We start from the raw sequence: 72,089 nt of genomic DNA, 5'->3' as shown, positions 1-72,089 counted from the left end.
ATTTGATAATGATATTTTATTCAAGCAAATTATACAATAATTATTAGATTGGCTAACTGATTCAATTTATTCTGCATTAACAGTTGTAAACTTCTTACTGACAAGACGTTTTCCTTTTAATGTTCAATTATTTTAACTATTGACATCAACTGTTATAAACATAATTTTAAATTTTATTTTCATTTTAATTCCCATTTATAAAAATTTATATATACAACTATAAAATTCATAATTAATCAGTAATCCCTGATGATGGAGGAATAATCCAAAAGCCCTTGGATAGTCAATACTCACAATTGTTGGTCAGTGGATACTCTATTTTTATATAAAAAAATATAAGTTTTGTGTTATAGAGTTAACTGGTTTTTATTTTTCCTATTTTTGATTTTCTGAATGATTTTGTTTTTGTAACTCATTATTCTATGAAAGGAGTGGCATTTGTTCTTTTAAAAACGAATGGCAACAAAGGTTTATGTATAGTATTATCTTCACCCTGACCCCTTAGAGGAAGACACCCACCTTGTGACAATTCCAGGTGCCACACCACCCTCTCTGTTCCTAGGCCTGATGGGCTTTACTGGAGGTCATCAAGGACTCAACATCTAAATACATATTTCAGTTATCAGAGTGGCAATGAAAAATAACATTCAATCACTACCTATTATCAAATCTCGAATAACGAATAAAGAGCTTGTAAATGAAAGCATAATATTACATACTCAAAAATTATTTTAACATCGTAATTTTGACCTACCTTTCTAAAATTTGTCCTACCATGAACTACAACCAAATGTAATCACCAAGATTTGCCTCTTCTAATGGAAAAACACCCAAACAAGCCCCAAGCCACCCAGGCTACTTAAAACTTCAATTTCTCTAATATGCTGCGCAGTTGGTTCTCCTGACCTTTTCACAGCATATCGTTGTTGACGATCCGACATCAATTGGCTTTACACCTACAATTACTAAAACTGCCTTACGTGAGATAGTTCTATAGTCCTCAGTCACAATTAGTAGCAGGAGGTGCTGAGGCAAAAGGCGGGTACTATAAAAGAATGGGTTATACCCTGGAGTTCATCTCCAGGGTAAAACGGCTAGGTACGCAGGGATTAGCATGGTGACTGAAACTGCCACACAGAGGGTGTCTTCCTGCACGAGATCAGGATGTAGCCTATCACTGCTTCTGTTTAATATATATATTAAACCGATTTATACTAACAAAACCTCCTTCAGCTCTGGATTAGCAAGATCAAGAATTATATGCATGATTTAAATTCAGAGAGCTTTGTATTCTAAATGCTCTTTGCAGATGACTTGGTAATAGTTGAAGATTGTGAAAACTTTGCAGAGGGCAGCAGTTGAATTTGGTCACATCACAAATAAATGTAATATGACAGTTGCAGTAAATAAGACCCAGATTATGACTTTTAATGGTAAGAATATTGTTACTTATTGTAATTTTTTCTATTGGCGATTTTAATTTAGAAAGCATACTATTCAGATTGTTGTAATTTTTATGGGCTATTGCGAAATCCTTTTGTAGTAATATTTTAATCTTTTCTGACAGATCTGCAACATAATTCTATTATTATTTTTATTAGGATAAATTATTGCACTGTTTATGAGTTCAATTTTTAAATATTTTATTTATGATATTTTGCCGATAATTATTTATTATTAATCTTTTGCTTTTTTTAAATATTCTGGTCTATCTTTGCAGACTTGTCAGAAAAGATTAAATAATTTCTACAAAAGAATTTCGCAATAGCCCATCAAAATTACAATCTTAATAGTATGCTTTCTAAATTAAAATCATTGATAGAAAAAATCAACATGCCAACTTAGTATACAGCATTCCATGTAACACGTTGTACATTGGGCAAACATCTAAAATAACTTAAAAAAAGAATAGAAGCCCATAAATATAGAAAAAGTTAGTAACAGGGCTCACAAAACAAACAATAGAACATGAACACTCATTCGATTTCAACAGCACCAAAATATTAGACAAATAACAAAATACATACAAAAGGACCACTCTAGAAATGATCAAGAGAAAATACATCAAGAAAAATACAAACACTGTCAACAACAGAATAGACACAGCCAGATTAAGCAACAAATATGTTAATTTAATTTAAAAAATAATATTTATGTTGTAAATTTAGTTTTAAGGAAAATAATCTTCAAGTCTTGTCATTTTTGAGAAAAATATATGCACTGTAAAGGTTTCAATACACACGAAATAGCAATCAGATTATATAAACAGATAATTATCTAAAGATGAGTCAGGTATGAGTAGGAGGATCTATTTTAACTAGGATGAGAATAAAATATTATTATCTAGGACGGGTAGACCAATTAATTTCTTAGTATGTAAGAGAGATTTTGAATGATGTGTGTATTGTCAACTGAGGAGGTTTAGAACATTCTAAGTGGAATATTGTGTATTTAATTTATAAGTTTGTATAGTTGATTGGTTAACTGTTTGGAAATTGCATAATTATATTTCACACAACTGGAATTTTTTTATGAATAACCAATAAGTTATCAAACTGAAACTTCAGTCACAATACAGCTGATCATAATCAGTCTAATCTAACGATAATATGCCAAGCTAATATTGTCAATTCAAAAATATTTTGATTAAAGATGAAGTATAATTATACAGTATGTGTTCATTTGGTCTCCTGACTGAAAGTATGTACTGTTTACAAGGTATACTTTAGAGAAAACTTATTCAACTTTTCCCCCTCAATATTATAAATTATCAATATGAAATAATGGTACTTGTGTATTATAATGGTGCCACCATTGTTGGGAGGTTATATAACCAGCATAACTGGTAAAGAGTTAAATAACTACATTCTACTTCTTATGAGTAAGATGATAAATTAAAAATATTTATTTAAGTTAAAGGTGAAATTATAACTAAAATGTATGCACGTAGAATTTGGGATCTTCCACATTGTGAAGAGAAAGCTGTTAGATTTTTGCAGCAAAACTGTATTCTTAAATAAATAAAATTATAAATATAGTCTAACCAAACTTAATCAAGCAAGCATAGGTTAAGTTTGGTTAGATTACATTTATAATTTTATTTATTTATTTTCTTATTTCAATATAGCATTTCAGTGGCGCCATCTAAGATTATTTTATATATAAATATATATAAAATAATCTTCTAACCATAGAAACCATAGAAATTATAATAATCTTTCTAACCATAGTGGTGCCATTATAATACATACGTACTGCAGTAACGTAGTCTGTAGTACATGAGTATAAGAATAATTTAGTCATTTTTACAATGATTACAGAAAATTTATTCACTTGTACTTTAATTTTTACTTAAGCTATCCACATCTATAAATAAGTGAGCAGGCTATCTAAAATTAATAATAATATTTTTACTTCTAAAAAGAATTAATATACTTAATAAAATTTAATCTTTCGAAAATTTTGATATTATTTTGTTATTCACATTTCATGTATTTTCCTCATTGTTGTGTTTCCTTCACTATTTCAATTCTATTCCTATTATTATATTAGTTTCCATCATAGTTTTAACCCTATTTTACTAATATTTTAATTACCAAGAAGAAGCCTCTTATTATTTTGGCCCAGACAATAACGCAAAAGCGTTTTTCACCCCCCAAAAAAAAAAAATTAATAATGCACAGTTGGAAGTTTGTAATGCCAAGTATTGTGATGATATCTCTCCCTCAAATATATATATATATATATAATTTTTACTTTCAGAAAGTGTACAACTGTCAGAAATATTGTCTTGGATAGATAAACAATGTGGGAGTAGTTGCATGAACTGTGCAAGTTTTTATGCTAGGGTGGAAAAGTTTAAATGTGGCTGCAAAAACATGACTGATGAGCACCATTCTGGGTGTTCAATAACAGTGTCCCCCGGTGTTAGATTCTCATATTGATTCACTTATCTGACGACTTACAGTTGAACAAATTACTGAAAAGTGTTGAGTAAGTGATGGGACAATTACATTTAAAACAAACTGAACAACAGTAAGACTTGTGCAAGGTGGGTTCGCAGAAAGCTTACCGTTCATCACAAAGCTGAGAGGATTTCGCATTTCCACCGAACTCAAAAATCATTTCACCAACAAAGGTGATGTATTTTTGGACAGGATTTTAACCTGTGATGAAACTTCACTACATCATTGTGAGTCGGAGTCCGAGTGTCAAAGGATGCAGTAGAAACACCCTCAATTGCCTGTCTGTAAGAAATTCAGAATTTAACCATCGGCTGTTAAGGTCATGTTAACCATCTTTTGGAGTGCCCATGGTCTGATTTTCTGCGATTATTTCAAGGAGCAATGCACTATCAAGAGCCTAGTACTCAGTCATGATGAAAACAAAGTCAAGCCTATGCCGAAGAGGTAATGACCAGGGCGGCAGAGGGAAGCGTGCTTCTTCAAGACAACACTCGACCTCATATGGCACAACTGACGCTGGAAAATATTGGCAAAGTGGGTTGGAAGCTCCTACCTCATCCTCCTTATAGCCCTGACTTTGCCCCTTTGAATTTTTATCTGTTTGGTATGTTGAATGAAGCTTTGTGTGGCATCAAGTTCAATGACAATGAAGAGTTAAGGAAAAAAGTACAAAATTGGCTTTGAGATCAAGGTAAAGAATTCTTTGCTGAGGGGATAAGAAGACTTGTAAAAAGATAGGACAAGTGGAGAGACTGGTGGGGATTACGTTGAAAAGTAGACAAAAAAGTTGTATTTAGGTAATAAACCATTTCTGCCGCACAGCTATTTGTCTGTTTAATTATTGAATGATCCTCGTGAAAAGATGTGTAAACTCTTCTCTTACTTAAGTTCAGTCTTTTTAAATAAATATCAATCTTGCTGAAACAAATTTATTGAAAAATAAGACTACTAATATATTAACAGAAGAAAAGCATTTTGATACATTCCTCAACTAAACATAAAAAAATTAGCATCTCAGCCTTTCATCCATAGGTCCCAGCATATGCAGTCTACAAGGATGTGGTACACAGTGAAGTGGCAGTTGCATCGGACGCACAGTGGTGTGCTCTCCGCTGACATCAGATGTCTATGAGTAGCTCTGGTATGTTCTAATTGCACACAGGATCATTTCCTCTTGTCAAATTTTCCTGCATGAAGAGTCCCATGGTAACACCATGTCTTTTATGTATTGGAGTTTATTATTCACTGTAGCAGTCTGGTCGATCATTTTACAACCTTCTTTGACATGTATGTTTAATGGAATTGATGACACTGCTAAAGATGACATGCATCTTTAGCAGTGAAATCCACACATTAATTATCCAGGATTCCCATATGGCTAGGGATCCAGTAGAAATTCAGCAGTGTGTTGTGACAATTTAATTCAGCGACTGTATTATGTATTTCAGTGACCACAGGATATTTGGAATACAAATCCTCTAAAGCTTGGAGAGCACTATACGAATCATTACAGATAAGGATGTTACAATATTTTGATTTATTGGTATTCAAGGCTATTATGATGGCATACAGTTCAGTATTGTAGACACTTGTAATAGCAGGTAGACCAAACATATTAGTTCTGTCATTTATAATAAAAGTGCATCCAATGGTATCATTCTGCTTTGACCCACCTTGTATACTACTGTGTCAGAGTTTGTCTTTGATAGAAGATGGCTAATAGCCTGCTGAAAGAAGAGAAGAGCTGTTAATTATTTATTATATATGGTGAGGTTGTAATTAAAATTAATGGGGTCAAGTCTCCATGAAGGATATGTACAGGGATAGGTTGGGAAAATAGAAGGTGGGTCAAAATGTAAAAGGAATATTAATCACTGATACAGGCACCCATTAGTGCTGTATTACCTGGATGGTTTTCATATTATTGGAAATGAGGGTTTACAAGGACTGCTTTACGAACCAGGTGATTTGGTTGTCCTTTAAGACTGACAGTGTAAGGTGCTAGTAGCTGGATCCGCCTATCCCAAAGTGATAGTTCACAGCAATCAACAAGTATGCTTGTGACAGGGCTTGATCTAAACACACCAGTGGCAAGACGAAGAAAAGAGTGATGTACAGCATCCAGTGATGTTAAGCATGGTATGACATGCTGAAAAGTAGAGGACAGAACCATAATCTAATCAGAACTGGAGTAGAGAATAATAAAAATGTAAGATACATGATCAGTCACCTCCCCACTTGGTGTTGCTAAGGACTCGTAGCATATCTAGAATTTTTAAACATCTTGCCTTTAACTGTTTAATGTGTTTGGTCCATGTAAGACGACTGTTGAAAAGTAAACCTAGAAATTTAGCTGTCAGGAGAGATAGTAACTGGCTCTCCATTGAACAGAACTTGTGGAGTGAAATGGTCTCGTAGACAAGAAAAGGCTATACATTTTGTTTTCTCAGTGAGAATGTGAAGCCGGTGACTTTGGACCAAGTTTCAAGGCGAGGTATAGTATTCTGTTGTAGTCTCTCCGCTGTGGCTGTTGAATGAATCTTTTATATATATAGCAAAATCATCAACAAATAAAAAAACATGAAGCAAGTGATTGCACACATTTAATAATACTGTTGATAAAATAGGTAGCACTTAATCCTTGAAGCACTCCATTCTCCAAGGAGACACTACTTGACACAGAATCTCTAACACGAACATGAAATGAACGGTCTCTTAGAAAGTTCATAATAAAGGCAAGCATATTGCCCATTCTTTAAGGGTATTTAGAATAGCTTGTCGCCAGGCTGTCAGACCCCCTCCTGATGTCAAAGAAAATTGAACTGCTGGTGCAACAGAAAAGAAAAGCATTTGGACAGCTGTTTCCAATGATACCACATGATCAATGGAAGATAGTCTTTGGCAGAAATCACATTGTTCTAGAGATATCAGTGTGTGCTTCTTTAAATACCAGGTAAACCTTCAGTTTACCTTTCTCGCTTTATCACTTTGCAAAATGCTCATCAAGGAGATACGTTAGTAGTCTGAGGAGTATGCTTTGTCTCTACCAAAGACAACGAATCTCTACTAGACCATGTATGTTTAAAATCTGAAAATAGAAATTATAGTTTCCAAAAAAATGACAAATCCTTAAAGGAATAGATTTTAATGCAATAAATATAGAACTTAATACTAACTGAAGATGTGGGATTACTGTCAACACCAGAGCCATTGGAAATTAATAAGGAAAGTTTAACTTATCTAATTACTATGTTCTAGTGGTTTACATTTCACATAATATTAAATTAAATATTCATTTCTAGTAAAGGTAAGGAATGAAGCAAAATCATTTCATGAAGGATATCATGTGCTCAATAAACCTCTGATTTGGAGACCAACAATTTCTTTTATCTCTGACAATGAACATATTTTTCAGTGTAATGAACATATCACAAAATTTAGTTACTAAAGTTGAAAATGTTGAAGTACTGCACAAAGAATCACAACTGAAAAAACCTTATATACAAAATGAGATCTTTGTTCATCAAACATCAGATTATTATGTTTGAATTCCAGGACAAGACTGCTAGTGTGAGGTTTAAAAGTAAATAAATGAATCTTTTATTCTTAGTGGTCTATAAAAATACATTATATAAATCATGTCATTATAAGATAATATATTATAAATATAAAAACAAAATATAAATTAAGAAATAGATACGATTAAAGTCCACATTAATTATTTAAAACACATGTAATGGTTAAGGTAAAATACATTAAATATAAAGAAAACCTACAAAAAAATAGATTACAATTAAGAAGCCGCTTTTAAAATCTATTTTGAGCACATATTTATGAACACAGAACGGGATAAGATAATATAGGTAAAGAATTTTTTTGTTTATTGACAGTAAACAATTCTGTAAAAGAAAATCTTTTAATTGGTTTTAAATAAATTCACAGGAAGACCTTTCAAATGGTTCAACAATTTATTAAAAATGGCAATGAAAGCTTAATATTAATAAGCTTCTTAATTTTAAGCCAAAGTATTGTGTTGAGTTATATAAAAACAGTTCCACTGTCTGATATTGTAATGGTAGATGTTATTTTTTAAGAATAAATGAACATTCTTTTTAGCAAAGTTTGCACATTCATAAATATTAACACAAGAATAAGTTAATATATTTAATTTTCTAAATAACAGTTTACAAGATTCATACTAATGGGCGCCAGATAATGATCTGACAACCCGTTCTTTAATCTTAAAAAATCATTCTGATTTTTGAGGGAGCCCCGAGAGGTAACAATATATTTTATATGGAAATACATACAGGCATAATAAATATTTAATAATGATATAAATAAAGCTTAGAGTTTTATTAAGGTGCTTCAAAGCAAAAGAGTATGGCTTGATTTTGTTACAACGAAATCAATCGGATCATCCCATGACAAGTTGTTATCTAATACAACACCACAAATTTTACTTTGTGGGTAAAAAATAATAAACTAACGGGGAATTCTATCAACGAAATCAGCAAAGTTACATCTAACTGAAAAGAACAATTCAACCGCTTTTATCCATATATAAAGTTAGATCCTTCTAATAAGTAATTTTTCAAGCTGCTATAGTAGAATTTTCAATTCCTTCTAAATAATTATCTTCAGATAGATATATCATTTGTAAAAAGGGTACCAATGAATGACTCAAGATTCTGAGACAGGTCATTAATAAACAATAAAAAAAGCCAGGGGCTCAAAACACTTCCCTGAAGCACTTCAGGTTCTACATCTAAATTTTATGTGTATTCTTAACAAAAATAAATTCTTAATAAAAATAAAGTAAAAACATGTACCTAAATCAAATGCTTTATTGAGATAGTAAAAAACGGAATCCTTTTTATCTATGGAATTAAAATATATTCTAAAAACTGGGAAATTTCTTAAGGAGGGCAATAGCAGCTTAAGTCTTAAGACAGCAAGGGAATAATATTCCACTACTGAAATATTTAATTAATTAAATTTGCAAGAGGGTTAATATCAATATGAGTATCATCAATACTGACTGAATATTTACTCTTTATACTTAAAGTATAAGTTTTAACTTCCTCGGTATCAACAGTAAATAAAAATACCGATTAATCAACAAAACAAAAGGTGAGTGGCTTTTTTAAATGGAATGTTGCTGTTGTTTAAAATATTGTAAAATATATTATTAAATTTCTCTGCTACCTGAATAGTAGGAGATAATATAAGTTGAGCTCTTTTATATTTTTGGTCAAGTTATCTGACCTATTTTATTCTCAAATTCACTATCACTTTTAATAACTGCCCATATAGCTTTAGATTTATTGTTTAAATTAGACACTAAATTATCATAATATTATCTTAACAGAACAAATAATCTTAGCATAAATTCATTTGTAATTCTCCAAATAATTCTAGAAGTTATCAGACAAATTACAATTAAGATATTTCACAGAAATTTCTTAGTGTAGAGCTAGATTTTACAATTTCTTCAGTAAGGAATTTCATGCATTCTTCTTTCTATGTTTAATTTTTTTACTAAAAGGCAAACTAGAAAGAAAGCCTTCTGAAACACATTAAATAAAATGTTAAATTTTTTATTAAAGCAATTTTTTTTTGCTTATTTGTTTCTGAGAAGGTTGCCAAGTTTCTAACTGAATCTTCATTGATTACTCTTTTTAAAGAATAAAATCATTTTCTCATGACACATTTTCATTAATAAATAATGTTATTGCAATTTTACAATTATGAGAGTACATAATCTACATAAAGATTCAAAAATTATATTTTGCTAAATTTAAAAAAAATACTGTCTTTGTCTTTATATGTGGTCATATAATAACTCCTTGTAATCCTAGTTGGCTGCGAAAGACTTGTTAACTCAAATTCAAAAAGACAAAAATGTATATTTAATCTACTCATACTTAAGCTGAAATGGGTATAATCACATTAATTTAACTCATATTGGTTGAAGAACAAATGCTTGCACCACATCTCAGTACAGAATCTCTATGTGGCTCATTCATAGACAGTGGTCAATTTCTACCTGTATACTGTGTAAACACAAGGCAGTAGTCATCATGGCTCATCATGGTTCATGACTATGGGCCATGATTCAAGTAACATTTATCAATGCATTGTAAAAACTTATCAAAATAATTAACTTAAACATAAATACACTGACATCATAACTTAAAATTGACAGGAAATCACAGTCATACAAGATTTTAGATTAAAAAGAAACCAGAAGAAATGATTACAAAGCACCAAAAAGTACTCATAAAAAGGTATTTCACAGTTAAAAGATTAACAAACAATACAACACTTTTTGTTTATTTTTAAGCAGTATAACAAAAGTTCAACCTTTAATTAAGAAAGCTTAATTTTTATTAAATTAAAATTGAGGAGATGGATGCAAGAAGGGCATGATGCCAAAAGGGCATCATTGCCCTTTTGGCGTAAAACTGTTTATATTACTATTCAGTTCATGACATATAACATATATTAAATTTCATTTTCATATATTGAAAACTGATTGACTTATGAGCCTTTAAAATTTTTTTGTAATTCGCCCTTTATATATTCGCATAAAATTTTGAAAACAAATATTAATTTTATGCAAGTAGGAAAACTGATAACAATTAATTAAATCACTAATATATGGATTACATTTATTATTTTAACATGATAAATTAAAATTTTTCTTTTATTTTTTTTTAAAGTGTAACTGTTATCATTCATAATTTCCTTTGTGTGTTGTTTGGTTAGAAGTGTCGGTGATTATAAAAGTGTGTGAAAGTGATTATGAAAGCAGTTGTAGAAAAGCCTGTATCAATAAAGAGAAATGTGAAAGAAATAAAACGTAAAGTGAACCGGTAGTCAGGTTAAGTTACAACAGCAACATAGATGAAACTGTTAATAAGCAGTTATTTAAGCATGTGGATAATTGCTGCACTAAAAAATACTGCAAGCATGTAAGTTTTAATGATCAAGTAAAGGTTTTTTAGTAATTTTTATGAACTAATAAATACAGTAAACAAAATCTGAAAACTGAACTGCCAAACTGAAAAACTACACTCCAATAAAAAAATAAATTATTTGTGGGAATAATCTCCATGTTGGAGGGAAGAATTCGAGTTTGTTGTATATTTATTTCTCTAGCTTCCAAATATCAGGAAACGAGATTCGCGCTGTCAAAAAAAATGTAAAGTAGGATCTATTAATTTTGATGATAAAAGTGGAAAGCATGCCAAAAGGCCAAATAAAATTGAGTCCTATATATAGTCCATGATTTTTGAACATCTCAAATCAATCCCACACGAAGAATCCCATTACAATGCTGGAAAATATAAAAGGTTGTATTTTGAAAACCTATCTCTTAATACTTTTATTTGATATGTTTAAAGAGTATATCAAGAAAACTAAAAAGAGATTACAGATGAAGTATGCATCAAACTTTAAGTATTTTCATAATCATACACTTTCCACATTTAAAAAACCCATGAACCCATTTTTTGTTTTTCAACAGAGAAAAGCTTCAAGAAACTCCAGGTAACATTTCCCTTAAAACAAAGGTAACTCTGCTCATAAAAAGGAAATAATTTCTAACAGCAAGGAACCAGAGTTCTAGTCATGGAATTTGACTATGACTAAAAACTACCGTTAAGTGTCAACTCCCAGTTCTACAATCGTACAATCGCTTGTTATTGCTAAATATTCTTAACATACATTGCCACAATGTTCTATAAAATACTGCTACGCAGAAACTGCATAAAAAAAGATTCCTGGCACAGTGGCTTCATGCTTATTTGACTTTGTAGGGAGGAAGAATGTAAAAATGGTCACTTTTGAGCTAGTATTTTTGTCTGATAATGCAGGTGGGATGAATAACAATAACAATATTTTGCTTCGGCACATTTTTGGCTCATTATTTTTGCATATTTTACAGCTAACAGAAACTGTTATATAAAAAAAATTAATATAAAAAACTGTAATAAAAAAAAATTAAATGCAATGATGAAACATATTTTGTAAAAAAAAAATACAGAATAAATTTTTTTAAATATTATTGATCTTTGTAATAATTTGAAATATTGCACTTCAGGGTATGATAATAAAAATTTTATTTTCAATAAAATCCTTATTTAAATCATTCAAATATTATTTTACACAAGAAGGGTGTCTGCAAAAAATGTTTTAAAATACTCAGTGAAAAAAATTTCAATATTTTAAATTTACGTAAAATATTAATTGGAAAATTAATCAAATGTTTTTTATTAATATCTTGTTATAGAGATTATTGTACAAAAATTTATGCATATTGCAAAAGTTCAGAATTCATTTTCTCGAAACTTTAATGACTCGTCCTTCTTGCATCCATCTCCTCCAATACATTTTAAAAGTAATTTTAATAACAAATTAATAATATACACAAATACTTTAATAAATATTAAATGAAAATAGTAAATTAAGAACATTTAAATGTAAAATAAATTGATTATAGTGTACACAAATTAATACAATAATATATATATTTATGGAATGTCTTTTTGTATACATTTTATTAAATTGAATAAATCTTCTCCATCTAGTTAGGCCAAAACATAAAAAAACATAACAGATTAATAAGTCTAAGTAAGGCCAATGACAACACTTTAACTACAATTTAATCACAACTTTAAAAAATGAAGCTTGAAATTTAGGTAAGGTTAGCTGCACTAAATGTTAATACCCCTTTTTATCAAAACTTTTAATTAAAATGGTGCAAATATTTAAAATAACTAGATAAATTATTGCAATAATAAAATAATATACCTATAAAACATATTAATTTATTACATTTTAAATAGCAAGTCCAAATACTGATACAATGCAGTACATCGTTTTATTCTCCCAACGTACTGTGCAACTACCATCAGTCGAGTTATCCCAAAAACATGAACTAGCTGTATGCAAACCTGCTCCATTCTTCTGCATTATTGTGCAAGTAACTGAAAAAAATTACAAATATCATTATTGAAATAATCTGTATTTACAAATCCAACAACATTAATAAATTAAAAATTAACTGAATTCAAACTGAAATAGATGGTTATAAATATTTTAGCACTGCAGATAATGTACAACCTGTTTGTAATTATCATGGTTGGTTAAAAAAAACTGTACAGTTAATGTGTAAAATTTGAAGACAATTTTTAATTGAAGTATGTGTATTCAAATATATATATATTTGTGTGCATGTACACCCACACCCACTCAAAAAGTAACATTTCTTTACTTAAATACTTTGTTTGATAATCAATAATTACGTTACAAAACATAAACCAGGGTTTTATGATAAAGGGTTTATGTTAAATTACCAATTTACCAAAATATGGTGACTACGGCAAAAATATACCAATAAAGTATGAACAACTTCAATAGAAACAATTTTTGACAAATTCAAATTTGGATTTCATCTCGTAGAAAATTTTATTTTCTGGTTTTATCAGAAAGGATGCAATGCATGAAAACTTTTAAGAAACAAAAATAAAAGAAAACAAAATTTCTATAAAATCTTGAACAAAACATTTTTTAAATTAGGATTGTCACCCTTCTGGAAAAACTGTTCTGTTGAAAATTTCATTTAGGAGGTGGAAATACTGCGGAGGTAGGAATCAAAAATAAAGGAACATAAAGAAATAAAAATGGAATAACAGAGAAAATATGAAATGAAATGAACAGTTCCATGAAGAGAAGAGACTCCAGGTCCCTTATTAAACCTATACTGTACCTATGCTGTAAAAGACACACAGCCAACCTCAACGATGATATCTCCTCCCTTTCATTTAGAAAATTCCAGGTTTAAATGTTGGACAAACTTGAAGTTTTTTCATATGCTACGAAATATATTTCTATGACAAAAGGGGTTAGAAAGTTATAACTGTGCACAGGCATGCAGTAGTTCCTAGAGAAAGAATAAATAATATTTAAAATGATTTAATTTGCATACGTGAATCATTTGATATGTGACACATTGTTCCATCCTTTTTGGAAGAAGCCGTACTTTTTTTATGCTCTATTAACTGAGCGTAAAATTCTTCAAAAACTGTATGATACACTTCTGTACTGATATTCATGTAAAAAATATTGGTCCCACTAAACAATTACCAGAGACGTGCTGTCTCTGAAAAAAATGTAGTGTATAGTGTGCTACTATACACTACATTTTTTTATTGTGAAGAAGATGCTCAAACTATTGATAAGGATTTTCAGTCATCCAATACAAAATGTTGTGTGAATTAACATGCCCAGATAAATGAACCAACCCACCGGGATGGTCTAGTGATGAACGTGTCTTTGCGAATCGGCTGTTTTCAAAGTCGAGAGTTCCAATGTTCAAATCCTAGTAAAGGCAGTTACTTTTATATAGATTTGAATACTAGATTGTGGATACTGTGTTCTTTGGTGGTTGGGTTTCAATTAACCACACATCTCAGAAATGGTCGACCTGAGACTGTGCAAGACTACACTTCACTTACACTCATACATATCATCCTCATTTATCCTCTGAAGAAATGGTGGTGGCCGGAGGCTAAACAGGAAAAAATATAAAAAATGAAACCATGCCTCATCTGATATGAAATACAGCGTTAAGTCTACTTGTTCACTGACAATATTTTTAAGAAGCCAGTCACAATAATTACAGTGAAACCTGTTGAAAACGGAAACAAACAGGATCAAATTATTTTCCATATTGAACAGGTTTCCGTTTTATCCAGTTACAACAGCAATGATAAACATACTGTGTATAGTTGGTGCTAAGTAATAATGTATCATTCTAACACTACACAGCAATTTACTCAGAATGCTATAATCCACTAGAAAGAATGCAGGATATAATTTATTAATAAAATTAAATTTGTAGGCTTACCAGAAATTTTTATTACACAAGTAATTACAAAAACTATAAAAACACAATTTTTAAAAAATATACTACGTATGATTAAGTTATATTTTTATCAGATTAATTATTTGTGTGATTTCCTCTTGTCAACATCGGTTGATAAGAGGAAGTCAATTGTCTTTTCTTTAACAGCATGCTGTTCTAAGGAAATAGGCGTTTTACACAAGTACTCCAAATCTTCAATATAGTTTTTTCTCACTGAGAACTTCTTCTTCACTTAAAAGTTTTGGAGTGCATTGAAGTAAGAGTTTATTTTGATGGGATCTTCAATGTTGCTTGTTGAATCACCATGTTTGGTACGGTCTTCTTCTTCGTCATTAGTTGACGGTTAAATGACATCATTATGTTCCCATGGAACTGACAAAACTACCTCAGTTGCATTGTTAGCTGTAATACTGGTAGAGCCAAATCACCCCCACTGGCCAATAGTCAGATCTGTTGGTGATTTGTCAATGCATCATGCGATGTATTGGGGCATCACTGGTCACTCCAGGCGGCTTATGATGTACTGCTACTGAATTGTTTGTGGTTTTGCACTTTTCTTTCAATTTAATTCTGGTATATAGCTGTGGGTTGCTGGTAAGTAGTGTACATATAAGCATGGGGTGGCTGACTACTTTTCAGAGTTTATCACTGGCTGTTGATTGTTTGCATGTTGGTCAAATGAATGTGGGGTGAATCTGGCAGTGAATCACCATGAATGAATCAGGTGTGGGGTGAATCAGGTGAATCTGGCTGGGATGGCATACTCTATGCTGTTATATGGGTCAGTGTGATTAGATATGTCAAATACTTAGGCAAATTAGAGGATCGCATAGAAGAAGCTGTTTAAGAATAATATCGCACAGTCTCCAAGGAAGCGGCCAAAGTCCCAGCAGAGCTTATGCCTATAGATTTGATAATCATGCAAAAGAAAAGACTACGAGAAAAGGCATCTTTGCTTCCTGCGGATGAAAGGCGATTAACAGTTGAGATCACAGTGGGGTTGATGGAAATCTGGCAAGAACGTTTGGGCAGAGGAACAAAGGGACGATGGACATACCACTTAATCAGAGACAACAGGAGTTGATGTAGGAGAACCCATGGCTCATTGGGCTACAGTTTAATGCAGTTCCTGACAGGCCATGGAGGCTACAGATCGTATTTGTTCAGATTCTGTCGAGATTTTTCGGATCTATGTCCAAAATGCACAGAGGAGGAAACCCCCTCCATGTGTACTTTTGCTGTCCATGCTTTGGGAGAGAACGTGAAGAAATGCTGGCCTCCCTTGGTGTCGAGGTCATGTTTCGGCCAGAAGAAACCCAGAGTGCATTGATGAGAGAATTCAATGAGTAGAGACAGTGGAGTTATATGTAAAGAAGGTAAACAAGAAGTTACATGCATGGGAGAGGTCCCAACAAGGAACGAGGCTCCAGAGAGTGCCAGGCGGGACAGGCTCGCGGCTGAGCGCCTAGGGGGTGGTCTCCTGAGCATCTGGAGGTCACCTTGGTGCAATGAGGTCGCTGGCACTCCTTTAAAGCCCAATGGTGTGCTTGCTGCATCTTCGGAACAACGATAGTGGCTGTAAATGTTAAGTTTTATTTTATGTACATTGTTGGTGCGAGTTTGGTTTGTAAGAGGAGTGTGGATGTGATTTTTTTTGTGATGGCTGCAGGTATTTCCTTTGCTTTTGTTCTATGTTTATCTTTGCTGACAGAGATGTAGTCTGTGTGATGTTTTTGGTTGTTTGTTTCCTCGGGTGTGTTAATTGTAAGGATTTTCACGTATGTTCGTGGTGTCTGATTGTGTTTGTGAGCACTATACCTACTCCTGAAGAAATGCCACATCAGTGGTTTCCAGGAGGTATGGTTAGCCAGGAAAAGAGGTTTAGTCAGTAGTCATACACTTAATACCATCTTGAAGAACCTGTCCAACACTGCCTAGGCACCCATAAATGAGGTTTCTCCAGTATTGGAGGAATGATTATATAATGAGTGTATTTTAGAGAACTAAGGAAGTGTAAGTGGGATGTGTGAAAAAGATTTCTGACTGTTACAAGAAATGAGGATCCCTGGGGTGTAGTGGATAGGATGGTTGTGCATCAGCGTAGTGTGGTTCAGGTGTTGAGGAGTTTGGCCGTGAATGGAAGGATTTGAAGGAGGATTCTGTTGAAGTGTGGAGGGATTCAAAGAAGTTTGTGTGGGATGAGTGTTTTAGATGTGTGGGAGAAGAGGTGGTGTGTCTGTGAAGGATGTTGTCTACTGGGAGATTTTTCCTTGCCTACAGTGTTTTTCCAGTCCCGCTGTGTTGGGGCATTGCTGACTGCTTCAGGCAGCTGAAGTCATATGATGCACTGCTGCTAAATTGGTTGTGGTTTTGTATTTTTTTTTTTATTTTGTTCTACGCTGTAACTGCGGAGCTGGGTTCCCAGGAAATGGAGTACATATGGACATGAGGTAGCTGATCACTTGTCAGAGTTTACAATGTTTCAGCATCTATTTCAAATTCATTAGCATTGCACAAATCTTTTAAAATTCTCATATTTTCTTCTGCTTCATCTAACACTACAGTTGTTGCATCACGAGTGATAAGAATTTAGCTTTTTTAAAACATTTTGTTATGGTTACCTCTTTTACATTCTTTACTGCTATATGAATCCAGTCGACAGCATCAACTTGAAACCGCACACCAAACGCCTATTTTTTGTAAGTGTAGGGAAGTTTTAAAGAAAATGTGCGAGTTCAGAATCCAAGGTCCAGTTGTTCTGACTATTAACATATCGAACAACATGAAATCATACTTCATCTAAAATGCCAATGTTGCCTCTAATGAAGTTCTTGAACCATTGACAGTAGTGTACTGTTTCAGCATAATCAACATTAGTAAGCTCACGGAAAAACTGCATTCAATACAAATACATTTCAGCATTCTCTTCACTGCAGTACGAACTGAACCTAGTGAAATGGTCTTTTCCCATCATAGCCTCTGAAAAGATTTATGAAATCTTGTAACTACTGCTTTAATGTCCTGTATGATCTGCTTGGTTAAAACTAACCTGTGTTGGGAATTTCTGGTCTAACCCGAACTTGTTTCACAACATTTTTAACAATTTTTTTTTTCAAATTTCTCCCTGAAGTTTTTTCAATATACAACATGAGATTTTACCTCTAAATAAATTTCCATCACGAATACACGTTCAACACTTAACCAAAAAACAACATGTGATTACGCAACCTTGTTGAAAAGCCAATGCTCAACACAGACTGGTAATATTCAAATGTGCAGGCAATAAACAGTCCTCGCCACTCCACTCCAGTCTACCCATCTTCCACATTACTTTACATCTCATAAAAATACATGCATTTTAACATTAATATGGATTTAGTGTAAACTATTGGGTGATGTAAACTATTGGTCCTCTTTTAAGTTTGAACAACATATACAATACAGTGTTTTTTATTTTTGATCCCTAAAATGTTTTCCAACATATTTTCATCAAATTACCAATTATTGTTAAAAAAAATAATAATAATAATAAATGAACATCCAGTGGTTTACTGAAATGTGACATTTAAAGATTTGTTTTCAATTAATGAACTATTTTGAATGTGCATTTAATGATATGTTTTCAATTAATGAACTATTTTGATTTTTTGGAGTACATCCATTCAACCTCTGTCAAACAAAAGTTACTATAGCTAAGTCAGAATGTTGTTTCAGTAAGTTGAAGAGGATGAAAAAGTTTTACAAAACAGCATAATTAATAATGGCTTAATGCTTTAGCTGTAAACAAACAAATAATTTGTTTCAGAAATTACTGATTTGAACAATATAATAATTACTTTATTTATTATTCAGAAGGCTGCAATAATAAACTATTTATTAAATAACACTAATCAACAAAAAAATGTTGTTTCAGGAATTAAAACAATATTTGGTACTTATGTGTTAATGCCACCGCAGCTACAGCTTTATTTAAAAACAAAGTAGTCAATCGGATTTCGGTGGATTAACATTAATTGGATTTCGGTGCTATAACATTAAGGTTATATTATTAATAAGTTGTATATATTATGCATATTTAATGATAATTATAAGAGGTTAGCGAGCGAAGTGAGCATAGGTTATATTTAGCTAGGTTATTTTGATATACTTACCATTTGTCAGTACACCAAGTCAACATAACCTAAACAGCAGCTGTAGCTGCAGTGGCGTTAATGTACCCAATATTCATTAAAAAAAGCCCTCAAGAGAAAATTATTTTATAAAGTAATTCTTAATATCAACTTCTGATAGTCTGGAGCTACCTATATATATTTTACAACTGTATATATGAACATGTGTACAACTCTTTACTATTATCCTGGCTAATAGCAATTGTACGAATGAAACCTTGTTATGAATGTTGCAAACATGACATTACTGCTACACTGACAGTAAACATCACAGCTACAATATTTGCCATATTCAGGATTAAACTCAGGGGATTAGATTTAGATGAAAACTAAACTGCTTTCCTTATATATTATTATATTTAACAGTGATTTGTTAAAATTATTATCCGCAAAAGCATGAATTTGAATAAAGATTACACTTTGATGCAATTAAAGAAATGCAATGTTCATTATATTATCATTAATACATCAAAACATCTAGGATAAGCTACACAGTTAAATTTGTAAGTGCATATCATAGTGTAAACAACTTAGTCATCAAAGTTCAAAAAGATTAAACACATAGATACAGAATATCTATATGTTACCTGTGCATGTTTGAAGTAGTGTGTGCAAACTGCAATAGTGTACTCTGAAAGAATATCATGGTAGCAAGAAATCCATGACATCAATGAAGTCATGCTGGGCAACAGTCTAGCAATCTAGCCACCACCCTACAAGTCAATTGAGCTTTCTAAACTTTGATGAGTAAAATATGTCTCTAAATTTGTATTTTCTTTTGGAGGGTGAAAAATGCTTTCATGTTATCATTGCCAGTAACAGGAATATTATTATTTAATAATATAATTAAGTTAAAATCAACACAACATTTATTTTTTTATTACTGGAATTGATTACATAATTAATACATTACCAATATATTTGAAGGGTTTTTGGAGCTTGGTTAGGGCACCAAGGCATGATTCAACAACAGCAGATGTCCACTGATTTACTCTGACCTGTTGATAAGCATTACCACCAATGCATTCTTCTATAGCTTCTTTTATTATATTACTAACTTCATCAACCACAAACTGTGTCTAAATAAAAAAGAGACAAAACATTACTTTCTTTATTTTATAAAATTTTAGTTACAGAAATGAAATATGACAATTCCTAACTTGTTTAAACACAAAAAACTTGCTATTCAACACTGTAATCCTTGTTTATTTCTTGCCATGTATTTGGTAATTTTATAAATGTATATAACAAAGTCTTTTCTTTTCTAAAAACATGGTACTCATAAAACCAAATAAATTTTAATCAGTTTGCACTATTCACAAATAACTTGCCTTTGTTATTACTCATAAATTCAAATGGAAATTTTAAAAATATATATTGACAAATACGTTATTTATACTAATACATAGCCATGTTCAAGCTTGATACGAACGAAGTCTGTTATAAGTAATTGATACGAATTCGAATAGGTCATAAAACCAAAAAACGCAATATAATGCTACAGCACTAAAACAGTGCAGTTTTTTATGAGAAATAACGAGTGTTTTAAAAGATATCCAATCAATGAAAACTTTTGAAATTTTGACAAGTCACGTCTACATTTATCTAGAACAAACATTTTTGTGCCAAAATTTTTTTTTTATTAAGAAAATTCGGAATCCACTTAAAAAATTATAACTAAACAATAAAAAGTAAAAGAGGAAAAAAGTTTCTTTCAATTTCAAAAAGCTGCCGAGTATTTTTGAAAAAAAAACTGTCAAAACTAAACTCCAGTACTGAAAAAAGTTCATAAAAAACAATAGTTAAAGTTTATGATTTTAATCTTACCTCTTCTCCTAGATCTTCCATAGTTAAATGTTAAGAAAATGTATCCACAAAATAAGGAAATAATATTAAAATCGATTAAAATACATGCTCAATAGCACCAACATTTTAGAGGTTACAAAACTGCTGTATAGCGTGCAGTTGACTCAAGGCTACAGTAATTTCTGTCACCGGTCGTTGTATCATTAAGTTTTTTATTATCCACCTGAAATTAATCTAATAAACATAAAACAATCAATAGCAATAAAAATATATGAATATATTGAATTTATTGTAAGTTTTAAATTTTGAAGGACTTCAAACAGAATAAATGATGCTGGCTTTACGATATTAAGACTGTTATGTACAATATAAAGTCAGCCGTGGATGTAATGTTTGCCTGTTAGTGCTGTCTCTTGCGTGAGGTTTTTGTTTGTATAAAATAAAATAATAATAATCAGGTTAGAAATGGCAACGGGAACGCTTGAATCTATGGTTAGAGTTGAAGAACGTTTAGTTGAGCCTGAAAAACCAGTTGACAGAGAAAAGGTACCATACAGTAATGTAAAACAAGCTATTTTTTTGAATTGCTATAAAAAATATCTTTTAATATTTTTTTATCTATTTATCATATTTAAGTATCCGTTTTATTTTAAAGTTCTCCAGAGTTATTTGGGAAATATGACTACAAATTCTTCTTTTTTTACGAATAACTAGGTCTAATGCTTAAAAAATGAACTCATTAATCTTTTACTAGTTAAGTTTTGTAGAATACTTATATATGCTTAAATCAGTTGGCCTGCTTTGAGGAAACTTTTTACTTCATTTGAACAGATTTGGTACAAAAATAATAATTTTAGCATACTGTAAACATTATATATTTTTTCTCTATGTTTTTTAGACATGTCCCTTACTGTTGAGGGTGTTTTGCTGTACTGGTCGTCATAACAATATTATGGAATATCGTGGAGGAAATGTACCTGCAAATGAACTTCAAATCTATACATGGTGAGAAGTAAACCCCAGAAAAAAATGGTGTGTTAAAATAATGGATGGCGAGGTTATATTTTGATAATTACAGCTCTTTCAAAATTACTGTTTAGCAATAAAAATACTCTTTGTCCGATAAGACAATATTAATTATGTACTTTAATCTATAAGTCGTATTTCTTTTTTTTATATTTTTTAAATGATTCACCTGATTTCTGATATGAAAGCCATTTAATAATTTTAATGTGTTCAAGTTTTGTCATGCTGTTCATTGAATTTATTTTTCCAAAAGGAATTTGTAGTGATTAAATTTAACATTATTTTAAAATACTTATTATATATTTATTAATTTTATAAATATATCTCATTCATATTATAAAACTATATTTTGTCAACTTCTATGGCAGCATCTTTTTCTTTCATCTGGAATATGCATTCATTTCATAAAAAGGACAGTAATTATAATTGGATGTTAGTATTTATAATTCCAAGTATATATAAATATACATTTTTTCTTGAAATCATTTTTCATATTTTACTTGATGTGTCTTAATATTTTTCAAAGTTTTGGTGAATCATTAAAAAAGATATTGTTTACTTTTATATTGGAACGGAACGCAAGAATGGCGGGAGTTTTGATATTTCTCCCTGCAGATCACGGAGCCTGGACAATGTTCGTTGTTGCTGTATCTTTCTATTATCGGGTGGGTTTCATAGTTTATGTAGTGGTGGTTATTAATTTTAAGTTTTATTTATGGACAGATTTGGTAATTTGCATTCCTATCCGTATTGACCAGTGTGAAATTTATTTACTGGTTCTGACCATGGGAGACTATGCTTTTGAGCCTAGTAATTCCAGCGTAATTCCCCTTCAGTCCATCCGCTGAAGTCCTTTCAGTAGCAACATCTATGGGTTAGCAGGAATACACCTACCTGGGCCCTAGTTAATTGGAGGGAGAAATGCGCCCCGTTCTCCGGAGGGAATTGTATACGCTGACTGAATGAAATTGTGGTCTCTTCGTGGGACAGTGTGGGGTGTTGTCTAGTTTTATAGTTTTAACAAAATTTAATTGTGAAAACAGTCACTTTCAGAATTTTCCCACTGTTTCCATTTATAGGTTATGCGATATAGAGGCTCCTAAGGTTGGTTTGTCATTTTTTGACTCGTACCATCTCTTCATGGTGGTTCGTTTAATACGGCATGCGGCCATTTTCTTATACCCTGTGGAGTACAGTCCTCTTGGCAGATATCCCGGAGATGGCCATGTTCGGACATGGCCGTTTTTTAGATCATCCAATGATGCTTACAAAATTATCAAACGATTTTGACAGCCCTATTTAAAATAAAATTTAGCCAATTTTAAATAAAATCATTTTAATAAAAATTATTTAAAATAATAAAAAAGCTGATAAATTGTTCTCAGAGTTGATAGTAGCAGTAAGCAGTAACATTACCATTAAGAATACACTATTACTGTGTTATCGAGAATATCACTGAGGATTTTCTTTAATGCTAGTTGATAGAATACCTTATTACATAATTTGAATATGAATTCATATATTGCGTTCGGTGATTAGTATATACATTTTAGTTAAATTTTAAGAAAAATTATTACTATTACTAGATGAGTAGGATGAAAAGCTGCTGATAGACTTATTATTAATACAATTTTGATATTGACAAAAGTTTTCATATTTTATAGTTGACAGATATACTGAAGCAATTGCCTTCCTAGTGTATTTATAAACTAAGTTGTTTATATATATACATCTGATCATGGATATGTAAATATTAAAATATCTTTGTCATGTATAATTAATATGATTATTATTTTATGATAAATATAATGATTATGAGTAAAATGTAATGATAACTCTTAAATGAAATAGTTCCTACTATTATTTTATATTATTTTGTTGAAAGGATGGATGCTACACTTCGTGAATTAACTAGTCTTGTTAAAGAAGTGAATCCTGAAGCTAGAAGAAAGGGCACTACATTTGATTTCTCACTTGTATTTCCAAATCCAGCTACATCAGGATATCGTTTTCGTGAAATTGGTACAACAGTTTCTGGACAGAAAGGACCATATGATTCTAAAACTCTATCTCAATTAAGGTAATTAATATTTCCACTTTAATATTTCTTTATAATAAAGGTTAATTAATATTTCCACTTTATATAACATTTAAATACCATCACTTCCTTTAAAAATAAAGTCACTAACCTGATGCTTATTGTTTACAAGAATCTGACATGGAATGTCCTGTGCTCAATTATTTAAAATAATGTTTTATATTTTGATTCTTTGATTTCTGGGAATAAAGTTTGTTATAGTTATTCAAGAATATGTGTTAATAGTTAGTTTCTAAATAAATAATTACAAATTGTTGGTTTTATTTTTTAAATTGAATCTTAAGATCATTTCAGTTTTAATTAATTAAAAACAAATTAAATCCATTTTTTTAGTGTTTAGAAAGTAAAAATATTTTTATTTTTAACTATATTAAATATTTTATTTTTCTTCTGCTCAGTTATGTATTTAAAAAAATACCATTTTTAAAGGAATAATCTCTGTCTACTGCATTTAGTAAAATAAATTCCCTTTTTTGTTGTTCATATCTTCCTCTGTAGTAATCAATTCAAAAACATAAACAAAACAGCACAGTCCACCACAGAATCAATAAGAGGAATCATTCGTGAATTGTGCTGAGTTTTGTTTTGCTTTTGAATGTAAATATATATATATTATGTGTGTATATATTATATACACACAGGGTGGTTCACCCTAGTTTAATTTTTCTTTCCCTCATAATCTTCACACTGGGAATTTTTCTAAATCTAAGCTTAGGCATTACTACCCTTGATCTCCTCCAACCACTATTTCTTCATTCACCATCTTCACATCGATAAGTTCCTGCCTTATTTCTCTCTTTCCACTAACATGTAGTCAGTTACAGATTTTCTCCCCATTCATATGTTGTAATCTTTCTATTTTTCTTATCAGACATGAATTATCCTTTATGAAGTTATTCCATTCACATAACTGAATCATTATTTCACCTTCCCCCATTTCTTCCACTTCCATGTCGTCCCATTTCCTCCTCTCTTTCATTCCTTTCTTTTCCCACCTGTGCATTCATGTCTTCCTATTATTACTGTCTGTATGCAGCTTTCCAGTTTCTTTAAGAATTGTTCTATAACATTTCTTACAAATGGGATTCATACACTTGTATGATATCCCAGATCTTACCTCCAATCTTTGGCCTTAACCGTATAATTCTATCAACTATTGCCTCCACTCTATCTATGTATCTATTGCATTTCTTTACCTCCTTACCCCACAATAAAACTAACAACATTTTTTGCCTTTTGCCCACCATTCCAGAACAGAGCATATCCTTGACTTAAGTTCTTTACTACCTTTTCCCTTCTGTTTATGTTCACTTTTTTCTTTCATACAATCTACCAGTTCCTCTTGCTTCCAGTAAAAGACAATATCTGCTGTACATAATATTTAAAAAATAAATATTTAAAGGTCCAAATTTGTATCCTTGCTGTTATTATTGCAATATAATGCTAAATATTTTTGTTTCTATTTTTTTATATAGAATTATCAAATTTTAATTATCCCAGATTAACTGTAGTTATTAATTGATTAATTATTAATCTTTACTTTTAACTTATAGAAATCTTGAAACTTATTTTTTTTCAGATTTACTATTGGTGATTATTTAGACGTCTGTATTACACCACCGAGTCGTGTTCCTCCACCAATGATGAGAAGAATGCGTCCATACTAATTACCTATTATTTAGATTTTACTGTATTTTTATTTCATACTAACTTCATTTTTATAGTAGATAAAATAAAGTAATTTCATATATGTACATTTTTTTGTTTTAATTATTTTTCATTAGGACCTATCACCATTATGACATTTTCAGCAAATGGTGCTCAACCTAGCATTACCTGATATTGCTGACATAGTTAGAATATGGTCCAAACAAGTGTTAATTGAATTAACTGTTGATTGTTAATATATTTCATAATGCTCAATTATGTAAAGAGGTAATCCTTTTTTAATCCTTTTAATCAGTGGTGATTATTTCTGCAAAAACTGTTGGTGAATGTTGCTTTGGAGGACTGTTAGGGATTAATTATTTCCTTGTTGAAAGGTACATTTATTTGACCAATGTCTAACATTGTGTGGTCAAAATAATTCAGTTTATACAATCTTGGGGAATTATCTTTGTTTTGTCCTGGTGATTTTGGTTATTGTTTTGTGTGTAATGATTGGTGTTGGTTATTTTGAAGGCTACACTATGCCAAGATTTTTTTTTAAATCTGTAAGCTACTTTTTCCTAATCGTTGTTTGCAAATATTAATATAATGTATTTTTTGTTTTGTTAAGATTTATTTTTATTTTGTGTAGGAGTGTCAGTAAAGTATGCTAAAATATCAGTTTGTAGTATTGTATTTTGCAAGATCAGCATTATGTGTTATATTTATTTATGAGTGTAAGGTCATTTTGTCATGAAATAACTTTTAGTTTGCTTATTATTTCTTTGATGTGCTCTTTGGTACTTTGTTGTGTTTTAGTTTGAAATCATTGTGAATGTTTCTGTTATTGGCTTGTTAATGTCAAATGATGCTAATGTTTTAAGTGTAAACTAATGCTGGGCTTTGTTGATTTCTTTACTTTCTATAGAAGGTTTGTGCTGCTTTTTGTGTGTGCTAATATTTACGTTTATGAATTTTCTGATAACCTTTTCATGTATTGGGCAAGTTTGTAGGCAGAGCCGTTTTAGTGATTTGTGTCAGGACATTTAGAAATGTTGTGTTTTGAGTATTTTTGGAAAGGCTTAAAGGAAAAGAAGAAATATTTTTCTAAAGGAAGGGGGTTCAGGATGAGTTAGTTTTGGGAAACATTTTTTTGTGTTAGGGTACAGCGTATGGATTTGTTAATGATGTTCTTATTTGGTTTGGAAATTGTTTGTTGAATACTTTAATCTAAGTTTTGTTCCAGAGAAAATAGTTCACAAATCTAAAGATTCTGGATACATTATGGCTTTCAGAACAATAAACAACAAAATATCCCAACAATCTGAACTGCTGTAACTGCACAGTTTAGTTTATCAGTAAAATGGGAAGTAGCTATAAACAAAGATACAATAAAGATTTACCCTTCTTTACTTTTCAACAAATAGTAAATTCTAATGATCTCATACACACAGATTCATCAAGATGAATATTCACCTGGTAGTGTCCACAGAGACAAAAAAATGAATTTGAACGTTATGAAATTTATAAATTTATAACCATGATATTCTATAAATAAACAGAAAAATTTAATACTACATTTTTTTACCACATTTTAAATATGTCTATTATTATTTTAAAAATATGCGGTTTATTCAAAAAAAGACCGAACGTTTTTAATTATGCACCAACAGAGTTATTTAGTGACGTGCAGTTGGCAGCATTGTGTTCCACATTACCTCCTCTGTAACCACATGTTCTTGGATTGTTGACATGTTTGTGTTATTTTTATATTTTTATTTAAGTCCAACATGTTTAAGTGTCAGTAGCGAATTTTGTAATGTATTTTTTGGGAGTAATCATATAACGTAAACTTATGAGAAACTGGGGAAAACATTCACAGAAACTTTTCAAGTTTTGAAATCAAACTTACGAAGATGATGCTCTGGTCTTATGCAATGCTGCAAATGGTTTTCACGATTTAATAAGTTTTCGTCGGTCAATTGAAGATGGCCCTCGACAAAGAAGGCCTTTCACTTCAACTGATGACACACACATTCAGAAAATCAATGATCTGGTGCATGCAAATAACCAATTGACTCAGAGAACTTGCAGAAAGGGTTAGCATCTCGATTGGATCATGCCATGACATTTTGACAAAAATTGTACATGCATCGAGTTGTAGCAAAGTCTGTTTCCTTAATTGATGACTGAACAGCAGAAAAAACATCAAGTGGACAATTGCTGGCAACTCTTTGAACAAGCTGATGAGAATACAACATTCTTGCAAAGGATCGTAATGAGAGATGAAAGCTGGGTTTCCAGCTATGACATTGAGACAAAATTTCAATCATCAAAAAATTGCTACTAACACTTAAACATGTTGCACTCAAATAACAATAACACGAAAACTAAATGAGGTAGCAACAATTCAAGAACATGTGGTTACAGAGGAGGTTATGTGGAACAGAATGCTGCCAACCGCACATCACTAAATATCTGCATTGGTGCGTAATTAAAAAAGTTTACTCTTTTTTTGAACAAATCTCATATTCTACCACATTCTAAGTATATCGGTTATTATTTATTTTTAAATTCAGTAGTTATATTAGCAATTTAGAAGAAGTTTGTAGTAGATATGCAGAGAAAAAATTAATTATGATTGAAAATTTATTAATAGATATATATTACCAAATTACAGTAAGTTACTGAATGAATTATTTTATAAAATTTATCAATACTTATTTTTATCTTCTTTTTGCAGTCTGCAGGGGTATTCCATTTTGATTCAAAAATTTTATTGCATCACTATTTTTGATTTTGATGATATTTGGTATATACTAACTACTCACTTTATAGTGGCCAAAAATATTTTTTTTTTATATTTTTGAAAAACCTTTTCTTGATTAATACACTATTTTCTAACTTGGCACCATTTTCGTCACTTTTGCCATGAGCTGTAGCATTCTAATTTTACATCATACAGAGGTCAAAAAAAGCTTTATGGAAAGAGGAAAGATGGAACTTCATCTTAGTGTACCCAAAATTCATTTAGTTATATAACCAAATCTGGTAATGTTTACTGAAGTTACATTTACGAATTGTTTTTTTCAAATTTTGGCTCCAAAATAAATAATGAAGGGCTAGGTAGGTAACAGGCCTGTTTTTTACCTTTTAACTCTTAGATAGTAGTAGCACTTATAAAAAAAATCGGACTGTTACTGAGTGTCCTTCATTGAAAAAAATGGCTGCCAAATCATAAGATTTTGAAAATGTCTCATTTTTTGGGCGCAAAACCCACAGGTGGTAAAAATCTGAAATCTTTACAGCAGTAACTAGTACTTTTTATGTATTTTAAAATCATATAAAATTTATTTTGGTACTCAAAGGGGTTGATGAGTAATGAAGCCATCAAAAACTGCTAAAAATGCTGTTCCTTCTAACCATGAACAATGTATCCAAAAAATTCACAGCACATATTTTTTACAGGTAATGTACACTTATTTATAAAGTAATTTTATTAGCAGTGAACTTCTCTTTTATGCTTATATGCTCATTACTTCTCTTTTATGCTTTTATGCTCATTAGCAGTGAACTTCTCTTTTATTTTTAATTTTATTAATTAGAGAAATTTTTATTTTATCTGTAGAGATACTGGGATAAGACAAAGTGAGGTGCAGTTTGTAGTTTTATAATTTATACTAACCGTGTTTAAACTTAAGAACCCTTGCATTTTATAAAAACAGGTTATGAAGTCTTCAGTTGGCATTTACACTGAATCTTTATGTCACAAACTGACTTACAATAGATTTTCAGTATTGCATGATATTTTAGAGTTTACTGAACAGCAAATAACATTGATATCTTTAAGAGGTGGATGTACTGAAACAAAAAATATCTGTACTTTTTGTAAAACTGAATATTTAGATAAATATTTTCATATTAATGGGAAGAGTTGCTCTGACCCGTTTAGCTGTCATACTAAACTGGTTAAGAAATCTCTTCGAGAAATATCTTTGACCCTTTCAACAAGCAATCCAAATTTAAAATTTATTTCAGGCAAAGCACAGTGTACAAAATGGTTAAACAAAATACAAAAACCACAAGATGATAAAGAAAGCAAATCGGAATGTCAAGATATACTTGAGCCTCAATGTGTGATAGTCGAGTCTGTGAATAAAGCTTGTTCAGCACTTTGCATTTCCCCCATTAAGGTTCAAAAATTATCGAGCAGCACAAAGGAACCAATTTAAAAAAATAAAATTACAAAAATAGCTGAGTCGGTTATGAGTAAATTAAGTGATTCTTTTGATTTAAATGTTTCTACAGAAGAAACCAGTTTAGTTCCACAAAATTATGCTAATTTAGATAGGGAATATGAAGAATTATCATTAAATTAAAGGAAAAAATTAAAACAGAAAAAAATTAATATTTTAAGTTTATTACCAAGCAGCTGGAGCATTCAAAATGAGTTTAGTGTTTTTTTTTTTTTTTTGTCTTCAGTCATTTGACTGGTTTGATGCAGCTCTCCAAGATTCCCTATCTAGTGCTAGTCGTAGTTTAGTGTTAGTCAGTATTTATCAGTATTTAGTATTTAGCTTTATAGTTAGTCAATCCAAACAATTAGTTAAGTGGAATTTTAAGAAACAGAGTCACGTAATTAATGAAAATGTTATTAATGTGTCTAAGATTTTTACCAGAATGATGAACACGGCCAAATGATGCCAGGCAAGAAGGATTGTGCCTGTAAGACAAGCTGATGGAAAGAAAATTAATATTCAAAAAATGCTTATCTTATGTAACTTAAAAGAATTGTACACAGCCTTCAAAGAAAACATAATTTAAAAATTGGTTTTTCAAAATTTGCTGATCTAAGACTTAAATTTTATGTTCTGGCTGGTGGGTCAGGTACTCACTCTGTGTGTGTGTCATCCACCAAGATGTAAAACTCGTTATCTGCTGTAAAAATGAAATTTGATTATAAAATTCTCCTCTCAACTATGGTATGTGATACAGAAAATGAATCGTGCATGCTGTCACAGTATGAAGAATGTCCAGGCACTAATGAAGTGCTCAGATTACTGCAAGAGAGCTGGGATGATTTTGATTCTGAAATTAGCTTCAAATAGTGGGTTTCTGTTAACCATTGTGAACTAATTACTCAAATTCTTCCATTTCAAGAGTACTTAGATAAACTAACTGAAAATTTAAATAATCTAAAAATACACCATTCTCTTGCAAAGAAACAAGCTAATTTTCTCAACTTTAAAAGTGAAAACTTGGAGGGTGAAATTCATTCTCCCTCTCATTACAAATCTCCCATTACAATTCATGTAATGGGAGATTTCTCTCAAAATTTTCCTTTTGTGATTCAGGGTGAAGTCCAGTCATATCACTGGTCAAAAACGTATGCCACCGTGAATTCATTTCTCATATATTTTTAAAAAGCAGGAAAATTACAAAGCCAAAGCTACTGTGTGATTAATGAGTACTTGAAGCACAATACTTCATTGTTTTTCTGCTTCCAAAAGCAAGTTATAAATAAAGTAAAAACACTGTTGTTTAAAATGAAGTAAAATCACAAGTTAAACAATTTTTTTTTTATTTTTCTGATGGCTCAGCTCAGTTTAAAAACAAAAGAAATTTTATAAATTTGTGATACCATCAAGAAGATTATGAAATTGCAGCTGAATGACATTTTTTTGTCTCATGCCACTGAAAAGGACCATGTGATGGTATTGATGGAACTGTAGAAAGGACTGTGACTAAAGCAAGCCTTTAAAGAACATTCAACAATCAAATTGTTACACCTTCTGCAATGTACAATTATTGCAAAGACAATACTAAAAATATAACATTTATTTTTTGTCCTAATAAAGATGTTCAAGAGACTGAAGAAAACTTCAGTACTCATTATCTGGTAATCGCAACAGCCCCAGAAACAAGAACCATTCAGTTATATTCCAGAAAGTCCAAGTCAGATGTATTCTGAAAGTGCAAGCAACCTCTGAATCAGAAACATTTATGTTAGTATTGGTACACAAGGTCATTTAGTATTTCTGATGGCTTTATAGGTTTACCAAAGCCAAAATGTAAAAATTATGTCTGCTGCGTGCATATACGATGGCAAGTAGTAGTTAGGCGAAATACATGAAAATGAAGAGGATTATCGAATACGCTTTTTTCATCTATAGGGTCCTGGTACTTCATTCAACAAATCATTGAGGAATAATGGGTTCAACTCAAAAATATTTTAAAGATTCTCTGCCTTCAGAGCTTTTTCTATCAACTACTCAAAGAGGACACATTACATCAAAGATGAATGATGACTTATCAGTTCTACTCAATAAAAAAAATGGCAGGAGCCACTGAAGTTACGTTAGTTAAGTTTGTTACCAAAAAGTGCAAGATTTATTCATAACTTCCATTAGAAGGAGTACAATAAGGTAAAAGTGAATTGAACAACTTGTTAATTTACTCGTGTTTGAACTGTTTATCATTTGTAATTATTATTTATCATTTTGTAATTGACTATTTATTAATTATCAATTTATTCATTCTAATGAGTTTAGTTGTGATTTTTATAATCTGAAAAAAATACATAACATCAGTATTTTTGGATATGTTATTTACGGTTAGATATGTTAAAACAGTGTTTTTAGCGGTTTTATTGGCTTCATTACTCATCAACCCCTTTGAGTAACAAAATAAATTTTATGTGATTTTAAACTGCATAAAAAATACTTACTGCTGTAAAGATTTCAGATTTTTGCCAGCTTTTCCACGTGTGAAGTTTTGGCTTCAAAAATGAGACATTTTGAAAATCTTATGATTTGGGGTCCATTTTTTTTAATGAAGGACTCTTGGTAACAGTCAAATTTTTTTTTGTAAGTACTACTAGTACTTTGAGTTAAAAGGTAAAAAACAGGCCTGTTAACCTAAGCCCTTCATTATCTATTTTGGGCCCAAAATTTGAAAAAAAAAAACAATTTGTAAACACAACTTTAGCAAACATTACAAGATTTGATTACATAACCGAATGAATTTTGAGTACACTAAGATTAAGTTCCATCTTTACTCTAACAAAATGCTCCTTTTGACTCTCTGCGTGATGTAAAATAAGAATGCTACAGCTCATGGAAAAAGTGATGAAAATGACAGTTTTCCTGTTACTTTTTAATCTTTATATAGTACTAGCAGTTAATGATGTTAAAGAACAATTTAAATCTGGAGTAACAGTGCAAGGTGGAAAGATAAAGATGCTACGATTTTCTGATGATATAGTAATTCTAGCTGAGAGTAAAAAGATTTAGAAGAAACAATGAATGGCATGGATGAAGTCCTACGCAAAAACTACCACATGAAAATAAACAAGAACAAAAGTAATGAAATGTAGTAGAAATAATATAGATGGACCACTGAATATAAAATTAGGGAGAGAAAAGATTATGGAGGTAGAACAATTCTGCTATTTGGGAAGTAGAATTATTAAAGATGGATGAAGCAGGAGCAATATAAAATGCCAAACAGCACAAAAGAAATGAGCTTTCAGTCAGAAATATAATTTGCTCAGATCAAAGATTAATTTAAACACCAGGAAAATATTTTTGAAAGTATATGTTTGGAGCACAGCTTAATACGGAATACCTGAGAAGAAAAGATTAGAAATTTTTCAAATGTAGTGCTACAGAAGAATGTTAAAAGTCAGATAGGTGAACAAAGTGACAAATAAAAATGTGTTGCAGCAAATTGATGAAGAAAGAAATATTTAGAAAAATATAGTTAAAAGAAGAGACAGACTTATAAGCTACATATTAAGGCATCCTGGAATAGTCCCTTTGATATTGGAGGAACAGGTAGATGAGAAAAACTGTGCAGGTAGGCAACATTTGGAATATGTAAAACAAATTGTTAGGGATGTAGGATTATGGGGTATACTGAAATGAAACGATTGGCACTAGGAAGGGAATCTTGAAAAGCTGCATCAAACCAGTCAAATGACTAAAGACAAAAAAAATGTAGAATTCTCTAATCCTGTTAACTAATTATTGTCTGCTACAGATACAACTGAATCTATTTTGAAGATGGTAACAATGAATATTGTGATATTTTGAAGAATATCTTTTATAAATACTAAGGACAGTTCTGCATGTCTACAATATGAGACAATATTAGCAACCTCTAAGACTTCTTTTACAACAAAGGAGGAATTTTGTAAAATATAAAAAAAATTACTGAATATTTACTTTATTTTTGGAGGGGCTACTAAAGATTTTTCTCATTACCCCCTACTTTAAATGCCAGTCATATAACTCTCCAGCTACCATACTCTAGATGCTTCTATTCCATAAGGTTTACCTATCTGCATACATTTTTGAATGACCTCTTTTTCAGTGCTTTCCAAGGTAATATTCCATTACTTTCTTAGGTTATGTACTTACTTACTCCTTGGTATTACAGCTTGTGTAGGGCCTTGGCCTCCACTCTTTGATTATCTAGTATTCTCTCCTAACATGGTCATGCAACATCAGCTGACACCCCTTACTTTTGTCAGTGAGAGACTTTTGACACCAAAAGGTCCTCTCGATTGTTTTGTTTCTACTATCTTGCAGCCTTGAAATACAAACTGAATGTTATTAAAAAAATCCATTTCTAGGGCATGCAACATTCTCTTACTTTGATGATTTAACTGGCTACATAGATCTTATGTAGCTCTGGGTAAAACTACAGCCTTACATAACAAAAATTTGTGCTACATCTGATTTTTGTGGACCATAAGAAATTGAGATCTGGAATTTATTTCTTTAGTACACTACTGAATATCACTATCAGATTTTCCATTGACTGTAATAAGTGCTCTAGAATATGCTGGGATTCTCCTTCATATTGTTCACTTTACTTGTATAGCTACTTTCCATCTCTTCAAACAATCTTTGCAATGTTACTACTGAATGTTTCTTCTTGAAATCGGCCATACCAAAATGCTTCTTTCTGTCACTTTCTCCAATTGAAAATATTTTGTATAAACGAATATATGTTTCTCTACATCTATAACTTCCTCTTCATATTCTTTTTTATAAAACTTGGTCGCAATAACTCTTCTTTACAGAGCAGGTGACAGTTCTGTCACAATTTCCACAAACATGATTACTATCTTTTTATAGAATGGACAAATATAACCTTCATTCTCTTTCTGGAGTTTCATCACCATCATGCATACAATTATTGAAGTTTACAATCTGGTCCATCAACACACAAGCCCTTGATTTACCATCTCAATAGGAATACCTCTTAGCACAAGATCCTTATCATTTTCCATCAAATCCACAGAAATTTACTTACTGGTGTATTTGTTATCTCTGAAATTTTTTTTTTCATTTATATTCCAGCCTCTCCTCACTTAACAATTTTTGACAGTAATCTTTCAATTCCTCAAATGAGTTCAATGATACATTCTACTTCTAGTTGTAAATAACCTTGTTGTTTTCACAGACTTATGCTTTAGCCATTTTTGTACTTCTCATGCATCTGCCAACTTTTTTTCTTTTTCTGTTTAGCCTCTGGAAGTACTATCAGGTACTACTTCAGAGGATGAATGATAATGATAAGTAAGTGGTCTTGTACAGTCTCAGATCGATCATTTCTGAGATGTGAGGTTAATTGAAACCCATCCACCAAAACTGGTATCCACGATATAATATTCAAATCCATATAAAAGCTGATTTTCAAATCAAAAGCTGAATATTTAAATCAGCTGATTTGCAAAGAGGTGTTCACCACTAGATCAACTCAGTGGGTTATGCATCTGCCAACTAGCACTTCTTTTCCTGTAAAATTATTTCTCTCTTTACATCTCTTAATCTTTGCATATTGCTTTCTATCCTGTCTCCAGACTGCAACCAATTTAACTACATGCCCATCTTAGCTTAGCTTTTCTTAGTAGATCCTTAGGTCAAGAAACCTTACTGATTCTTGCAAAAGACTTTACAGATTAAATGTAGGAGTCTTCAACTGGTTTCCTTTTCTCCTCTTTTTTTAAACATTCTGTAGCCAAGCGCCACTTTTGTCCTAAGAGGCATGAAGTGATCTGATTCACAATTCAGCAAACTCTTCCACTATGTGAGTTCTAGATTCCTGTCTTTGTGTTTGGGCATTCAACACTGAATGGAGGTTTTGTTGAGCCTTTGACCATGTTGTATTTATGGAAATTCTTACAGAAGAGAAATTCATTCATTTTTTAAAGAGATATTCTCTCACAGTTAAAATTAGTCTTAAATCATTTACTATCTTCTTATCATATTGACCAACCACACGTCTATCTGGAATAACTTTCTTTATTTACTCTACCATTCACATAATCAGTGAAAAATATAACTTTAAGAGATAAGATTTTACTCCAGAAAATTTCGAAAATATGGTTTTGTAGTCACATCTGCGTCGTTTATGGGAGCATGAATTTTCATAACTACTTTATTTTCAATTATATTCAGCTTTATTTGAATAATTCTCTAGTCAGTTTTTCCACAATCTCTTTTATTTGTCCATTTCCAGTGCAGAGCTATAGATACTCCACATGTATGCTCTCTCACTCCTGGTTACACTATTATAAAATGCATACCTACGTAATATAAAAATAGGGAAATTTCATTTCCTTTTCCTTGGTTTCTATTAAACTTGGTTTTAAATAATAAACTTCCCTATAATTATTTCTCAAATGCTGATAATTCCAGGTAGGTAAAAACTATTGCTTGCTTACATTTCTTACCCTTAAATATTCGAAGTAGCTTTTGTACTACAAATACCTAAGTATCTAAGGACTTGTCACTTAATACTTACAACTCTTTCCACCAGAGTTTAAAATGACATTTTCTTTTTTTATTTAGAGTAGAAAGTATTAAAAACCTAGTAGACAACAATGTTACGAGATTTTTTAAAGAATCTATTTATGTATATAACCAACTAATAAATTTATTCTTAGTATTACTCTATGTTAATAAATTTACAATACAGCTGTCGCTGATAACGTCGACATTTATTAATCAAAGCGATACATCGATATGTTTACCCACGTTTTATAAGTAGACAGCTTAGCTTGAATAGTTAAGGTTATGAAAATGAGAAACATTTCCATATAATATTATAATTATTGTTATTATTATTATTTTTTTTTTTTAATTTCAATGATGTGATTAATTGGCCTAGTCGTCATTGAGAACTTGACTGCGTCGTATCACGTTATGAATCATTATTATACTCGAGCTGCTTCGTTCTTGAAGTCGAACTATGTGGATTTTCGGATACGGCTCTTTAATCTGGAAAGCTGATTTTCCATATAAATTAAAACTAAATGGATATATTAAAGGATTCGTAAGACGTTTTTATCAGCATAGCATAGATCATAGAGGCACCCCTCATAAAGTAAGATAACATTTATTAAATTAATTTTTGAATATATGCAAACCTGTAATTAATAGACATGGATTTGTATTTATTTTTTGTGAGTAAATAATAGATCGGATTTTTTTTTCTTTCATATATTTAAGCAATAAATTCAATTTTTTCATAATTTAATGTCATTTATCTGTACGAAATGTAAATTTTTAATTTGTCTACATTACAAAACGTGTTATTTATTTTTTTCAATATGAGGATTTTCTTATTTTCCTATCTTAAAACTCATGTAGTGGATATAACACAATTAATGATTTATTTATGTGTAAGGTACATTTGTTTAGTCAGGCTATTGTGGTATACTTAATGTAAAAAAACATTTTTAAATTAAGAAATGAACCAAACAAAATTAAAAATATAATATTTTCAGCATTATGGCTGAAATGTACTTACCTATGCTCAGAATAGGCAAGCAGTTCCAAAAAATACAGATAAAGCACAGGTAAGATAACAAAACTATTGTAAATTGAAAGACAGTGTAAATAGTTCAAAGCTTTAAAAACATGTGGAAATATGTTTACAAAAAATCTTTTTAGAACATTGGCCCAAAAAAAGAAATTAAAAATTTAAAATTAAATCATTATGTTACAATAAGTGCAGCAAATTGATAGTTTGAGTATAGGACAACTAAATGAGACTAAGGCCATGTGTTTGTTTGTGGTGTGGTAAATAAGAGTAATTGACTTAGTGGTATTGGTTACTTTTTGTTTTGGTCTGCCCTTTCATTGTCTCTTAAGCTTTACAATATGATTTTTACAGCATTTTAATTTATTTTTTGCAAATAAAAAATTATTAATTTGGTAATATTGATACAAGTGGGTATCAACTTAGGATTTCCATCATTTTTTTATTTATGTGCAATATAAATTTTATTGAAACTTATCAAACCCATAAATGGGTTTCTTGGGCAGTCTTTGTTATAGTTTTAACTGCATTGTATTAAGATCTGCTTGCTTTCTTGACTTCATAGTCCCTTGAGTTTCTTTGTAACAAATCCAACATCACTATAAACAGTTCTGGCAAGACATTCTTTTAAGATAAAGATTGAGTATGACAAAAAAAGGTGGTATTTGTCATTCTTGCAATTTAGGATCTTGTATGTGATCTAAAGGCTGTTTAGGGTTTCATTTGCAATTTCTTCAGCTACTGAGCATGAAAAGTGATTTATGACTTTATCTATTTGTAATTTTTTTTGTTAATGTTTATAATAATTTAAAAATAAAAATGTATGTATTATTTTATTTAATACAAGATAAAGAAAAAAAATTACTGTTTTAAGTAAAAATTAAACTTTATAATACATAACTTAAAATGTACAACCACTGAACTTACAGAAAGACCAAAAAGAAGAGCCAAAAAAATATAATTTTTATTTTGGTACTCCCATTCATTCTTCCTTCAAATAAGAAGCAAGTAAATGTGGTGTTCCATGGATATAACTAAAAATCCTTAATAGACATTTAATGAGCTGTTGTTTATATCTCATTTGATAAAAAGCTATGAATGAATTAATGTACTTTGAAGGTATGCGTGTTATTATGAAAGAGTAGGCATACTGCTGCATAAATAAATAAAAGAAAAATAGTAAATATATCAAAGTTACTAAAAAATCTGTATAAAACTATATAAACAGTTGATAACATTTCATACAGCTCAATAAAGGCAATGCAACATTATCTTTGCTATACAGAGCGAGTCAAAAATATGGGAACCCCTCAACAACTTCAAAATCATTCCAGATAGAATACTGCAACTATCGGGATGAGGTATAAACTACTTTACTTTTTATGAGAAATAGCATTTCTACCCTGAAATCTTTTTCTTATCTAAGATAAGAAAAATGGTATAAATAAAAAGTTTGTATGATTTATTTACCCAGAATGGCAACAGAATAAATTTGGGTTTTGAGAAAAAATTACATTGATAATTTAAGGAATGTTATCGCAAATAAATTTATAAAAATTTGATTAAATGGGTATTATCGAATAAATTTATTTAAAAAAAAATTATTATGTATAAAGTTTGCTTATTTACTTACATTTCATTTTAATAAATGTCTGAAATGTTCTTCTTCTGTTGTTTGACAGTGTGACAGTTGGTTGTAAAAGGATGATATTGCATTACTCAGTGATTTCCTAGTGAAATTTTGTACTGATTCTCAAATTTTGTTTTGTACATCATTGATATCTTGGGTCTTATTGTGATAAACAATACTTTTTATGTGGCCTGATAGAAAATTATCCAATGGTAATGAGTGGGGTGATTTAACTGGCCACTCTATTTGACTTCTTTGGCCAATCTATCTTCCAGGAAAAAAATGCATTTAAAATTTCATGTACCTGAAAACCGAAATGAGGTGGGGCACCATCTTGTTAAAACCAAATGTTTTGGAAGTTGGGGCCAACAACGATTTGAATGTTTGAAATGATATGGTCGAGAAGCACTGTGCATAAATTTCCATTAATAAATACAGGCCAATAAATATAATATCGACAGTTATTAAATTTATTTTAACATTTTAAAAAAAAAGTGGCCTCATCGCTTTAAACTATGTAGTTTAAGATCTAGTAAGTTAAGATCTGCACAAATATTGTTCTTCATAATGAACTCAAGTCTTTGATCATAGTCATCTTTATTAATTTATTTTATATTATTGGGTTTTAGTTGTTAATTGTTTATTTTTAATATTTATTTATTTACTATATAAATATTGTGTTTCGGCGCTGATGACTACACTTCATTGTTCACAAAGAAAAAGAAATTAAGTTCTAGCACTAGACATATTTTGAAGGGTTTGAAATGTTTACTTTTTAATGTTTGAATCACTGAACTTTGGATAATGTTATGTTCTCGTGCTACTGTTCGAGTCAAGGAATGACGATTCTCAATAAATTCTTACATAATTTCTAATGATTTTTTATTATTTGTTACATGTTTAGGTCTCCCTATTATTAATAATTATATTGGTTTTCACCTATTATTAATGCTCCCTGTTTCTTCAAATTTTTGGATGATTTTTGGCACTGTACCTTTTGAAATAGGGTTGCAATTATTAAATGTTGTATTGAACAATTCACAAACTTCATTATGATCTAACTCTTATCACCAAAGTCACTCATTGAACCTCTCTATGAACTATAAACCTCTCTTGTTCACTAAGTGACATGTTGACAGCAATGTTAGCAAGTAGCACAGGAAAAATTAATTCAGTAAAGAACAATTACAAAAAAGATAAAATAGATGTAAATAACAAAAGTGGCTTACAAATGCAGTAAAGGTAGACAATTAGCCAATCAATCACAGTAAATTTTCTTAAGAAACTAAGAGTTTTGTAATAATGAAACATTCTAAATGGAATATTACACAACAATAAAATAAGCTTTAATTTTTCCAACAGTGGTAAGAGACCATCAGTGATCAGCTGATAAACATATTTAGGTGACAAGATATTTATTTATTCATTCATTAAATTGTTCAGAAACAATTTTTTGTTAAAAAATAAAATTTTCTTAATTTTTAAAAACTTTAACTTTAAAATAAATTTTAATTGAATTCAGTTTAATTCCTTTTTGTTTAATTTTATTATTTGAACTTATTAAATTTAAACTTACTAATTTTCAAAATCCAAACTTTATCCTACCGCCATTTTGGGTACAGACATTGTCGTACCAACTTTTTATTTATACGATTTTTCTTATTTAAAGAGACCTTTAAAATGATATATCACACAAAGGGTGTTACCATTTAAAATATTTGAGTTACAACCCCTGGGTACCCCCCAAGAAAGGGTTGAAATTCTAATTCTCATCAAAAGATGAAATAATTGACTGATACTTTGTCCTGAAAGTTACAGTATTCTATCTGGAATGGTTTTAAAGTTGTTGAGGAGTTTCTATTCTTTTGAATCTGTACAATATGGCTCAAAAGTTTTATCACTGTTTGATTATGTTGAGATGTTTTTTGGTAGTTTGTGGATGGGAAGGCAAGTAGTTGGGATGATCAATCGAAAAATTTGAAGCACTTTCAGTGATAAAATACTGTGTTTATATAATTAATTTCAACAATTTTTATATTTTGATGTGAAGAGAATTAAAAAAAATACTTTCCTGGCATCTGGTATTTATTTTTATATTGCAAAAAAATAATGATATATGAAAAAAAATAAAAAGAATTCATCAAAAAACATATTTTTTAAACTTTGATTGCCCCCCCCCCCCACTTCCAGGATTAGCCCAAAGTATTTATTTTGGGACATCAACTACTACTATGTTGAAAATGACAAAGAAAAAATCCAGTTAAAAAATATGCAATAAATAAAAAATTACCTTTTTTCAATTTTTTGTGGAAGGAAAAGAATTTGGGAGAAAAATGTTTTAAAAATTGTAAGATAAGCCCATACACATGTACTCAGCTTAATATAAAGTGGGGTTATGTTTCCAAAATTTTGAGAAAATTGACTCCAAAAAACTAACAATCCTACTTCCTGGAGATATTGGCTCTAAACATTTACCAATAAATTGCTCCATATACACGAGCCTCTTTGTCAAATTTCATCAAAATCAGTTTTCCCAGTCAAATGTTATTAAGGTTCAAATGTGCCACTCCACACACACACACACACACACACACACACACACACACACACACACACACACACACACACACACACACACACACACACACACACACACACACACACACACACACACACACACACACACACACACACACACACACACACACACACACACACACACACACACACACACACACACACACACACACACACACACACACACACACACACACACACACACACACACACACACACACACACACACACACACACACACACACATACACACACACACACACACACACATACACAAATATATATATATATATATATATATATATATATATATATATATATATATATATACATACATACCCTGTGCATGTATGTACGAACATTACCCCTCACTTTTGTTTTGTTTTTTGGGGTCTCTGGGTCATGAAATGTTGAGAAAATAAAACCTATATCCCATTCTTTGGCTGATTTACTTCTTGAAACATAGGGCTATAATGCTAGGAAAGTAATTGTGTACATGAGTTTACCTTGTTAAGTAAAAATAAATGGTTTTATGTTTCAGCCTGGTCGAGTTGTAACTCTACTACCATCATGTGATACAGAGGTAATTCATTTTATTATAAAAAATGTAAATTTTTCTATTTTTTTTTATCTTTTTTTATCCAATTACAAAATGATAACTTGTATGGAGTGTTTAGCGAAAGTTGCTTTATTTTTGTGCTCCTAAAAATGATTAAATTTGGGTATTTTAAAGTTATATTTATGTGGAGAGTTATGCCATGGTGTCTTTCTAAACAAAGTGGTATTGTTGCTTTGGTTTTATGCTTTCTTCTTTTTTATTTAAAAAAAATCTGAATTGGATTCAGGTATTTGGAATTCTGAAATGGATGCGATTATATATTTGTTATCTTTTTTATTATAATCATTTGTTAATAGATTAGGAGATAGAAAAATATTATTAAATTAATTACATAAATTAAATGGTATTGCAATAATAAATATTCATTCATCTTATCCACTATTGTAAATTATTTTTATTTATCTACATTTCAGGAATTATTATTTACTTGATTATTATTTATTTTACTGAATTAATTTACTTCAATTTTGAATAAAATTTTTGTAAGTCAATGGTTATAATTCAAATGAATAGTAGATAAACGGAGAGGAAAAGTGAATGAACTTAGAAGACTTTCTTGTAATTTGTGATAAATGTACTTATTATTTGGTCATGGTCCTACCCTTCCCACCTTTATACTTCAAAAGCCTCCCAAAGTGATCAAAGGCTTGTCAGCTCTCTTGTTGAACTCCTATTGTTTTTCTGTAACATGTTCGCTACCAAACCCAAAAACGTGCATTCAAAATAGGCCTACATCATATATTTGTGATGTATGTTTTTACCCATAGACCAATGTTGCACATGTGTGACTAGGACCTGGCTTTATTAAACGAACTCTTAAAGTCAGATGGTCTATTTTGTTATCTTATGTTGTTGCATATCAGCTTCTTGGAATGTCTGTCTCATATATGGATTGCTTTGTCTCTGGTGGGATTTTTTTATTGGAGACAGAAAGTTGGTAGACTTGTTTATATTCTACACAATCTAACTCGGTCTGAGCTGTTGTTTTGCTTAGTAACTAACCTAAAAATCTTGACTGTTGTGTTAATTTGTTGTTTTTAGTGTTTTAACTATTCTATTCATTTATTGAATAATGGAGCAGTGGTATGAAAAGAAAATGTACGGACAATGAAATTGATCATTGGATTGATTGTGACTTTCTTTTCCTGTTTAGCCTCCAGTAACTACAGTTTAGATAATACTTCAGAGGATGAATGAGGATGATATGTATGAGTGTAAATGAAGTGTAGTCTTGTACATTCTCAGTTCGACCATTCCTGAGATGTGTGGTTAATTGAAACCCAACCACCAAAGAACACTGGTATCCACGATCTAGTATTCAAATCCGTGTAAAAATAACTGGCTTTACTAGGACTTGAACGCTGGAACTCTCGACTTCCAAATCAGCTGATTTGGGAAGACGCGTTCACCACTAGACCAACCCGGTGGGTTGGATTGATTGTGACTACAATGATGAAAGTTCCTTATTTAGTTCTAACGATACTAGTGAGTATATTCCTGACTCAGAATTGGATGGTAAAAGTGATGAAGGTGAGAATGAGCTTTTTGAACCAATAAATATAGATTTTGGTGTAGGCCTAAATCCAAATAGTCTCATGCTGGATGATTTATGTTTTGTGTTTGAAGTAGGTAACGATGACACAGTGAAAACATTGCTAATGATCCAAAAGTTCTGTTTGTTGTGGAAGATATTCAAGATAATTACCAGAACCAGCAAGCCATCTGTTACAAATGACATAACATATGATATTCAGAAAAAAGCATGCCTAGAAATAGGTTTGAGGCAATACTCAGGTGTCTCTGGTTTTATGATGCTGAAATAAATCCTACAAATGATAGTTACATAAAATAAATAATGCCCTGAAGTATTTGTTCAATAATTTTACTAAATTTTTTAGACCTGGAAAAAATTTATCATTAGATGAGATTACGGTTTTGTTTAGTGGTAGATTGTCATTTATTACATTAAGAAAAATGTGGAATTAAGCTAAGAGCTTTGCAGTCCAAATGGTTACATTTTAAACATCCTCATCTATACAGGTAAAAGTGACTTTATTAAACCCTGACAAAGGTCACATCTTTGAAGATGTTAGTCATTTGATGCAAGATTACTTTGGGAAGGCCACTCACTTTTTTTAAGTAACTTCTATAACAGTCTAGACCTAACAGACCACCCCATGCAATGCCAGACAAATATGTGTAGTAGGACCTTACAGACAAATGAAGCTGGAAACTCAGAAATGGTTATTAGCACAAAGCTAAAGAAAGACGAGTGCATAAGCTGCCAGAAAGACTTTGTGCAATCATGAAGTGGAAAGGTATGACAAGTTTTCTTAAAATTTTCACAACCCATGGATCTGGGACAGAAGAAATAACTAACAAAAGATGCTGATTTATAAGTAAGCCTCCATGGTTATTGCTTGCAACCAAAAAATGAGTGGAATAGATGGTAGAAATAAAAAATCTTACCTAATGTTTGACTAATGATAAAGTATGCTGAATTTGCATACTTCATTCACTTTAACAATTTCAGCATATTTCATCATTTATATGCAACATAAGGTAAAATATTTTTCTTAGTATATTCCACTCTTAGAAACCCACTTCAGTGGTACAGCAAGATTTTTCCATCTTTATGCTCAAATTTGGAGTAGTAAATTTTTATATTCTAAGAAGGTGGGAAATAAATAATTAACCTATTTGGAATTCAGAGATGTCAGTATAGCACATTTCCTTCAAGTGCAGCCTAGGCCTATAACCCTCCCACTTTGTTCAACCAAAGTGAGATCAACAACATGGACTCGTAAAGGGGACTGAAGAATAAGGTGTCACCACTGCCACAAGACACAACAAAAGAGAAAAGCAATGTATTACTATTATGAGAGATGAGAAAGGCAACAAGATTGGCCTTTGTCCAGTGCCATGTTTTAAAGATTGGTACAAGGAATAATCTAGACCTAAAACAGACTTGTTTGTGTTTGATGTTTTATCACACTAGGTTATGTTTTATCTTTTATCTTTGGTTTTATATTTTTGACACTAGGCCTTATGCAATTTGAAATATTTTTCACAAAACACATTTATGTTTTCAAAGTAAATTATATTCAATTTTACATACTATGTTTTCAATTTAAGTTATAACAGTTTATAAAATTAAAATTAATTACTTTGAATTATATTTTCTCAGTCCACTTACCTAAAAGTAAAAACATTTTACGTAATCTTTGACGTTGATGATAAGTATGCTGAATTTGCATACTTCATTCAATTCAACAGTTTCAGCACACATGCAACATAAGGTAAAATATTTTTATTTGAATAAAAGCCTTAAAACTACTAAAAGTTTATAGAAGCTTAAAAGTATTTACAAAATACATTTATTTTGACCATCAATATTTGTGACTCTCAATCTCTAATATATTATCTGAATATTTATCCATAGCACTAATACCCTACAGATTGATATCACTTGTGTGTGATGTACAAAAAAATTAGATTTAAAAGTGTAAATAATGTTAATGAAAGGCTTAGGTATTGTTTGTAGTCATTTTGAGTCCTAATTGATAAAATAGAAAAAAATGACTAATTTGGGTAAGGTAGTTCATTACAATCATACATTGGTATGCAGTGAGAGTAAGTGTCTGTTTAAGTCTGCTGGAAACACCTGTGTCACATGTATGTGATGTTTGGTAGCAAATATGTTAGTGTTAAATCTTATCCTAGCAGGAATGGCATTAACTAGTATCAAAAAAATTTAAGTTTGAGGTGCTAGTCACCAATGATGAAATATTGGATGCAGAGGTCCAAAGCTTGATTATAAATTTGTATAGTAAATTAGATGATGAAGAAATAGATGATAACTGGGTTTCAGAATTGATGCTCCTTTTAACAAAAACACTGGATAGCCTAAATTATAAATTTAACAAAATTTAAGTACTAGAGCAGGAACTTTTGGAAGTCACTAAAAAAGGAGCATTGACTTAAAAAATTATAGGGAAAAAATATGGAAATATTTGGTGGAGAGGTCATGGCTGGTGAGAATTACTTCTACAATTAAATAACTCTCTAATCGGAGATTATCAAATAAGCAGCTAGTCAAAGTAATCAGTGTAGCTGAGAGATTTGTCATAATACACAAACAAAACTCCCTATAACAGTTTTGGAAACTCCATTGGAGAAACTTTACTTAAAAAAGTTTATTGATGTATATTTCAGGTGTCTTAATAACAACAGCTGTAAATATACTAGTTATAATGTAGAATTATTGGGATGATAACAGGCAAAATAAGGAGAGGCGAGGGATGTTCATGTACAGAGAAATCTGGACGTAAAAGCAGTATGTGAAATAGAGGATAGTAAAATTGAAATTTTTTTCTGACTGTCAGGGGTGGCAGCTTTTAGAGAAGCTAGATAGATCATATTCCTTCTTCTGCTTTACATTAATAGGAGGAACTGTGTTACTTAGAGGCAGTGGTTGAGTCTGCTTTGAGTCAGGATTTAGATTGGCTAAGGGGAATTTTACTTTCTTGATTGCTGGTACTGATAACATAACAAATAAGGAATCCTCAGGGTATAAATATTAACATACAGTGTTAGTAGTTTGCCAGGCTGAAACGCACCATTGTCATTTCTGGAACTATACCATACAAGTATGACATGTTTGAGGATAGCATTATAAATAAAAACATTAAAGTGATTAATGATCATATTAGAAAGTTGGTCTCTCAGTTTGGAAATGTGACGACTCTGTTGGGATTTCATCACGTATATAAATTTAATGATGTATTGCATGGGCTTCACTTCAGTTCATTGAGAAGGCAAACTGTCGGGAAGATGTTATTAACATACTAAATAGCCACCTAATGCTACACTTGGATGATAGTAGTGAATGTGACAGAAGATTTTACTATAGACAAGACGGTTTTGTTAGAGAGGTTGATCTCGGGATTTCATCAGTGTGCTTTCCAGTGTGTTTAAAAGTTTGTGCTGAATGATATTGATATAATTTCATTTAATGAACTTTGGTTTAAAATAACAAATATTTTATTTTAAATAAATTAAAAGGCTTTAGGATTGTGGATTTTTACATTCTTAGTTCTGGTCATAGAGGTTGGTCATGAATACTAGTAAAGGAGAGTATAGATTTTAAAGTCAGAACTGCTCTCTATGGATTAATGAGGATTTTTGTTGTGAGAGTTCTTAGGTGGAAATACCCTTTTTAAATATGTTAGCTGTTTTCATTTATAGAACTCCAGGATTTCATACAGATTCTGTGTTTCTCAAGATTTTTGGCGACTTCCTTCATTTTTATAAGCAAGAAGAAGGGCAACTTTTATTTATATTGCAAAAGATTTCAATATTGATGTACAAAGAGTACATCAATAAACAGTCACATAACTAAGTTTACAGATTTAACTGATAGGATCTTAAGATAAATTTTAAGGATCCTGTAAGAATAATACCAAACAGCACATCTTATATTAACAATATTTTGACAAATCTTTCGGCAGGGGACATAATTATTTGCAATATACTTTCAGGTTTTTCTGATCATAATTCTCTTGATAATTCTGCCAAAAAAAAACCCACAAAAAAAGACCAATACTTATGAAGATGGATTTATAGTGAGATTTCTTTAAAATGCTTTTTGTATCATTCAACTGAGCTTGATTTGACTGATTTGCCCTCTGTGTGAATGTAATGTTTAATGATTTTTTTAAATAAATATATTACAGCTTTTAATTTTATCTTTTAGATTTCTATTAAAAAAGAATGTGTTGTATCCCTATAGCCTGAATTTTCAAAGGTATTTGAAAAAGTGGTATGTGATAAGATGGAATTGTATTTGAAAAGATAGCTACTTTAGTAGTTCTCATTATAGTTTTGGAAGAAACCATAAGAGAAGAAGATATTTGGAAGAAACATGGTGCTAAGCTTGCTTGGTATGATTTTGTGAATGGTGTGTCATCTGCTTTGGATGACTCTCAGAGGGTAGTTGGTATTTTCAGTAATTTATCCAAGGTTTTTGAGTGTAGATCACTCGTTTTTATTACGTAAATTATTCTTACGTGATTTTTCTGGAAACAGAAGTTGGTATTTTCAGTCATTTATCCAAGGCTTTTGAGTGTAGATCACTCGTTTCTATTATGTAAATTATTCTTACGTGATTTTTCTGGAAACAGAAAAACCAGATAAGATATGCAGAGGACATATGTTGTTGGAAATGGTTTGAGATATTACTCCAGTCGGAACTCCATTAGATATGGGGTGGCTTAGTAGTCTGTTCTTGACCCACTGCTGTTGCTTATCTATGTAAACAATCTACCGCAAATCATCAACGAGGATTTCATACTTTTAGTTGATACAACAGTATTGATTGAGGGTGGGATGATTCTGGAGGGTGGTATTTTGTTTAGGGGTGCCCTACTTTCATTAAAATGTACTGGTTTAATAGTAATGGTCTCTCTATAAATAGTTCAAGACCAAGATTATTAATTTTAAATTGATGGAAGCATCATATTCATCAAATGAATGTGGTTTTACTCTGGCTGAATCACATACTTTTCTGAGAACATGGGCTGGTAAAAAATTGACCTGGGGTGTGCTTATTGACTACCTTAAAAAACAAATTAATTTAGTATGTTTTGCATTTTCTGTGATTTCCCGGATTGTCTCATTGGATTCAAGACTTTATATTGTGCTTGTGTTGGGTCAATTAGTCAACTGTATCTTATGGGGAGGTTCAGCATAAAGACAGAGAGTTTTTATGGCTCAGAAAAAAATTATTCATATAATTTGTAAAAGAACTCTCAACAATTCATGTAGGTCTTCATTCTCATTGTTGAAAGTGCTTACACTTCCTAGTTTATACATACTGGAATTATTAATATATATTCACAATAAACCTGAATTAAAAAAAAAAACAAATTTAGTTTTAAACATGGTTATAATACAAGAAAACAACATATACAACTTCCAAAACACCATTTATCTTTTTGTGAAAAAAGTCCTCAATATAGAGGGATTAAATTTTATAATAAACTGTCAGAAAGGATGAAAGACTTTGCCCAAAAGTGTTGTAACAGAATGCTCATGACTTGCTGATAAAAGGCTCATATTCAGCCGATAAATTTATGAATGATGTAGCTTTCGGGCATAATTGATTGGGGCATTATTAAATGCAGCTATTGTTTTATATACCTTTGAGCACTTTTTTAAAAAATGTTTTTGATATTTCCTATTATGCTGTTTTTTTTTTTTTGTAATTACTTATTGATAATGCACCAACTATGTCACTTAAGACTTATTATATAGTGTTTGTGTGCAGGAATAGAAAATAAATAAAAAAATACAAAACTACACTGGTAACAATTTGTAATTTTGAATTATTAATTTAGCTAAAAGATTTCTGTTATTGCCAATAAATGTTAGACAAGTTATAGGTAATTTACCTCAGCAAGATCATAGAAATGCAATTTCTGCTCATTTGAAGTAGCGAACACAGTACTCAATAATTTGCTTTTTGCAGGAAAAAGGTTAATTCACTCATTTCTAGTGATATAATATGTTACAACAACTGATCTGAGTCCAGTATCATTAAATTACAGTGCTACCAGCTGGTATAAAGGATTTAGTTGGAGACTTGTTATTTTGATTATTGGTATGCAGGAAATTGAGCCATGATGACCGATTAGGTTAATAATTATTATGATCAATGTCATATACTGACTCAGCTAATCAAGATTCTTCCTTCACTACAATCCAGACACTATAAAAGACAATGCTTGCATGGGGAGGTCGAAGTGCTGCTGTTTGAAAGCCTTCAATGAAATCCTCAAAAGAAAATAGAAAGAATGCCAAACATACAGGAGCTTGGCTGCTTCACCATTTAAATGTTGTAGCTAGCATTCTCATTAGGCTTTAACTCTAGTTACTTTACAGTAAATCAAAATGGTTTATTAAGAACCACACAAAAAGGTTAAGCCTTGTAGGCTAGCCCAGGCATTAATGTCAACATCAGGAGATTCAGACCAAACGTCTGTTTTAAATCAGGTTGATTGAAAAAATAATAATTAAATTTATGCTTACTAAAATTGAACCTTTTCAGAGCCTCCTTATTCAAAATAAACAAATTGGATTCTATAATTTTTCATTAAATCATAAAGTAGATTTTATTATACTCAAATAAATTTACTAAGATCTGGATGAAAATACAGAGAACGTTTTTATAATAATGTTACAGAATATTGGAAGTAATGAGATAAAATACTAATTATTTTGTATGAGTATGCAACTTTTATGACTAGTAATTATTATTAAGCACTAGTTAGATATGGTGGTAGTAATTTTATTACTGTATTTCTGTAATTTTCCATTGTTTTTTTTTAAATTTATTTTTCAGTATTAAATGTATGTCAAATGACTTAAAAGATGCTGTTTCATTATTAATTTGTATTTATTTTCAGCTTATTAATGACGTTATGAGTTGTGAAAATTATCACAGGATTTATTATTACTATTCATTTGTAATATTAATTTTCATATTTGTGTTATTTATGATATTTATTATCTTCTTAATTAGATATGAAACTACTTAATCTAATGTATTACATCATTAAAATAATTTTTAAGTTTATTTTGTTTGGAAGTGTTTTACAAGATTAATTAAATAAATAATTAAAATAGATGTAGAAGTAAACTATCTTAAAAAAAATAATGAATGCATTATTATTAATATCTTCATTCTTAATGTATTTAAACATTTTTTTTTTCTTTTATAAAATTAAGTTTTATCTTATTTTATTTTTCTCTTGCGTTCAGAATTTGCTCTTTTTAGTTTTATTTAATGCTCATGTTTGTTCATTTATTTCAACAATTTTTTTTAATCCTTTGCTTTACTAGAGTGTAATAGGCTGTTGGTTGGTTCTGAATTACTTTATTCCAGTAGATATTTTGTTTTTTGTTTAATGATTAAATTGTACTTGGTGGAGAGACAGGGAACATGATGGAAGATTTGATTTTTTTATCTGTGCAAAAAATAAAACATCAAATTATTTTTTTAATTTTCATAATTTGAAGATGGAAAATAAATTAAATGAACATTCTAATTTAATGAACATTGGAGGGCCGTGAGGACGGACCTTCTTGGATAAAATTATGTTTTTAATATTTTCAAAAAGTAAAACATATTTTAAAAAATACAGCTTCTATTGTTGGAGAAATAGATTTCATTTTTAAAAAGAGTTTGAATATCACAATTTTCAGTTTTTGTTAATTGTGGGAGTTAGAAGCTGTTATTCCTTTTGAGGAGACATGACTCTTTTTCTTGTACAAGGTTTTTAAGTTTTTTAAAAAGAAACAAAAGTTAGAAGAAATCAGAAAATAGAAGTTTTTGAAAAAATACAAATGATTTGATTATCACTGTTATTTCATGTTTTGCTCATTGAAAGGGATAGGAGCATGAGCTCTTTGTTGGAAAGGTATGAACCTCTTCTCCTAAATGGTATCTTATTTTCTTCTGCAGGTATAATGCATTCTGAAAAAGAGAATTTTGAATACCATAGTATTTTTATTTTTTATTGAAGTAAATAATTGGAGGGGAGAATCTGACAAGTAATGGGAATTTAAATTATTTTCAGTCTTAGTAATGATACTTCTGGTCCTTAGGTATCATATTCCAAAGATTGGTAGATATGTAATAAGTGATTTTTCATCAATAGATCTTTTATTATCTACATATCATTACTCTTGTTATCATGAAGGGGTACCAAAGTTGATGAAATTAAGAGGTTATGTTGTGCGGTTATGTAATTACTGTATATGACAGTCAGGATGGAGTAAGCTATAGGAATTTATCAAATCAGTTGTAGTTCTTGTGATTTTTCTGGACAAAGAAAATAATTCCTGTTTTTTAATTATAGTAATTACTGTATTTACATGAGCTAATATTTTTTAAACAATAAAACTAATAAGTTGCAAATGTATCACCATTATATTATTACTATTGTAAATATAATAATATTCTACTTGATATCTTTTACAATATATTTTTTATAATATTTTTATAACATTTTTATAACCTATTTATACATTGTATTTAAATACTGGGGAAATAAAATAGCCCCTTAGCCTTTCTCATGTGTCCCATACATAATTATAAATGAGTGGACATATAGACATTCAATATAGTCTGCAGTATTTTGCTTGTTTACTAAAACAAGAATGGATTTTCCCATCTATATTTCTTTTGGATAGCACAAATTATTTTTCAGTAGTTTTCAGAAAAAAATAATTATTTTACATGTAAATTAGAATTACTTTACATGTAATATATATGTGAAATGTAATGACTGGTTATTAAAAAATGCTAACATCATGTGATGAAACTGCAATTACTTTTCTTTATTAACTAAAGTAATCTAAGAGAAGTGGTCTTTTTTTTGGAAAATTTTATAAATGATACTATTTCTAAGATGTCCTATTTGTTTTGGAACTATCAGATATTAAGGGAATGTAGTTTTTTCATCATATTTAGAATTGCTTCATATTGTGATTTTAAGGATGTATGTAAAAAAATTTCTTATTTCTTGTTTATTTACAGGCAAAGGTTTGGGGTGTTGCATATGAAATAGGCGAAGAAGATACAGAAAGTGTAATCAAACATTTAGATTTTAGAGAGAAAAATGGTTATGAAAAGGTTGCCGTTAAGTTTTATCCTGCAAATAATAACGGAGTAGAGAATGTTGAACCGTTTGACTTATGTATATATCTTGGGACAGCTGACAATCAGTATTATGCTGGTGAATCTGATATAGACAGTATCGCAAGAATAATTGTTGATTCACATGGACCTAGTGGTAGCAATAAAGAATACCTTTATAATTTAGCATCAGCTATGAGAGATTTAGCTCCAAATGAAAATGATAACCATTTGTTTGAATTGGAAGCAGCTGTACGAATTTTAGACAATGAAAGAGCTATTTGTTAAAATTTATTTTGTTGCAGTATTTGTTTTATAGTATTTTGTTTAATTTTAGTTAAAAATGTGTTATTGATTTGTAGAATATCATCACAGTTGTCTATTCAATCTTTAGTTTATTTCAATACCTGATATTCCATAAAGGTTCAGACGACATGATACAAATTGTATGCAGAAAAACAGAAGAAACATTCATTAATTTTTTATATCTTTTTTGTTGTTTTAATTGTTTATAATTCTTTAATTTTAAATTGTTATTTAAATATAATAATTATTTGTGTTGAAATATATATTTATTTATGTTAGTGATTTTTAATTTTATTGATCCAAAAATTATTCTTTTAAGTTATGGAATTTATTGCTGTAGTTTAGAACATATTGTTCCATCCCCAGCAGATTTGTATATGGTACATTTTAGCTGATGTATTTTATAATGCATTGGTTATTTACTTTGAAAAAAGTTAGGATTCAAATATTTCCCACCATGCATGTGCAGTATATTCTGCTGAAATACCAGATCATACTTATTTTATTGCTAAAACAGATTTAAACTGCTGTACATGGAAGTACGTTCATAGTTCAAGTTAATACTTCGAATTCTGTACTATTTATGAGTTGATGACAGAAAATTTTTCATTATTCAAATAAGTACCATAATCTCTTACATAAATTCAGTTAGCTAGTTGATACCATAAAAGAGAATTTTTATTTTACTTCCTTTTAAGGTTATTAAAAAAAAGAAGAGTTTTCATGTGATATAAACTTTTTCTTAATGTGTAAAAATAGTCTTTCATTTTTGCAAAAAAAAAAAAAATATATAGAAAAGCACAATTTTATAAATATAAGTAGGTTTGACTTTTAATAAGTCAAACCTACCTTAATTTTTTATTGAAAACTCAATAAAAATTAATTTTATTTTTTTAAAAAAATACTCAAAATAACAGTTATATGAAAATGAATAAAAGATACCAGTATAAAAAATAAAAACAAATTTTCATTGACACTAAATCCACTGTATGTATGGATGCCCAGAAATGTTTTATCCCATTAAAGTTTCTACAAATTCAACCAGACATACATTTTTCTGAATTTTAATAGAACATGCTTGAAAGAAATCGTTGGGACTTTAAAAACCAGTTCTCAAGCTGTACTTGGACATGGTAAAACACCACTTCTGTGACCTCGTATGGTCTGGAAATTCTAGTTAATAGAAAAGGAGGAAAACCTATATAAAACTTACAAACAGTTTTTATATTAAATGAGTTTGAAAATAATTAAACTTTTTTCCATTATATTTTTCAGAGGAGATTAGCACTTTCTTCAGTGATCTGTGATTCCACTGAAGACTGTGTTGCTGATTTGATCCAGAAGATTTAATGGAAAAAAGTTCAGTTTTATAAAGAGAATTATTTTCATTTAATAATTGTAATAAATTTATGAAGTATTTAATCACTGGAATAAAACAACCATGAAGTCTTATAGATGGGAGTTGATAATGTGGAAGATGCTTCTTATTTTTTGCTATAGTTTATTTCTTGTACCAAACACTATCTTTAGAGGCTCCCTCCTTTCAGGTGCAGAATTTAAGAAATTGAGATTATGTGTGGTTAATGATATAAATGAGCTCTTAGGCATAGAGTTGTATAAGATACACAAAAAGCTTTTTAGGCTATTCAGACAGACGCCTCCTCGTTTTTTCAGTTTGAATTTAATGTCTTATTCCTGTATTCAAGTGTTGCTTCTTAAAACCTAAGTAAGACTGTAGGTAAATTATTACAATAGTGTCCGGTTTTTATCTGTAGCAGTTGTATTTGTCTGGTTAATTAATTAATTAATGATTGGCATCACCAGTAATCAATTGTTACAACAGCTGTTCTGAAATGTTGCTGATCCCTGTTTAAAGTTAATTTTAATTATGTATTTAATTGCTTTTTTAATGCATATATTTTCCTTGGATTCAGTTAACTTTTTTCAACCCCTCTTACCAATCTTTAGCCTGATATTACAAGTAGATTATGACTGAACTTAAAATATATTATTAGGCATTATAACAAAACAAAAAAAAAATATATAATAAAAGTAGAGATAAATAAAGTTTAATTGAAGAGGATTTTTTTTAATATCTGAGATTTTCACTTTTATCGCAATAATCAGTGTAATTTTTCAGATTTTATTGGTTAATTACCATAGATTTTATATTTTAATTCTCCTACACAAGATGCATTTATATATTTTTAGCAATGAAAAAAGTTATAGCAAAAAGATTTGTATGATGGTCTTAAGTTACCATAAGAGAAATAATTTTATACACACAAAAATTCATGAAGAAGAATATCAGTCATTGCCTGGTATTCTCAAAAAATGTTTGGATTGGTTTCTTACCAAAAATTATTTTACAGCAATACAATCTTAGTTTAAATCCTGTTTTCTCTGTCTAACTATGTTAAATATTATATTGACTTGCTACTGCTAGCAAAAACAATTGATTGATTCAGTGCTGCAATATAATATGATCTGTGTGCAATGGAAACTGGATAAAAATTTATAAGTATTATGGATTATTAAAAAACGTAATGAAAGACCATTGAGTTACCAAAAATTGTAAGAAGATAAACTTTATAACTGGAGTTATTGAACATGCCTAGACAAACATTACTCAGATAAGCAAAGCAATTTCTGAAGACAGGACTGAATCAATTGATTGCTGGTAATCGCACTAAAACAGTTAAAGCATGTTACTATTGAGAAGTACTAGTATTTAAAATCCTTCCATGTACCTCCAAACTCATGGAGTTGATTTTAAATACTGAGGATTAGATGTGGTTTATTGATTACCTTTGGAAATGGTACAAAGAGGATTTTCATGTATCTTAAGCAAAGTGATGAATTCTTTGTTTGGGAAATAACTAAAATAATAAGGTTTGGATGTAATTTCTGAATGAATTGTTGGCTGTTTTACATTACCAAGCAATTTTTAAGAAGCTGGATTATTTATGAATATTATTTTTCATTACTGTAAAATTATCAAAGAGGAGGGTGAGTTTTGGAATAATTATTATTTCAGGAATGTCATTTTAAAAGAAACTTACACCTTTTTTTGCACGATATTAATTGTTGCATAAATTCAAAAGTGATTTCTCTAGGAAAAGATCTTTTTTCAAAGGAAATTCAACACAAGAATTACAGCAGTGGTAAAAATGTTTTTTGTTGAAATTCTGAGTAACACTCTTTTTTTCTGAATGTAGTTCAGTATTTAAAAAATATTGTATGCTGTTTGGTTTGCCAATGGTGTTGAATATGTATAACAAAACCTTTGGTGGTTGGGTTTCAATTAACTACACATCTCAGGGATGGTCAACCTGAGACTGTGCAAGATTATACTTCTTTTTCATTAATACATATCATCCTCTTAAGTAATACTGTAGGGTGGTTCTGGAGGTCAAACAGTAAGAGAGGTACTTAGTGGAAGTAAGTGAAATTAAGGTAAGAAGATAATTTTCTTTATTTGTACAGCAGATGTCATTGGGCTGTATAAGTTAGGCAGTTGGGATAATTCATTAAAATATTAATTTCTTAATTGTGCATTTAAAATCTGTTATTATTATGAGTATTTATAAATAATAGGGTGAGTATTGAAAATTGAAACATTGAGATGTTTGTTATTTCTAATCTTTAAAAAAATCTTGAAAAATGTTTTAAAACACTAGATGAAACAATGAAGAAAGTAAAATGAACTATCGGCAATTAAAAAATGCTATAAACAGGAAGTGCAAATTGGCGAAAGAAGAGTGGATTAAAGAAAAGTGTTCAGAAGTGGAAAGAGAAATGAACATTGGTAAAATAGACGGAGCATACAGGAAAATTTTGGGGTACATAAATTAAAATCTAATAATGTGTTAAATAAAGATGGTACACCAATATATAATACGAAAGGTAAAGTCGATAGATGGGTGGAATATATTGAAGAGTTATACGGAGGAAATGAATTAGAAAATGGTGTTATAGAGGAAGAAGAGGAAGTTGAGGAGGATGAAATGGGAGAAATAATACTGAGATCTGAATTTAAGAGAGCATTAAAAGATTTAAATGGCAGAAAGGCTCCTGGAATAGACGGAATACCTGTAGAATTACTGCGCAGTGCAGGTGAGGAAGCGATTGATAGATTATACAAACTGGTGTATAATATTTATGAAAAAGGGGAATTTCCGTCAGACTTCAAAAAAAGTGTTATAGTCATGATACCAAAGAAAGCAGAGGCAGATAAATGTGAAGAATACAGAACAATTAGTTTAACTAGTCATGCATCAAAAATCTTAACTAGAATTCTATACAGAAGAATTGAGAGGAGAGTGGAAGAAGTGTTAGGAGAAGACCAATTTGGTTTCAGGAAAAGTATAGGGACAAGGGAAGCAATTTTAGGCCTCAGATTAATAGTAGAAGGAAGATTAAAGAAAAACAAACCAACATACTTGGCGTTTATAGACCTAGAAAAGGCATTCGATAACGTAGAATGGAATAAAATGTTCAGCATTTTAAAAAAATTAGGGTTCAAATACAGAGATAGAAGAACAATTGCTAACATGTACAGGAACCAAACAGCAACAGTAATAATTGAAGAACATAAGAAAGAAGCCGTAATAAGAAAGGGAGTCCGACAAGGATGTTCCCTATCTCCGTTACTTTTTAATCTTTACATGGAACTAGCAGTTAATGATGTTAAAGAACAATTTAGATTCGGAGTAACAATACAAGGTGAAAAGATAAAGATGCTACGATTTGCTGATGATACAATAATTCTAGCCGAGAGTAAAAAGGATTTAGAAGAAACAATGAACGGCATAGATGAAGTCCTACGCAAGAACTATCGCATGAAAATAAACAAGAACAAAACAAAAGTAATGAAATGTAGTAGAAATAACCAAGATGGACCACTGAATGTGAAAATAGGAGGAGAAAAGATTATGGAGGTAGAAGAATTTTGTTATTTGGGAAGTAGAATTACTAAAGATGGACGAAGCAGGAGCGATATAAAATGTCAAATAGCACAGGCTAAACAAGCCTTCAGTCACAAATATAATTTGCTCAAATCAAAAATTAATTTAAATGTCAGGAAAAGATTTTTGAAACTATATGAATGGAGTGTCGCTTTATATGGAAGTGAAACTTGGACGATCGTTGTATCTGAGAAGAAAAAATTAGAAGCTTTTGAAATGTGGTGCTACAGGAGAATGTTAAAAATCAGATGGGTGGATAAAGTGACAAATGAAGAGGTATTGCGGGAAATAGATGAAGAAAGAAGTATTTGGAAAAATATAGTTAAAAGAAGAGACAGACTTATAGGCCACATACTAAGGCATCCTGGAATAGTCGCTTTAATATTGGAAGGACAGGTAGAAGGAAAAAAATGTGTAGGCAGACCACGTTTGGAATATGTAAAACAAATTGTTAGGGATGTAGGATGTAGAGGGTATACTGAAATGAAACGACTAGCACTAGATAGGGAATCTTGGAGAGCTGCATCAAACCAGTCAAATTACTGAAGACAAAAAATAAAGATGAAACAAAATGATACACTTTCTTAAATATATGATAAAAGTTCTTTTGAAACTGTCGAGCAGCTCCTTCTAGTTTTGTAGATACTGACAAGAGCTTTGTAATTGACACACGCTTGTATTTGTTTAACTTACACCACTGTAATATTTTGATTATTAAAAAACTCAAGTTTACCTTTTTTGTTTCTACTTTAATAGTGGTTTTGTAGATCAAATACTAAAAAGTAATCATAAATTTGGTAAATCTGTCTTTTTATAATTAGTGAACAATTTTTCACCAAAGTTTTGCTTACATCTTCAATTAGAATATAAATAGTGTTTTCATAATATCTTAAGCATTTTAGTGTTAACAGTACATGACGTATGTCATGTTTTTAGAACCATTGAGAGCTTTACAAAAATCAGCCTTTGCATCAAGATTTAAAAAAGTCATTCTTAACATTATACAAAAGTTCACATTGAATTTCACTTTTATACAAAAGTGAAGTTCAATGTACTTCACTGAAAGAGCCTGACTAAAAAGTATATCATAAAGATTATCTAAGTTCCTCATATATTGGGTAGGTTTATTCAGAAATAAATAAATAAAAAAAATTCTGACTTTTGATAACTTGGAAACTATGCTTTAAAAAAACTTTTATCCATTTCATCTTGCAACAAACAGAAAATTATTTTTAAGAATAATTCTAGCTAAGGAATTCTTTAAACTCATGAATGAACAGGGGTGTCTGAATGTTCCTAGTCAGTGTTTTCAAAATAATTATTATTCAAATCAAAGCAGTTTCTGAATTTGATTGGTATTAATTATTTTACTAAAATATATCTGTAGTGAGAAATAAATGAAAGTACCATTCATCAATTAAATGCAAACCTTTACAATTTTTTTTTAAAACACTATAGCCCAACTATGTATTCTGGAAAAGATAAAATATACTAAAAATTGTGTTAAAATCAAGTCAGCTGCATTTGATAAAGATAAATAAATAGATAAAATAAATGTTTTATTCAGATTAACACTAATTATATATTTTAAAGAGCACTTTAGGGATGATTAGGTATGCTGTTATATGGGTTAAAGTAAATAATTGCTTGAATCAAGGACGTGATTGTAAAAGTTAGGTCAGAGTAATGCCACAAAATGCACGCAATTTAGAAAAATAATAAATAGAAGTTCTAAAGTTTACATTAATTGGAATACATAAAATTATATTTAAGTTAATATTAAGATACAAAGTAAATAAAGCAAAAAAAAAGATGAAAAAGGTATTAGTGAACATATGATAGGGGTGGCTATTTTTTTTTATGAATCAATATTTTAACAAAAGGTAGCGTATTCATAAATATAAATACGTAATAGATAGAATTTTTTATTTACTGGGTAATGGTCTACATAATTCATATTTATGGGCAATGAGGAATGATTTATTGCTTGCTTCCCATTTTTCTGACTTGGAAACTATTTCAGTTTTTAAAATTTGTGAAGAAATAATATTTTAATTTAAATAGAAATATAAGTAGCCATTGTTAATATTTAATAATAATGACAAACTTAATATTTTACCAAGATACTTCAAAGTAAAAAAAAATAGTTTGATTCTGGTTTTGGTAGAAATCAATTTGATTGTTCTATGAGAATATATCATCTAAAAACCCAGAAAATGTTTTTCTTGGAGATGTTGAAATTTTACATTACAGTAACAGAAATATTGTTACAGTTAACAGATATAACAATACAGAGAAACATCCATTTTAGAATTACCTAAGCAGCATAATGCAATGTTTTGGTAATATTTAAATGAAAACTGTTGTAGTGCTTTCAATTCTACTCTTTTTAAATACTTATCTTCAATAGTAGATATAGTGATATCTTCTGCAAAGAATAAACGGCTTAAGATTCTGAGAAAATTAAGTACTAACTTTTGAAAGATAAAAACATTTTACAAGTATTGTTTAAATCAGATCAAGTATTTTTTAAAAAAGACAAAGACAAGAAAATAAACAAGGTGACAAAAATTGATAAGCACAGAAATGGTAGAAATCTTATTCATTAGTAATCCCAATAATTTACAGTATGTTGAAAAAATTGTCTAACAAAAATTAACCTTTAGAAGTAAAATACAGTTAATTACATTAAACCAGACTGATTGATGCATGTGTAGAATGAAAATATCTTGTTACTGAAAAAACCAGATTGAGAAAAAAAACTTATAAAAAAAAAATTTCTTTTAAAAAGTGCAATTTATTTAAAAGTAAATAAAATTGTTATAAATAAATTTTTGATTCAGATCAGAACATAATTATAGAATATATCAAGAGGAGATTTTTTTTTAATATAAAAGCTGTCAAATCTGATTGAATTTATAATTGAGACCATCCAGATAGAAGGCTGAAATGGTACCAATTCACACCATGGAGGTCAGCTTTATTTTAATGTAACCATTTTATGTGTGACTGTTGTTCATGGAGACAACCATATGATATTAGTGCTTGTGATAGTAGAAAAAATGTATTACAGAAAGGATAAAGAAAGTTTTAACTGAAAAATTTATTACTCCACTTCAGGATTCCTTTTCTTAGAAAGAAATAAATAATTCATATATTTATAAGTTTAGGATTAGATTTGAGTTCAATTTCTGATACCCTCTACTCTCCAGTAACAAATCATCATCATGATGGCATTAAATATAAAAGTGTTATTTTTTACTGGTGTTTTCAACATCAAATAGAAACAACCCCTCTCCACTTTTGTTATAACATTACACTAATTTTTCTTTACGACTTTCTCAGTAAATTATCAAATTTATTTACATAACAAGATTGTGTAATAAAGAATGAGGCAAACAAAATCATTTGATAAAATGATATTGCATCATTAATAATGAGCCTACATTATGTTGGATATACACAAGGTTTGTAACATATGCTATACACAATTACTTGCTGAATTAAAAAAAAAAAATGAATAAAGTTTAATTAGTTTTAAACTATTTGTTACAGATAGTTCAAAAAATGTATTTTTAATATACAGATTAACTGATAAAGATTGTTTTTTATTTTTAATATAAATTCATAAAAATTAAATAATTATTTCTAACACAAACCGTCAGATTTAAATTCAAATTTTATAAATTATTTTTCTACTTAATATCATAAAATATATATTTTATCCTGTTGTTATTGTACAGATGTTTACATTTTATATTTAGTAGAAGAAAACATGTAATACTTATCATATGGATTATTAAAATAGATTTAATATTTAGCAGTAGGTTTATTAATATTTGTTATCTATTAAGTTCAAATTTGAATTTTAATATCATTATGAATGATATTTTACATAAGTGAATCTGTTTGAAAAATATTTACTTAATATATAAAAAGTTATTTTTTTTCAATTACTTCAGTATAATTGTGTTATTTTTGAAAGATATTGATAAGGTTAAGTAAACAAAATACAAGTATGATAACTTTCAAAAACATTTTAGAGAGTTCTAAATATTTTTGGATAAACACTTTTAAAGATATGGTTAATATTAACTACAGGACCACTAGAAAAAAATCTAGTTTTCAAAAAGAAAATGTGAAACCAATTAAAATGGCATTTTCTGTAATTGGGAAGGATGCAAAATCAGTGTCTAAAATTGATAAATATCCAATTATAATAATGCATGGACTTTTTGGTTCAAAAATGAACTGGAGTAGTTTAGCAAAAGTTTTCCATACTGAAACAAATAAAAAGGTCTATTTAGTAGATGCAAGAAATCATGGTGATAGTCCTCATGTTAATGAACATACTTATTTTCATTTAGCTGAAGATATTAATTTGTTTATGTCGGATAATAATATCGAGAAAGCTACTTTAATTGGTCACAGTATGGGTGGAAGAGCTGTTATGTTATTTTCTATATTATATTCAGAAAAGGTTGAAAGTTTAACAGTTGCTGATATTTCACCAGTCAGTTCACCTAACAGTATGAAACAAATGAATAAATTATTTTTTGCTGTAAAAGATGTAAAATTGGACAATAAATTAACTCTTTCAAATGGTCGAAATTTGGCTATAGCTCAGCTAACAGAATCAATTAAATCTAAATCGTTAGCTAATTTCTTATCAATGAATCTTGCCAAAACAGAAAGTGGTGAATTTTATTGGAAAGTTAATGTTGACGCTATTATTAAAATTTATGATCCTCATATAACAATTTTTCCGTTACAAGAAGGTAAATATTATGGACCAACCATGTTTATTTGTGGAGCAGAATCAGATTTTGTTAATTTTGACGATATAGGTAAGATTAAAAAGTTATTTCCAAATGCTGATTTTGTTAAAATAGAAAATGCTGGTCATTGGTTACATGCTGAAAATCCAAAAAAATTTTCTGATATTACTTGCAAGTTTATTAAGTCAGCTATCAAAAGTTAACATTTTAACTCTGCAATTGCTAAAAACAATATGTTAAAATAATAATTATCAATCATATTAATTATTAAAGAATACTGGAAGAGTTTTTTTGATTATGTAGTTAAATTGTGAATGAATTTATTGTTATAAATTTTAGTTAAGGATGTGATCTAAGAAATGTTCTAGGTATTAATCCGTAAGGAAAGTTTGAAATGCATTTAAAATTTTCAGAATTTATTATGATAATGGTTAAGTGGTTTTCTTTCTTTTTCATAAATTTGTCTTTAGACAGATTTCAACTGAACAGCCTCTACTTTTCTAGATCTAAAGCCTTCACTTCATTACTGATATTTTCTTCTTAGTGTCTGTCATCATCTCAATCATTTTTCTTCCTTATAATTTTTCCTGTTCTTGTGCTGAAGAGCTTCTAAGTAAGATGTATCCAATCAAGATGTATGTCTCTTCTTTCTGTTATTTTCATCAAGTTCTATATATCTCCCCTTCTTTAATTTCTTCATAATTAATAATTTGGTCTGTTCTCTTTTCTCCATTCTTCTTCACCAACTCATTTCAAATTGTTAGTACTTTTAACTTTTTTCTATACATGATTCACAACCAGGTTACATACTCAACACAAAACATTTAAAAACCTTTTCCTCAATTCAACCAGGTTTTTTGTTCCTGTTAGTATTACTGTTTACTTTTCTCTTTTCTATAGGAATCCTGTTTCTTACTTCTATATTGTTTTTGTTTTATGTTACCAAGATTTCCAAGCATATTAATGGCTATTTGTTCTAAAAATTTTTTCCCCATTGAATATATTAATGAAATCTTTTTCTTACTAACACTCATCACTTGTGGTTTTGGCATACGTATAGTTATATTTTATATGGGCAGAACCATAGGAGTATTTATTAAATTTAATCATTTTCTTGGTTTTTTGGCCAAAATTTGTTGTTAGGTTCAAATTAACACTTCCTAGTCCTTAGAAAACCATTATTCTATCATAGTCATAAAGAAAAGTGACTGGTTTAACCAGTCACTTTTATTTGTTTGTCTTTTCATCTATTCTTTTGCTTTATCCTTCAATTCCTTATAGTTTAGGTAAGCACTTATTAAATCCATATATTATGTTCAGTTCTTACACTCATCAGATTTTGATAATTTTCTTCATTTTAACAACTTTGATGTTTTTTCTCTTACAGATAAAACTCTTCTGAAAGTGTCTGTGTAAGTTTTTTTCTAGGTAACTTACACAGAAAAATGTTTAATCAAAAAGTTACTTTATTTATATTGCAATGTAATTTATCATGGTGAATTTAAACGCTTTTCATTAATTTGTCATCATCATTGCTTCGTATTGAACTGTTGTAGAATCATGTAGGATGTCATTTTTATATTCAAAATTATTGTGTGAAAATTCAACAGAATTTAAGACAAAAATTGCAATACATATTTCATCATTCAAGAAATCCTTAGCCTACACTCAGTAATAGTTTCTTTATGTATTTCTTTGCATTTTTTGTCTTATTTTTATTAAAATAGGATTTTCAACTACTCTATGTAAAAATTTAATAGCAAGACTTTTGCTAGCTTATTAGTATTTAAAAAAATTTATATACATTTAAATTCTACTAAATTTAATTTTATAGTACAGAGGAATAATATGAATCTTAAAAGGATGGATTTCAGTCACTAACTGAAAATATACTGACTTAAAAAAGCACCCTAATTAAAGGAAAATCATTTCTTTTTAAATATTCTCTTTCTCAAATTGGCACAAAATTATTAGAAACTAGTAGGTTGTTAGTAGATATTAGTTTTTAATTTAACCCTTAAAATTTAAAAATTGTCATTTTTTACCTTTTAACAGCAAGTATTTTTAATTTGGTATTACATTTTTTTAAAAAGTTTTTTTTATTTTTTAATTTTTTATTCATTTGGCACATAATGATAAACACAATTTATATTATAGTTGTAAATGTTCTCTATCTGTTTTATAGATATATGCATTTTTCATAAATAGGAAGTACCTTTATTTACTATAATTTACCTTACCTATATTTTTCTTTACCTTTTATGTTATGAATTTAATTGTTTTATCCTTAATAGAAATTAAGGATAAAATTATAATTTTTTGAGAAAATGTATTAAAAACTCCATCTTTTTACTATTTATTTCATTAAAATTAATCTTTTTAAAATTTATATTATTCCTATATACTGTTAAAATTATATTTTAAATTCTATTTTACAAACCGCCAGGAAGAAAATACTTTGATAAGACTTATCAACTTGATATGTCTTATAAAAGTATTCTCTACCTGGCGGTTTATGAAATAGAATTTAAAATATATCTTAATTTTATCCTGATAGTATTTACATAGGATCCTTCAACCTCAGTCATAATTGAAATAATTCCCTGAAATTAATTCTGTCTAGCCATACAGCCAGGTATTTAACAGACGCAACTGAGTGTATGACCGGCTCAGCTGTCTGGATAACCGTACAAGGAAGCTTTCCCCTGTCGGTTGGAATGAGGAATTCTGCCTTCACCGTGGCTAACTTCAGCTCTTTTGTCCTCCAACCATGCCTTTGCTACTTCAGCGAATCTATTGGCCTTCATCATAAGTCTGATTTGTCAACAATTACTAGGACCACGTTGTCTTCATATACATCAGTGGTTTGGCCCCCCAGCCATTCCAGCTTAAGAAAACCATTATGATTACATAATGTTTTTCGTAATGGTCCTCCTAGTACTGGAGGACCTAGTACTGAGCCCTGGGGAACATCCTTTCCATACAGAACTCAACGGGCCGATCTTCCACTAATGGTGTGATTCTTCTGTCACAGAGATAGATCTGAAACATTTTTCTTAAATAAGGTGGTAAATCTATCGCCTTCAGCTCCTGGAGGAGTTGACCACTTTATGCTATTGAATTTGTTCCCGACATCCAGGAACATGATTATTGGCAAAACAACTTCATGTACCTACTGCCACAAACTCTGATCTTCTATCAGAGTGATGGCCATTATCAGGGCAACGATAGTAGATCTTCCAGGTCAAAAACCATACTGATGGCCAGATTGCTCGCACAAGTTTCAAGCTTGCTCCACAGCCTCTTCATCAAACCTCAAACAATTTGCCACACGTGTTGAGGAGACAAAATGGACAAAGTACCAGATAGGTCTCTTTTGTTATGGCCAGGCTTCTTTAGCACGTGTAATCTGATGCTTTTCCATATTAGGGGCTCTAACCCATGGAACAATGAATGATTGAGAGCTCCAAAATCTCAAGTGGCGCTTGAGACAAGATTTGTCTTGATCTCCTGTTTTTTACCCAAAATAGAGCTGATATGATTTATTAACCAAATGTGTAATATTTCTTTGAGATTTAAGAATTAATTCACCAAACATGTGCAAAAACTGTTAGGATGATTTTACAACTATGAGACATTTTATATAAATTACTGACAACAAACAAAAGACAATATTTTGTATGAAATGCAACAAAGACAATAATACAAGTGTATATAAAAAAAAATAGGAATGAAACAAATAACGCGTCTTCCCAAATCAGCTGATTTGGAAGTCAAGAGTTACAGCGTTCAAGCCCTAGTAAAGCCAGCTATTTTTACACGGACTTGAATACTAGATTGTGGATACCGGTGTTCTTTGGTGGTTGGGTTTCAATTAACCACACATCTCAGGTATGGTCGAACTGAGAATGTACAAGACTACACTTCATTCACACTCATACATATCATCCTCATTCATCCTCAGAAGTATTATCTAAACGTAGTTACCGGAGGCTAAACAGGAAAAAGAAAGGAATGAAACAAAATACAAACTCGCGATGGTATTTGCATGAAAGACAGAATGAAACTGATTCTTTGAACAGGATTATTATAGTAAAAATAGTGACTGAAATGATTATATCATTTATGATGTCAATAATAAAGGCTATTAATTAAATCCTCTGACTGTGATGAATTTATTTTTCGTAGAAGGAATGATTCATAGTAAACGGGTAGTATTGATGGCATTCTATGATGTAATATGTCACACTGGTCACTCTCCCAAATTATTCCACTCTGCGCCCCTTATAAATATGGTTAATTTATGTCTTCTAATTATAATATGTCTTATCTTGTATTGTATATTTTGTAATGTCAATATAATTGATATACATGTAAATATAATTTATATTTCATTAAATTATTTAATTTTGAGGTCATATTTGGATTTAGTACCAAGAAATACAAAAGAATAAACCAAAATTATCGTATAACAAAACTTTTGTAAAACGTATTAAAGGAAGGAAAATGAAATTAAACCATATGAGGTGTTTCATTCATGTAATCTTGTTTTAAAATTTATGACTCTTAATGAAACTTTTAACTTTCATGATGTTAACATTGCTTTATTTTATAGTTGATTTACATTTTTGGTTGTGCTGATGCTGACATTTCATTTATTACAGAGGTCAATAAAAAAAAAATAATTTGGAACCGAGAGAAAAGTAAGTGAATTAGAATGTATTTTTTATGTAGCATGCATCAAGTGCTATGTTAAACTAACTGAGTGGTATAAAGGAAAAAAGAGTATTTGGCTTTTGGTGTACCTATGATTTAGCGAGAGCCTACTTTTTGGTGTCTGCTTAACGACTGGTACTAGTTCCAATTTAAACAAAGCAGTATTGCATGTCCAAATGTTAGTTCAGCTATGAGACCTATGGTGTAGATTTACAGATTCCAATCAGTCCAACTTCTTTGAAAGAAATTTCTGATTCCCACAAGGCTCAACCAATGAATCCTCCTCAACCTCAATAGATATTAATTACATTCCAGAAGACACAATCAAATACTGGATCTCACCTCATCACACAAGCTGAACTGAGCGACCTAATTCGTGATTTGTATTTGTCAAAACAACATGCAGAACTCCTAGGTTCACATCTTCAAGAATGGAATTTATTAAACAAGGATTCTAAAATTTAAGTGTATAAAAATTGAAATGAAAATTTACTGAAATACATTAGAAGAGATGGTTTAATTTGTTCCTGCCATGATGTTAGGCTAATGTCTGAACTGGAAATAAAAATATGTTATTAATGATTGGCATTTATTTATAGATTCATCAAAAAGAAGCTTAAAGGCAGTGTTATTGCATAACTCGAATAAGTTTTCTTCTCTATCGGTAGCACATGTTGCAGGAATGAAAGAAACATATGTAAGTCTGTCATAAATTTTAAAAGCTAATTAAATATGATGAACACTCATGACAAATCATTACTGACCTGAAAGTGATAGGGCTTCCTCTCGGTCTCCAGAGTATTACATGTTTCTTGTGTTTGTGAGATAGTTGAGCTACAGATAAATACTACACAATTAAAAACTGATCAAAAAGAAATCACTATACCCCAGGAAAGGAAAATGTTGTCAATATTCCCCTTTTGGAAGCATATTGTATTATTTAACCACTTCTACACATAAAACTAGAGCTGATGAAGAATTTTTTAAAACCATTAGATAAAGATGGAAAAGGGATTTAAATATTTAGCTGAGGTGTTTTCACAATTAAGTGAAGCCAAATAAAAAGAGAGAATATTCACTGGGCCACAAACAGGAAAATTAATTCGTGAAAATATATTTGACAGCAAAATGAATCCTAAAGAACTAGCAGCATGGAAGTCATTCAAAAATGTCATTACTGGTTTTCTTGGAAATGAAAAGGCTGAAAAATATTATCAGCTTGTAAATGAACTCTTAGTGAACTACTAAAATTTAGGCTGCAGAATGTCACTGAAAATTAATTGTTTACATTCTCATTTGGACTTTTTCCCTTTAAACTCGAGTGATATCAGCGACGAACAAGGAGAAAGGTTCTACCAAGATATATTACAGATAAAACAACATTATCAAGGCAGATGAGATGAATTTATGATGAGTGACTGCTGCTGGATGATAAAAAGAGAAGAGTTCACTGAACATAAAAGGAAAATAAGAAACAAACAAATTAAGATAAACGTAAATGTATGCAAAATAAAGGTAGGAATTTCAATTGTAATTATAATTATAATTATTATTTTTGTATTCTGTTATTTAAAAATTTTCTCAATATTTTAAAGCGACATAACTGAAAATCTGAGGATGATTAAAAAAACTGTTTTCATTTTAAGATTCAGAATAAAAATACATTCTAATTCACCTACTTTTCTCTTGGTTCCAAATTATTGTTTTTTGTTGACTTGTGTAATAAATGAAATGTCAGCATCAGCACAACCATAAGTGTGAATCAATTATAAAATAAAGCAATGTTAACATCATGAAAGTTAAAGGTTTCATTATGAGTCATAAATTTTAAAACAAGATTACATGAATGAAACACCTCATATGGTTAATTTCATTTTCTTTCCTTTAATACGTTTTACAAAAGTTTTGTTATACAATAATTTTGGTTTATTCGTTTGTATATCTTGGTACTAAATCCAAATATGACCTCAAAATTAAATAATTTAATGAAATATAAATTATATTTATATATATGATATTACAAAATATACAATACAAGATAAGACATATTATAATTAGAAAACATAAATTAACCAAATTTAGAAGGGGCTCAGAGTGGAATAATTTGGGAGATTGACCAGTGTGACATATTACATCATAGAATGACATCAATACTACCCGTTTACTGTGAATCATTCCTAATACAAAAAATAAATTCATCACAGTCAGAGGATTTAATTAATAGCATTAATGACATCATAAATGATATAATCGTCTCAGTCACTATTTTCAATGTAATAATCCTGTTCAAAGAATCAGTTTCATTCTGTCTTTCATGCAAACACCATCGCGAGTTTGTATTTTGTTTCATTCCTATTGTTTTGATATACGCTTGTATTATTGTGTTTGTTGCGTTTCATACAAAATATTGTCTTTTGTTTGTTGTCAGTAATTTATATAAAAATGTCTCATAGTTGTAAAATAATCCTAACAATTTTTGCTACATGTTTGATGAATTAATTTTTAAATCTCAAAGAAATATTACACATTTGGTTAATAAATCATATCAGCTCTATTTTGGGTAAAAAACAGGAGATCAAGACAAATCTTGTCTCAAGCGCTACTTGAGATTTTGGGGCTCTCAATCATTCATTGTTGCATGGGTTAGGGCCCCTAATATGGAAAAGCATCAGATTACACTTGCTAAAGAAGCCTGGCCATAACAGCAGAGACCTATCTGGGTACTTTGTCCACTTTGTCTCCTCAACACGTGTGGCAAATTGTTTGAGGTTTGATGAAGAGGCTGTGGAGCAAGCTTGAAACTTGTGCGAGCAATCTGGCCATCAGTATGGTTTTTGACCTGGAAGATCTACTATCGTTGCCCTGATAATGGCCATCACTCTGATAGAAGATCAGAGTTTGTGGCAGTAGGTACATGAAGTTGTTTTGCCAATAATCATGTTCCTGGATGTCGGGAACAAATTCAATAGCATAAAGTGGTCAGCTCCTCCAGGAGCTGAAGGCGATAGATTTACCACCTTATTTAAGAAAAATTATTCAGATCTATCTCTGTAACAGTAGGTTCACACCAATAGCGGAAGATGGGCCAGTTGAGTTCTGTATGGAAAGGGATGTTCCCCAGTTCCCTCAATCATTCATTGTTGCATGGAGTAGAGATCCTTATATGAAAAAGCACCAGATTACACTTGTTAGAAGCCTGGCCGTAACAACAGAGACCTATCTGGGTACTTTGTCCACTATGTCTCCTCAACACGTTCGGTATATTGTTTGAGATTTGATGGAGAGGTTGTGGAGCATGCTTGAAACTTGTGCGAGCAGTTTGGCCATCAGTCAGTTCAATTAAAAAGAAAGAAAGAGAAAATAATAATTGAAAGAAAAATGCAGAAGGGATTAAAAGGAATCCTGTTCTTAGAGGTTCGTTTAATAATTTCTTTCTAATACAGACAATGGCACTTCTTAAAGCTCTTGCTCAACCAGAAGGGTTACTGGAATGGAATAAGCACTTACAGAAAAACATGAAGGTACAAACAATGAAAATTATTACGCTTCAACAACTAAAAGATACGAGTCAGGTACTGGTTTTGCATGCCAGAGGATATAAATTCTGCTAGGGACCAGCGAAAAGAGTCAGTAGTTCTGCGAGGCCGTATTCTGTGTAGTCGTGATAACAAACGATAACAATGAGTAATTTTGCAAGCATGAGAACAATGCAGTTGCGATGACGGCGATATTCGTATGGGTTTGGTAACAACGAGGGTAGGGTACATCACTAGCATTTCTTTGTGGGCAATGGGTGAATACAAAAGTTGTTTGATAAACAGTAGTGATAGTATTATATTCATTCATAAAGTGAAGAGCAGTTCTTTTATAAACACTAAAAGTAATAATACTTGCAAAAATTTAATTGCATGAACTTTAGACTTATTTAGTGTTATCTTTTTATTAATGTAATATTAGGTTCTGACGGTCATTATAATGTTTTAAGTAAATTGGATTGTATTCTTGTTTTTATAATTTAACTGTCATTAAACAAATCTTGTCCTCTTTAATTTAAATTACTATTTTGTATGTTATATATCCGTATTTTCATTATTATTTTACGTTTGATAGTCTCTCAATATGCTTTTAGAATCACGAACATGACAGTATGAAATAAAATATTTAAACAAATAACATCAATATAATTAAATGAACAGACTAGAAAAATCAAAAAATCATTGTATGGTTGTATGTATGTCAGGTGATACACATAAAACAGTTTGAATTAATTAGCCTACTTGTTTGAGAAGTTGAAGTTCAAGGCCTGACCAAAAGAATT

The 72,089-nt window shown here is 30.2% G+C and overlaps 4 protein-coding genes across 4 annotated transcripts; 3 read left to right on the top strand and 1 right to left on the bottom strand.

Annotated features, from left to right (window-relative positions):
• Positions 1–10,280: 10,280 nt before the first annotated feature.
• Dlc90F (dynein light chain 90F) lies at positions 10,281–21,054 on the bottom strand. The gene is made up of 3 exons (XM_075370075.1): positions 20,895–21,054; positions 19,981–20,146; positions 10,281–12,958 (listed from the first exon to the last, which is right to left on the bottom strand). The coding sequence occupies exons 1-3, from the start codon at positions 20,913–20,915 to the stop codon at positions 12,810–12,812; spliced, it is 336 nt and encodes a 111-aa protein (XP_075226190.1). The 5' UTR covers positions 20,916–21,054; the 3' UTR covers positions 10,281–12,809.
• A 186-nt stretch (positions 21,055–21,240) lies between these two features.
• Bin1 (histone deacetylase complex subunit SAP18) lies at positions 21,241–25,751 on the top strand. Its single transcript, XM_075370074.1, has 4 exons — positions 21,241–21,419; positions 21,772–21,878; positions 23,785–23,979; positions 25,577–25,751. The coding sequence occupies exons 1-4, from the start codon at positions 21,339–21,341 to the stop codon at positions 25,662–25,664; spliced, it is 471 nt and encodes a 156-aa protein (XP_075226189.1). The 5' UTR covers positions 21,241–21,338; the 3' UTR covers positions 25,665–25,751.
• Positions 25,752–36,696: 10,945 nt separating this feature from the next.
• On the top strand, positions 36,697–53,588 carry LOC142327776 (putative glutathione-specific gamma-glutamylcyclotransferase 2). The gene is made up of 3 exons (XM_075371103.1): positions 36,697–37,041; positions 42,228–42,269; positions 52,906–53,588. Exons 1-3 carry the CDS (start codon positions 36,907–36,909, stop codon positions 53,290–53,292), a joined length of 564 nt encoding a protein of 187 aa, XP_075227218.1. The 5' UTR covers positions 36,697–36,906; the 3' UTR covers positions 53,293–53,588.
• Positions 53,589–62,358: 8,770 nt separating this feature from the next.
• Positions 62,359–63,258, top strand: LOC142328283 (sn-1-specific diacylglycerol lipase ABHD11-like). The gene has a single exon (XM_075371987.1). The coding sequence runs from the start codon at positions 62,359–62,361 to the stop codon at positions 63,256–63,258; it is 900 nt and encodes a 299-aa protein (XP_075228102.1).
• The last annotated feature ends 8,831 nt before the right edge of the window (positions 63,259–72,089 follow it).

Source organism: Lycorma delicatula, chromosome 7 (assembly GCF_047948215.1).
Source record: "Lycorma delicatula isolate Av1 chromosome 7, ASM4794821v1, whole genome shotgun sequence".
Lineage (NCBI taxonomy): Eukaryota > Metazoa > Arthropoda > Insecta > Hemiptera > Fulgoridae > Lycorma > Lycorma delicatula.
This window is presented reverse-complemented; position numbering and strand designations above follow the sequence as displayed.

Excerpts from the sequence above, each read along its gene's own strand:
- LOC142328283 (XM_075371987.1), top strand. The coding sequence starts at position 62,359 with ATGGTTAATATTAACTACAGGACCACTAGAAAAAAATCTAGTTTTCAA.
- Dlc90F (XM_075370075.1), bottom strand. The coding sequence starts at position 20,915 with ATGGAAGATCTAGGAGAAGAG. Across the intron at positions 20,147-20,894 it reads TGGAAGATCTAGGAGAAGAG|ACACAGTTTGTGGTTGATGA; the intron begins GTAAGATTAAAA and ends TTTTTTATTTAG. Across the intron at positions 12,959-19,980 it reads AAAACCCTTCAAATATATTG|TTACTTGCACAATAATGCAG; the intron begins GTAATGTATTAA and ends AATTTTTTTCAG.
- Bin1 (XM_075370074.1), top strand. The coding sequence starts at position 21,339 with ATGGCAACGGGAACGCTTGAATCTATGGTTAGAGTTGAAGAACGTTTA. Across the intron at positions 21,420-21,771 it reads AACCAGTTGACAGAGAAAAG|ACATGTCCCTTACTGTTGAG; the intron begins GTACCATACAGT and ends TATGTTTTTTAG. Across the intron at positions 23,980-25,576 it reads AAAACTCTATCTCAATTAAG|ATTTACTATTGGTGATTATT; the intron begins GTAATTAATATT and ends ATTTTTTTTCAG.
- LOC142327776 (XM_075371103.1), top strand. The coding sequence starts at position 36,907 with ATGTGGATTTTCGGATACGGCTCTTTAATCTGGAAAGCTGATTTTCCA. Across the intron at positions 37,042-42,227 it reads ATAGAGGCACCCCTCATAAA|CCTGGTCGAGTTGTAACTCT; the intron begins GTAAGATAACAT and ends TTTATGTTTCAG. Across the intron at positions 42,270-52,905 it reads TACCATCATGTGATACAGAG|GCAAAGGTTTGGGGTGTTGC; the intron begins GTAATTCATTTT and ends GTTTATTTACAG.